This window comes from Musca domestica, unplaced genomic scaffold (assembly GCF_030504385.1).
Source record: "Musca domestica strain aabys unplaced genomic scaffold, Musca_domestica.polishedcontigs.V.1.1 12, whole genome shotgun sequence".
Classification (NCBI taxonomy): domain Eukaryota; kingdom Metazoa; phylum Arthropoda; class Insecta; order Diptera; family Muscidae; genus Musca; species Musca domestica.
In genome coordinates this window covers 10,935,437-11,007,525 of record NW_026712155.1, presented here as the reverse complement: position 1 = coordinate 11,007,525, position 72,089 = coordinate 10,935,437, and the positions used below count along the sequence as shown (strand labels likewise).

General features: G+C 34.5%; 5 protein-coding genes across 6 annotated transcripts; 3 read left to right on the top strand and 2 right to left on the bottom strand.

Moving 5' to 3' along the window:
• Positions 1-42,107: 42,107 nt before the first annotated feature.
• Positions 42,108-45,119, top strand: LOC101891454 (inhibitor of growth protein 1). Of its 2 annotated transcripts, XM_005180716.4 has the most exons (4): positions 42,111-42,737; positions 42,986-43,342; positions 43,412-43,947; positions 44,518-45,119. In XM_005180716.4, exons 1-4 carry the CDS (start codon positions 42,617-42,619, stop codon positions 44,722-44,724), a joined length of 1,221 nt encoding a protein of 406 aa, XP_005180773.1. In that variant the 5' UTR covers positions 42,111-42,616; the 3' UTR covers positions 44,725-45,119. The 2 variants fall into 2 exon arrangements, with proteins under 2 accessions (XP_005180772.1, XP_005180773.1); XM_005180715.4 differs by having other exon boundaries at positions 42,108-42,737; positions 42,986-43,947.
• A 2,624-nt stretch (positions 45,120-47,743) lies between these two features.
• LOC101891748 (ADP-ribosylation factor-like protein 6-interacting protein 1) lies at positions 47,744-50,496 on the top strand. The gene is made up of 3 exons (XM_005180717.4): positions 47,744-47,908; positions 48,040-48,411; positions 49,606-50,496. The coding sequence occupies exons 1-3, from the start codon at positions 47,891-47,893 to the stop codon at positions 49,816-49,818; spliced, it is 603 nt and encodes a 200-aa protein (XP_005180774.1). The 5' UTR covers positions 47,744-47,890; the 3' UTR covers positions 49,819-50,496.
• A 261-nt stretch (positions 50,497-50,757) lies between these two features.
• LOC101891921 (G-patch domain and KOW motifs-containing protein) lies at positions 50,758-52,888 on the bottom strand. The gene is made up of 3 exons (XM_005180718.4): positions 52,693-52,888; positions 51,914-52,632; positions 50,758-51,844 (listed from the first exon to the last, which is right to left on the bottom strand). Exons 1-3 carry the CDS (start codon positions 52,827-52,829, stop codon positions 50,865-50,867), a joined length of 1,836 nt encoding a protein of 611 aa, XP_005180775.1. The 5' UTR covers positions 52,830-52,888; the 3' UTR covers positions 50,758-50,864.
• Positions 52,889-54,506: 1,618 nt separating this feature from the next.
• On the top strand, positions 54,507-56,889 carry LOC101892096 (T-complex protein 1 subunit gamma). Its single transcript, XM_005180719.4, has 4 exons — positions 54,507-54,661; positions 54,724-54,785; positions 54,924-55,423; positions 55,488-56,889. Exons 1-4 carry the CDS (start codon positions 54,628-54,630, stop codon positions 56,524-56,526), a joined length of 1,635 nt encoding a protein of 544 aa, XP_005180776.1. The 5' UTR covers positions 54,507-54,627; the 3' UTR covers positions 56,527-56,889.
• A 1,735-nt stretch (positions 56,890-58,624) lies between these two features.
• Positions 58,625-60,752, bottom strand: LOC105261649 (uncharacterized). Its single transcript, XM_011293054.3, has one exon. The coding sequence runs from the start codon at positions 60,636-60,638 to the stop codon at positions 58,869-58,871; it is 1,770 nt and encodes a 589-aa protein (XP_011291356.1). The 5' UTR covers positions 60,639-60,752; the 3' UTR covers positions 58,625-58,868.
• Between the last annotated feature and the right edge of the window lie 11,337 nt (positions 60,753-72,089).

The following is a 72,089-nucleotide window of genomic DNA, read 5'->3' as shown; positions in this document are numbered from 1 at the left end:
TACTTGAAGTTCGGAATCGATACTGCAGCCTATGACAAAAAAAATACTTATGTAGGTCCACGTCGTCATATAGCAGCCAGCTTTCATTTAATCGATATTTTTAGATTTTTTCGCTTTTACACCAAAAAGTCTCCAAAATATTTCATTTTGACGTTTACCGATGAGGATATTGTTGAAACCATTGCACAATGGACCCATATCTAAATTTTCTGTCCAAAACAATTTCATCGTATCTGTATGCAAACCCAAGAAACCAACAGGGACCTCAATATCATATTTCGGAATCTCAGCTCTGTTCCTTTACCCAATACCAAATGTAGTAACATTTTGTACGCATATCCAAAGCAATCTACATCTCTATATCCTAGACACCCTGATACAAAAATTGTACCATTTAGTACTCTTCGAACATTTATAGTACAAATTTGCAAAATCGCCATCAGATCCCAACACCAGAGACCTCAGTATAAAATTTTGGGATTTCAGCTCTATCCCTTCACCCAATGCACAATTCTTTTCGAACAATTATGGTACACATTTCCACAATCGCCGCCATAACTTAACCACAAACACCAACGGTGGACTTAATATCAAATTTTGGGATTCCAGCTGCATCTGTTCACACAAATCCAAATTGTACCAAATTTAGTACCAAATTTCCTAAATACCCCAATTCTATACTCCAAATATCCAAAGCTACCTCCATACCTCAATCATACAATCCCATAGAAATCTTAATCTTCCATATTTCACCTCTATCGGTTCACCCTAATCCAAATTGTACCAAATTTAGTACCATTTTAGTACATATAAATACAAATTTCCAAAAGTACCTCCATATCCCATTCCTACATACCGACAGTGTTCTAATTTCAGCACTACAGCTCCATTGGTTTCCCCCAATCAAAAGTTCGCCGAATTTAGTACCATTTAGTACACAAACGTACAAAATTCCATATATCCGATTCTCTCAAAATTCAAATTTTAACGAATTTAGTACCATGTAGTACCTGCATACCTCAATAGTAATTATATTTTCAAATTTCATTATTCCAGCTGTATCGGTCCGAAATTGAATACCTTTTCGTGCACGTAAGTACAAATTTCGAAAACTACCACCATTTTCCAATTCTACACTCCAACAGTAATGCTAATTTCAAATTTCAATATCCCAGCCCCATCCTCAAAAAGTTTACATAAAACGAAATGGTACAAAATGTAGTACACTTTGGTACTTTCCGTACACTTATAGTGCGACTTTCCAAAAAAAGAAGCCAAAAATTTCCTTTGGCACATCCATCAGTGACCCTCATGCCAAATTTAACAGTTCTAGTTTCATACCATACCCCAATACTTTTCGCACCGTTCTAATACAAGTTTTCAAAAACCATGTCTCATCCTTAGATCACGAGTGACCCTCACCCAAAATTTTAAGATTCTACCTTCAGCCGTTTCGTCTGGGCGTTGATGAATCTTAAAGTCCTTCATTGGAAATAGAAGGCATCTGAAGGTCTTCTAGAGAAGAAGGAACCCTTTTTCCTGTCTTTTTTAAATCCAGATGACTTGTGAAGATCCTCTATTGAAAAATGCATCTGGAGGATCTCTATTGCAAATATAAATAGGTGTTTTTTCTGGCATTTAATTGTGCCTTGAAAGGTGTCTCTCTTCCCTATCAAAAAGGGTAGCATATTATCACAAAAGCGTATCATATTAAGTATGTTTTTGTACTTTTTGTACCGTTCTAGTACAAATTTTCAAAAACCGAGTCTTATCGGACATCCTTAAACCACGAGTGACCCTCACCCGAAATTTTAAGATTCTACCTTCAGTCGTTTCGTCTGAGCGTTGATGAATCCCAAAGACATCCTTTGAAAATAAAAGGCATCTGAAGGTCTTCCAGAGAAGAAAGAACCCTTTTTCTTAAAATTCAGATGACTTCTGAAGATCCTCTTTTGAAAAATGCATCTGGAGATCCTTCTATTGCTGATATAAGTAGCTGGCATTAAATAGTGCCTTGAAAGGTACCTCTATTCCCTATCACAAAGGGGTAGCATATTATCACAAAAGCGTATCATATTTAGTATCTTTTAGTACTTTTTGTACCGTTCTAGTACAAATTTTCAAAAACCGGGTCTTATCTGACACCCTTAGACCACGAGTGACCCTCACCCAAAATTTTAACATTCTACCTTCAGCCGTTTCGACTGGGCGTTGATGGATCCCAAAGGCCATCCTTTGGAAATAGAAGGCATCTGAAGGTCTTCTAGAGAAGAAAGAAGCCTTTTTCCTTTCTTTTTTTTTAATTTCCGATGACTTCTGAAGATCCTCTATTGAAAATGCATCTGGAGATCATTCTGGCATTAAATAGTGCCTTGAAAACTACCTCTATTCCTTATCACAAAAAGGTTGCCATACTAAATTTTTAGTACTTTTCATACCGCTCTAGTACAAGTTTTGAAAAACCGACCCATATCTGACACCCTAAGACCACGAGTGACCCTCTCCCAAAATTTCAAGATTCTACCTTTAGTCCTTTCGTCTTCACTCTTAATATAGATGAACATTTGATTCCCTTGATCGAATCCCAAAGAACTTATATTGGAGATAGAAGGCATCTGAAGGTCTCCTACTGAAGATAAAACGTTCCTGTCTTCTTTTAAATCCAGATAACTTCTGAGGATCCTCTATTGAAAAATACATCTAAAGATCCTAGTAATGCAGATATAAGTAGCTTTTGTCTCTGGCATTAATTTTCCCATTAAGGGTGTCTCTTCCCCATTTGGAACGCCAAAGCTGACGCATCCCTTTGATGACTTTGTTGCAAAAACGCTGGTGTATTCCACGTAAAAATATCTGCAGCTCATCGCAGCGAAACAAATTCAATAATCTTTAGTCATGCAAATATTAATTGCTCAAACACCGATTTAGCAGACAAAAGAAAAAAAAAGTTCAATAAACTCTCATATCTGAGGTTCAGACGAAATGCAAAGTTAAATCAAGCCAGACCTAAACACGGGCGGGCAGACAGACAGAGAGACAGTCGCAACTAACCACACCTCAACGCACAGTCCAACTCAGCAGTGTATCATCATCGTCATCATCATCGTTGTCACATTTCCAGAAAACACGCAGGAAATTAGTGGCTGGCTCTCATAAGCCACTCACACACACACACACACTTACAACAAAGCCAAGCTGGGCAAAGAAAACAAACTAAACCCCCAAAAACAAAAAAGAAAGAAACAAACAAAAAACATCTAGAAATGCAAAAGCTTTTTAATCGCTCACATGCACATCTAGTCATCCAGACGAATTGACAGCCAGCCAACCAGTTAGTCATTCATCCATCCATCCATCCATCCAACCACTCAACCATTCCAGACATTTTGCCAAATATCAGAACAAAGACAAAAACTCCATCGCCAAACTGGCAATGCGAAATGTTTTGTACCACCTCGTCGCCAACCCACTCTCGCCTGTTCGGAAAAACCCAACTGCCAGCCAGCCAACACTTCAGCTTTGCAGAGTTTTGAGACTCCGCCGTTTGTTGGACAGAAGACAATAACTTTGCAATTTACTTTATTTGAGTCAATATTTCATTTGGCTACAAAAGTCCTCCCCCCTTTACCTTGGTCCACCTATGCATATTTGTCCATTGTTGTCTAGGCAGGCGGTCGGGAGCGCGACTCCTCTATTAGTGGGTTTAATGTGTATCATTTGTTCCTGAAATCTTGTCATTGACAGCCATATAGTGGTCATGTACGATGACGGACGGACAGACAGCCGGGAGCTCTGTGGGATGACTGGATGTATGAATAGATGTTATACATGCTTACTTTTGTTTGAGAAAAAACTAATTTCTAACTCCCACGCACACACAGCCACACACTCGCGAATACCCACACAAACAGCCATAAACACACCCTGGATGGCATGGGTTTTCCACCACATGATCGCGTATGATGATCGCTGTCAACGCACTCTGAAACGGGAGCGGATGGTGATCTGGGGCACTCCCGGTGAAAAGCTAACACAGAGGCATATCTGTCGCTCCAAGTTCTACTCAAGTTCCAAAACTGCTCCATAAAGAAAGTCTTAAATCGCCACTAAAAGATCTTTGGAGAAGAGAAGAGAGGAGGAACGATATTTGAAGGTTCTCCAATTGAAGATGACGATTTTCGGAAGTTCCTCAAAAGCATATAAAGCTCTTTTGGTCTTTCCTCCACCCCCACCTTCTGGTCTTCTATAAGAAGACCTCCTTCTATGAGAAGACCACCACCAGGTCTTCTATGAGAAGACCACCACCAGGTCTTCTATGAGAAGACCACCACCAGGTCTTCTATGAGAAGACCACCACCAGGTCTTCTATGAGAAGACCACCACCAGGTCTTCTATGAGAAGACCTTCGAGCTCTTCTATGAGAAGACCTTCTGGTCTTCTATGAGAAGACCTTCTGGTCTTCTATGAGAAGACCTTCTGGTCTTCTATGAGAAGACCTTCTGGTCTTCTATGAGAAGACCTCCTCCAGGTCTTCTATGAGAATACCTCCTCCAGGTCTTTTATGAGAAGAGCTCATCCTGGTCTTCTATGAGAAGACCTCCTCCAGGTCTTCTATGAGAAGAGCTCCTCCAGGTCTTCTATGACAAGACCTTCCAGCTCTTCTATACGAAGACCTTCCAGCTCTTCTATACGAAGACCTTCCAGCTCTTCTATACGAAGACCTTCCAGCTCTTCTATACGAAGACCTTCCAGCTCTTCCATGAGAAGACCTTCCAGCTCTTCCATGAGAAGACCTTCCAGCTCTTCCATGAGAAGACCTTCCAGCTCTTCCATGAGAAGACCTTCCAGCTCTTCTATGAGAAGACCTTCCAGCTCTTCTATGAGAAGACCTTCCAGCTCTTCTATGAGAAGACCTTCCAGCTCTTCTATGAGAAGACCTTCCAGCTCTTCTATGAGAAGACCTTCCAGCTCTTCTATGAGAAGACCTTCCAGCTCTTCTATGAGAAGACCTTCCAGCTCTTCTATGAGAAGACCTTCCAGCTCTTCTATGAGAAGACCTTCCAGCTCTTCTATGAGAAGACCTTCCAGCTCTTCTATGAGAAGACCTTCCAGCTCTTCTATGAGAAGACCTTCCAGCTCTTCTATGAGAAGACCTTCCAGCTCTTCTATGAGAAGACCTTCCAGCTCTTGTATGAGAAGACCTTCCAGCTCTTCTATGAGAAGACCTTCCAGCTCTTGTATGAGAAGACCTTCCAGCTCTTCTATGAGAAGACCTTCCAGCTCTTCTATGAGAAGACCTTCCAGCTCTTCTATGAGAAGACCTTCCAGCTCTTCTATGAGAAGACCTTCCAGCTCTTCTATGAGAAGACCTTCCAGCTCTTCTATGAGAAGACCTTCTGCTCTTCTATGAGAAGACCTTCTGCTTTTCTATGAGAAGACCTCCACCACCAGGTCTTCTATGAGAAGACCTTCAGCTCTTCTATGAGAAGACCTCCACCACCAGGTCTTCTATGAGAAGACCTTCAGCTCTTCTTTGAGAAGACCTTCAGCTCTTCTTTGAGAAGAGCTTCAGCTCTTCTATGAGAAGACCTCCCGCAGGTCTTCCATGAGAAGACCTCCCGCAGGTCTTCCATGAGAAGACCTCCTGCAGGTCTTCTATGAGAAGACCTCCCGCAGGTCTTCCATAAGAAGACCTCCTGCAGGTCTTCTATGAGAAGGAGGTCTTCTATGAGAAGACCTCCTCTAGGTCTTCTATGAGAAGACCTCCTCCAGGCCTTCTGGTCTTCTATGTGGAGAACTTCTGGTCTTCTATAAGAAGACCTTCTGATATTCTATGAAAAGACCTTCTGGTCTTCTATGTGGAGAACTTCTGGTCTTCTATAAGAAGACCTTCTGATATTCTATGAGAAGACCATTAAGGCATTGGAGGCTTCTATTGTTTTTTCTTTTTTACATTTTTAATTGAATTTTTTTCTATTTTCAATTAATTTAAGCTTATCAAGCTTGCGACCCATCCTCCTTGAATTCTGACCTGACCTCTCCCTTGGGTATTTTATTTGATCCTATCAAACACTTGCGAGTAATAATTTCAACCAATAAATGCATAAAGTTGTCACGAATTGCCATTAAATTGTCAAAGGTGGAGAAGGATAAAAAAAATAATATAATAAGCCCTGATGGGGCTTAGTTACACATGGAATTGGTTTCATTAGAATTCTAACACACGTCGTCGCTGGTAATTCCGATTGGTGTGATGAAATTAAAAATGCGCCATAAATTCAAAGCAAATAGCATTCTGCAACATTTGCCGCCATAGGCTGGTGCTTTGTTTCGCCCCATTTTTAATGACGTGTTATTAAATGGAATTTACATTGTTCAGTACTTCCAGGGGCCGCAGGATGTGGTGGCTGGCTGGTGGGCTGCTTTTTGACTTTGGACTTTTGGAGAGACAATGACAAGATGGCCCTTCTGGATTTCCTTTGGAATCACAACAAAGTAAGGGCGATACGAAAAGTGAAATTATGCACGGCTAGTCCCCCCGGCTGGCTGGATGGCTGACTGGCATGCATGCCCGGCGTCCATATTATCCCATTAAAACATGACAATTCCCATATGACCACCCTGGGGGGTTAACATTTTTACATTCTGTTGTCGTCATTGAGATTTCATTCTGGCTAAGCCAGACATTATTGACACTCTTGGCGGGTTGCAGCGGCAAGAGTGGGGGTCCTCCTTCAAGGGCTTCCTTCTTGGCTCACTCAATCCTTTTTTTTCTCTCTCTCTCTCTCTTTCCAAACTGAACACAAAAACATGCCATCATGCACTCAAATTTCACTCCCCCGTGCGAAAGGGAGACAGCCAAACCAGCAAAAAAAGAACAGAATTTTTGCATACAACCACTGACTGTCGCCGCCGAAGCCACCGCCGCCGCCACAACAAAAAAAATGAAATAAGTGTATTTTTAACTTTGCGGACTATAATTACAAGTGGTGGACGAATTGCAAAAAAATCATAACCAAATGGATGGGCGAAGAAGGAGGTAGAATCCTACAAATATCGTCCACCGTGTCCTCTTTTTTTCCATATCCTCAGTATTTTTGATAGACCCAGGGTTGGGAAATAAGGGTTACTTTCTACGAAACAACAATAACAACAAAAGCAACAACAAAAAATTGCATTTGTTTAACATTTATTTGCATTTGTTCGACGGCAGCAGATGATGATGAGGTAATGTCTTTGTGTTCGGTACATTAATTACAAAAGAACAGCAACCCTTTACTTCCAAACTGCTGCTGGTGCTCTAACTCGACTCTCCTCCTCTCCCCCTCACCTCTGAGTCCTCCTCGCCAAATTCCAAGTTTAAAACGCAAAAAAATCCCTTTCAGACTGGCCTTTAATATTCTCTGCCAAAGCGAGCGTAAATAATCACCACAGCCAACTATCTGGGAAGGGGGTTATAAATTTTGCCAAACGAAAAAGCAGATTTTTGGCAAAAGCGAAACTGATAGAATTGAGTGGATTATTCCAGAATTACACATTTCGTGGCAGCCACAATAAATTTTCAAGAGCTTAACAAATACGAAATGAAGCTAAATTTGACAGCCTGTCTTCAGTAGCCAGGAATGGGAAGGGGACGTACTTTGAAACAAGTAAAATTATGGGCATATCTGTCGTGACATTCGGCTGAAATGTGAAATCGGTTGACGATATATACAAATCTGAACCAATCTCTATATTTAACAGAAGTGTTTTTATGCTGTATCTGATAGCTGGCACCATATATCATTGTGGTGTCCATTTTATGTCTGTAAGAGACTTACACATAATATCGGATAAAACTTATATATGGGACCTATAGCTATATCTGAACCGAGTTTCGCCAAATTCGACATACTTTCTTCTTCCAGGACCTTTATTAACCATATCACCGTGAGGTGTAGGGTAAACTAATTTTTCGTTTATTAGTCAAGAGGTCCTTGAAAAATTACAATTTTCAGGCATAGACATTCATCGTGTATATTTAGATTTATTGGTCAGGAGGTCCTTGAAAGACACTCAAATTTTTAGGACTGGAAAAACGCACTAAATACGCCATAAAATCCTTAAGAAAATATTTTTACAAAATATCTTTTTTTTTCAGAAAGTCCTTGAAAAACCCCAATTTTTGGGCAGGAGATGCCCAGGATGTCCTAGTAGAAATAAGTAAGTATTGTTTAAAAATCCACAATATATGGTAAAGAGGAGTGCTTTTTCAGGAAGTACCTGTAAAAAAACTCTAAAAAATCCGTGGGTTTTGTTTAAAAAATCCTTAAGGAGGTCCATGCAAAAGATCCAAGATTTTTAGCCAGGAGGTCTACGTCCATTAAGTTCCAATAGAGAATATTCCTAAAAAAAATCCGCTACTATTTGTTAGAGAATCATTGAAGAAATTCCCAGGATCATTGGTCAGGAGGTCCTTAAAAAATTCCACATTTTTAATCAGGACTCCATTGGCCAGAATGTTCTTAAAAAATAATCTGCGATTTTTGTCCTTAAAAATTCTTAGATTTTGGATGTGGAGAACACGAATTTTGGACAGGAAGTCCTTTCCTTTTTCGGATTTATATCTAGGGAGTTCATGTGAAAATATTCTCTGGAATTCCTTAAAATAAATATCTTAAAATATCCCCTATCCTAGAAATAAATAACTGAAGTTCATAAAATAATTTTCCAAGAAGATCCAAGAAAGTGCATATTGAATTTTTTTTATTTAAATCTACGATTTTTGGACAGGAGGATAACAATTGTGTATAAAGCTCATATAAAAATATTTTCAAAAATTTCACATAACTTGGTCAGGAGGTCAAAATAAAAATATCTTTAAAAGATCCTAAAAGATTTGTGCCCAGAAATTCCCAATAAAAATATTATTAAAAATCCACCATTATTGGTTACAGAATCCTTGAAGAAAATCCCTGGATTATTGGTCAGGAGGTCCTTAAAAAATTCCACGATTTTTATTTTGAAATTTCCTGTAAAAAGTTCCAGTAAAAAAATCTAGGACTTTGGGTCAGAAGGCCCTTGAAAAATGTTTTTTAAGAAATCTGTGATTATTGGTCCTTGTCCTTGAAAATGACTTTTGGTCAAGAGATCCTTGGAAAACTCCCCCATTTCTTCCCTGAAAGTTCCTGTAAAAATATTTTCAAAAGCCTATATTTTGAATATAAAGGTCCTTAAAAAAATTTAAAAAAAGGAGTATTTTGGGTCTTGAGGAACTTGAAAAAATCGAGGATTTTGGGTCAGGAGGCCCTTTAAAAAATGTCTTTAAAAGATCCTCAATTTTTGTTTTAAAATTCTATGAAAAAACTCCACGATTTTTGCATAGAAAGTTCCCGTAAAAAAATAGGAATTTGGTTCAAGAACCCCTTTGAGAAATGTCTTTAAGATATCCTCAATTTTTGTTCTAAAATTCCTTGAAAAAATTCCACGATTTTTGCATAGAAAGTTCCCGTAAAAAATTAGGAATTTGGTTCAGGAGCGCCTTGGAAAAATGTCTTCAAAAGAGCCACGATTTTTGGTCAGGAAGTCCTAGAAATAATTCCATGATTTCTGTTCAAAATGTTCCTGTAAAATAATTTCAATACCCACAATTCGTGTCCGAAAGATCTTAAAATAAGCCCTCAAAATGTTCTCGATTTTTGGTCAGAAGGTCCCTGACAAAATCAACGATTTCGGCTAAAAGTTCAAAAAATAATGTTTATGGATAATATCGCGATTATTGGTTCGGAGGACATGTCAAGTTTATGTAGAATATTCTCAAAAAACTTTCCCTAGAAATCAGACTTTTTTTCCTAAAAGCCAAAAGAGCAGGAGATCCTTGAAATAGAGTTCTGTAAAGATATACGATATTTGGTCATAAAGAAAAATATATTATTCAGGAGCTCCTCGAATTTTAGTCAGAAGAGCCTTGAAAAACATTGCCTAAAAGTTTTTGGTTTTTGGATAGGAGGTCATTGACAAGGTTCTTAAAAAACCGAAAATATTCAAATTTTCGGTTTTCGAAAATATCCACATTGGATGCTAACGCGATGATTACAACCAATGGTGTGAAGAGTAACTTCGTGTAAAACTCCTGCTCTTAGAGCGCTCCTGCTGCCGATAAGACCATTATGTGGTAATGAGATTTTTTGCTGGGTGGTCGATAATGCTTCATTTTTTTCATTTCTGGATCCAGCTCCTTGACCTGAGTTTGACCTTCAATATTGAAATAAGCTTCATTTTTAACCCCACTCCCGTATTTTTACTCGCCCATTTCTCTCCGTATATCGACATCAATGTTTAACAATGCAAAATAATCGGATTTCTGGTCCTAGTTCCTTGACTTGAGTTTGACCTTCAATACCTCATGTTTACCCCCCACTCCCGTATTCTTTCTCGTCCATTTCTCTCCGTTTATATCGCCATCAATGTCAAGGTTTTGATTTGTTATTATTGCATTTTTTGTAATTTTTCAAGTTCTCCACATTCTTTGGACCTTGTGATGCATTATTAGCTCCCTTGTTTACTTCATTGCGTAGTGAACTTCTTTTCTGTAAATAACCTCTTCTGATGGAGGAGATTTCTGGCCCTCCCTGGTCTCCTATTTACAAAGAAATAAGTCGTCGTGTAAAATTTCTTCTCCAGATTTCAAGTGTTGTTACAATGGATTTTTTTGTGGCTGTGGTTGTTGTTATTGTCATGATGTAAATGATGATCTCTTGAATTATGATAATTGCAATGGGGTAACACGACGATAACAGACAACAACAAAGAAGTGCAACAAGGAATTCTTTCAAGAAGTGACTGTCATGCATCTGCTGCAGGCGAAAAAGTGCGGGAGGAGTTTCGGTTGTTTGTTGGCAGATATAATGATGCTGATTTGCTTCATATATTTCATGTTAATGTCTTGTTAATTTGCCTGACATGGAAATGCAGATAAAGAAAATGACATATATGGAAGACATGTATGCGGAATGGAATCTCGGGAACGAATCAAAATTCTTGTGGAGAGGTTTAAAAATACATAGTAGAACAAGCAGCAAAGTTTGGGCGAGCCGAAATTTAATACTCTCAAAAAAAAAAAAACCGAAATATACCGCTCAAATCAAAACCCTAATGTGTGGGCTATACGAAGACGTGTCCGATTACGTAAATTCTACCATTAAAGTCTTAAAATACGAGTTTTGAAACAATTCTGGTAAATAATGTTGGTAATATCAAAAAAATTCCGAATAAAGGGAGGTACTATTATAAGGGCGCTATACGAAAACATGGACCTGCATACGAAATTTTGTTTAATAGGCTGTAGCACCCATTACGAACTTCAAATACGAAAATTTAAAAAAAAAAATCCATGTCTAAATAAAATTTTGATCATTTGTGGGGGAGGTACGAGAAGGAGTGGACCAACATATCCCATTTTCACACTACCCCTTGGGTTATTAATAATATTGTGATGTGTGTAATTTGAACAGAACTGGATGCTTTTTATGGATTTTATGCTCGTTTTTGTTATTCAAAACTTTGACCCTGTTGTGGGGGTGGTACCAAAAGGAATGGTCCGATCTTTACCATCTTTTTTTAACAGTTCTTGTGTTGGTGGAAATATTGAGATGTACCAAGTCTGAATGGAATCGGATGTTAATTTCACGTTTTATAGGCTTAATGGATCTTCAAAATTTAGACCATTTGTGGATGAGGTACCAGAAGGAGAGTGCCGACATATCCCATCTCTACAGCAAATCTTGAGTTAGTACAAATAATGGGACGTGTGATATATGAAGAGAACCGGATGCTTATTTGAGATTTTATAATTGTGTTGGTTATTCAAAACTTTGACCCTTTGTGTGTGAGTATACCGATATTGCCCATCTTCACACCAGACCTAGGGTTAATACTGATATCACACTTTATAACAGATATAGTTATTCAAAATGTTGACCCTTGGTGGGGGAGTTACTTGATGGAGTGGGCCGATGATTTCCATTTTCGCACCTGATCTAGAATAGATGAAAATATTAGGACATGGAAAGTTGGAAAAAATGGGATTATACTTTCTCTGTCTAAGAAGCAGGATATTTTATTTGAAAATGAAAATTTTGTGGGGGAGGTACCATAAGAAGTGGACCGATGTTGCCCATCTCCGAGCTCGATCTAAGTTTGATAATAATATGACTATATACCAATTTTGTACCAAATCGGATTCTCCCTTCGAGAGTTATCCTGCGCACAAGCCAAATAGACAGACTCCCAATGCCCTGAAACGAAATTGGTCCAAAGAGACGTAGGGTCTAAAAACGTTATTTCGATGAGGCACGTTTTGGCCTTAGTCATATGGCTGAGGGTATGAATATTGAAATAAGTCAATTATTAGGTGACTCAAATAAAATAAGGGAAATCTAAATTTATTTTCGCCAACACCAACTGCCGTTGAACTGGAATTTAAATTATTACCCGGAAAGTAAAGATTTTTTCAAACCTCTATATTTAGGATCTAAAGACCGGTCCTTAAAAAATATTAAGAAATAGAAGATTTTGCAGCTGGAGGACATTGAAAAAATTATCCAGTATTTTTGGTCAAATGATTTCTGTGCAGGAAGTTCCTCTAAAAATATACTCAAAATCATCTATTTTAGGCACAAAGGTCCGTAAAAATTCAAAACATCGAGGATTTTGGATCGGAAGGCCATTTAAAAATCCCAATTTTTTGATCAGGAAATTTCACGATTTTTGTTTAGAAAGTTCATGTAATAATTTCCTGTGAAAAAACCTAGGAATTTGGGTCAGGAGGCCCTTAAATAAATGTAGTCAAAAAAGCGAATAATTTTCGACAGAAAGTCCATGAAAGAAATTCCACGATTTATTGAAATAAGTCATTAAATAGGCGACTCAAAAAAGTAAGGGAAATCTAAATCCACTCTCGCCGAAACCCAAATGCTTATGACGAACTGGAATGCGAATTATTAACTAGGAAAATGTGAAAGTATCGGGCTTTGTTCTATACTCTCCATAGGGTAATTGTTTATTTTTCTCCCCAGTTTCTGGAAATCTCTTCTACTACCTTTTCCAACCATAAAACCCCAATGAGTCACAATAAAGTGTTAAGATATTACTTTTGAACATAAATCACACTAGGCCTGCTAAAAATACAACCACAGAGACCAGATAAAGATCACATTTCAAGTAGTTTTATGGCCATGCAGTCTTTGCATCTTTGACAGTAGCCAGCCCTGAATCTGCGACAACCGCTCTTAAGATTTTTTAACTATCCAAAGATGATGCTCTGCACACACACACACTTGAAGTGCCAACACTTGTGGCAAATGTTTGCTTAAACAGCAGCTAACACCAACTTCCACCATCAATGTCAGCCAATCATCATCATCGAGTAGGATGGAGATTTACATCTTAAAAAATTGCAGCCAATGCAAACATTGGCCAAATTACCACTCAAAATTTTTTGTGGCAACGCCTACAAATTATCTAATTATAGATTTATTTCCATATTTCTTCAATACGCAATGCCATTGAAAGTTTTGGGGCTGAACTTGAAAATCTGTGATGCGATGAATGTTTTCGAGTTTTAAGAAGACCTTCCAAAATGGATTTGTTTTCAGAAAACATTTTGAAATTCTCACATCTTTAGGTGACCTTTTGAAGATCGTCTCCTCTACGTAAAAAACGCTTGGAAATTTTCTAGCCATAGCTGATTTTCGTAGAGGTTCTATGCAGATAAGTCCTTTTTACTGTCCTCTTTGTATAGGATATTTGTTTGAAGTTCTTCGACCTTCAGCAGATCGTCTTTACGTAAATAGCTCTTGAAAATGTTTTAGCCATAGCAAACTTTTCGTAAGGGTTCTATGTAGAGAAGACCTTTTTAGGGTCCCCTTTCAATAAGTCCTTTTGAAGGTCCTCTTTTCATAGAAGGCCACTTGAGGTTCTTTGGTCAGAGGAACCTTTAAAGGTATTTTGTCTTTAGAAGGAGTAGCATCCACAGAAGATACGTGTGAATGGCTTCAATCCATGGAACCCCTTTTGTTAGTCTCATTACTGGCCTTTTAAAGACAGTTCATCCATTGTAACAATTTTTACGATACTATACGCAGGTCTCATCCATAGAAGACTTTTTGAACTCTTTTGCCCTCAGGAGAAATTCTTAAGGTCATATCCCTGGGAGATTGAAGATGTATTTCATCCATAGACCTTTTGAGTCTTTCCTGTCTATAGAATTTAGTCGAAGGCCTATTACAAGTCTCCTATCCTCAGAAGAAATTTTTAGGGTCTTTCATTCAAGGAAGACCCTTGGATCTTCTATCCGTAGAAGATATGTAGAATAACTTCTATCCATGGAGACCAACTCGATGGTCTTATATCCATTGAAGATATTTTAAAGAACATTCATCCTTCGAACTCATTGAGATAGTCTTCCTTTCCTGGAGAACCATTTTATGGTCTTCAAAAAAAAGCGCTTTAAAGAACTTGTATGTCTAGAAAACCCCTTGACCTCTTCTATCTTTAAAAGCTTCTTTCAAGTTTTTTTCTTCTAGAAGACCTGTTGGAAGGAGATTTCCTATCTATAAAAGACTTTGGAAAAAGTATTTCATCCCTAGACTTTGGAGACCCTTCTATCAACAGAAAACTTTCGACGGCACTCTATCCATTAAAGTCCTTTTAAAGGTCTCCTATCCACAAGAAGACCCTCGAAAGGTTTTCCGTTCAGTGGTCCTGTTGAAGACACTCTATCCACGGATGATAATTTAAAAGCCGGTTTTGTAGCCATACCTTTCGACCTTTCAGATGTATTTCGACAATGAAGACAGTTTCAATGTGTTCTCTATCCACAGAAGACCGTCTGTAGGCCTTCTAGCTATCAAAAATCTCCTAAGGGCTTTATAGAGGTTGAAATATTTCTATCCATAACAGGTTTTTTTTTTTAACCATCGAATCGAATCGAATCTGAAGTGGATATTTCACAGCATTCAAGTTCAAAAAAAACCTTTTGCCTAAGCCGGATCCCTTGATGATCCTCTGGGTCTTGCAAGGGGTTTGTGGTTACATTTTCTCCGTGAAAATAATGCTATTGAAATCCTTTCTCTACAAAAATGTTACTAACGACAATTTTTTTTTTCTTTAAAGAATAATTATCGACACCTTCCTCCAGTGTTATTATCGATAACAGTTTTTTTGGGTTAAATATCGGCAAGTTGTTATCGAAGCCGTTGCTGAATGGAAAAGTTGTTATCGATAACTTTTCTCCATAGAAACGTTGTTATCGATAACTTTTCTCCATAGAAAGGTTGTTATCCATAACTTTTCCCCACACAAAAGTTGTCATCGATAACTTTTCTCCATTGAAAGGTCGTAATCGAAAACTTTTCTCCACTGAAAATTTGTTATCGACAACTATTCCCCATAGAAAAGTCGTTATCGATAACTTCTCTCCTTAGAAAAGTTCTTATCGATAACTTTTCTCCTTAGAAAAGTTGTTATCGATAACTTTTCTCCATAGAAAAGTTGTAATCGATAACTTTTCTCCATAGAAAAGTTGTAATCGATAAAATTTCTCCATAGAAAAGTTGTAATCGATAAACTTTCTCCATAGAAAGGTTGTTATTGACAACTTTTCTCCATATAAAAGTCGTTATCGATAACTTTTCTCCATAGAAAAGTTGTTATCTACAACTTTTCGCCATAGCAATAACAACTTTTCTATGGCGAAAAGTTGTCAATAACAACTTTTCGCCATAGACAAGTTGTTATCGACAACTTTTCGCCATAGAAAAGTTGTTATCGACAACTTTTCGCCATAGAAAAGTTGTTATCGACAACTTTTCGCCATAGAAAAGTTGTTATCGACAACTTTTCGCCATAGAAAAGTTGTCATCGACAACTTTTCGCCATAGAAAAGTTGTTATCGACAACTTTTCGCCATAGAAAAGTTGTTATCGAAAACTTTTCGCCATAGAAAAGTTGTTATCGAAAACTTTTCTCCATAGAAAAGCTGTTATCGATAACTTTTCTCCATAGAAATGGTTGTTATCGACAACTTGTCTGCAAGTTATCGACAACTTTGTTATCGACAAAAAAATTTTAACCACCTTGAAACTTCTATTATCGAAACTGTCGTTTTGTTGTATGGAAGGTGTTATCGATGAATTTTCTCAATGCAAAACTTGTCATCGGCAACTTATCTTTAAATATTTTTATATTTGAATCCAAGGTGGCATTGGAAACAAGTGTGCCAATTATCGCCAAATTACAAAACGTCAAAATTTTATATCAATTCAAATAAATCATAACGGTGTCATTCCAACAATCCCTAGTGTGCCATAATGGCTTTAAGGTTGGTAAATTATTGCACAAATAGCTCAAAAGAATGCGGCATTTCAAATAAATGTCTTCCACAAAAAGCAAAACTGAAGAATTAGCATAACAGGAGCGAGTGAATGCACCGACCGACAAACTTCCCAGTAAAAACGGCACTTCAAATGAAGAATACGAATGCTAATATATGAGGCAAAAATATATGCATATGGGTCAGAGGTATCAGCACTTACAGAGTCGCAAATCTTAGATGTTCGTCTTCAAAGGGAAATTGCACTACAAAAGTCAGTTGGAGGTTGGGAATGAGAATGCAAGTGGGAATAATAAGTTATATGCATATGGGTCAGAAGCATTTGTAACTGGATTAGCATTTTTTAGGATTTTTTTTTGCCTTTGCAGGGAAAAAGTGAAAATTTATTTCTCAAATCATCTGACAAAAGTGGGTCTTTGTCTTTTGTCTATTATTTCCACTTTGGTCGCACATAAGTCTGTATGACATGTATTTTGCAAGACATACATATGTAATATTTGTAAGGTTGTATTGAAAACTGTGTGGCCTGTTGCTGACTGCCACCGCCACTACCACCGCCACTACCACCACCACCTTCAGAATTGCCATCGTGCACCGCAGCTATTATTTTGCCGCTCCAATTATAAAAATACCAATGAAATAACAATCACCGTGAGTTTCCATTGCAGAAATTTGTCTAACAATGAGGCAATAAAAAATAATTACAGTTTTCTACCCCAACACAAACTTCCCCTTCCCCCCAAAAAACAGAAACAATTATTTGCCGAGTCAATGTTATTTTTTATAAACACTGGAGGAAGACTATAAAAATCACTGTTAAATGACATTTATCAATAAAATGTTTTAGAAATACCAATAGTTGAATTGTTTTGTTAAAAACAATAACCGATAACATTCCATCCGAAAAAAGCAGATGCCGATACAATTTTTAAATAAAAAAAAACATCGACAAAATCATTTTCTATAAAGGTTTATAGAAATGTTGTCGACAACTTTTCATTATAGAAAAGTTGTTATCGTCAACTTTTCCTTATAAAAAAGTTGTTATCGACAACTTTTCTTTCTAGAAAAGTTATTATCGACAACTTTTCTTTATAGAAAAATCGTTATCGACAACTTTTCGTTATAGAAAAGTTGTTATCGACAACTTTTCGTTATAGAAAAGATGTTATCGACAACTTTTCGTTATAGAAAAGTTGTTATCGACAACTTTTCGTTATAGAAAAGTTGTTATCGACAACTTTTCGTTATAGAAAAGTTGTTATCGACAACTTTTCGTTATAGAAAAGTTGTTATCGACAACTTTTCGTTATAGAAAAGTTGTTATCGACCATTTTTCGTTATAGAAAAGTTGTTATCGACAACTTTTCGTAATAGAAAATTTGTTATCGACAACTTTTCGTTATAGAAATGTTGTTATCGACCATTTTTCGTTATAGAAAAGTTGTTATCGACAACTTTTCGTTATAAAAAAAATTGTTATCGACCATTTTTCGTTATAGAAAAGTTGTTATCGACAACTTTTCGTAATAGAAAATTTGTTATCGACAACTTTTCGTAATAGAAAATTTGTTATCGACAACTTTTCGTAATAGAAAAGTTGTTATCGACAACTTTTCTTTATAAAAAAGTTGTTATCGACAATTTTTCGTAATAGAAAGTTGTTATCGACAACTTTTCGTTATAGAAAAGTTGTTATCGACAACTTTTCGTTACAGAAAATTTGTCATCGACAACTTTTCGTTACAGAAAAGTTGTCATCGACAACTTTTCTTTGTAGAAAAACTTTTACGACAACTTTTCTTTACAGAAAAATCGTTATCGACAATTTTTTTATAGAAAAGTTGTTATCGGCTACTTTTCCTTAAAGAAAAGTTGTTATCGACAACTTTGCGTTATAGAAAATTTGTTATCAAAAAATTTTATACGTAGAAAATGTGTTATCGATAAATTTTCGTATTAGAAAAGTTGTTATCGTCAACTTTGCTTTATAGAAAAGTTGTTATCGACAACTTTTATCTATATAAATGTTGTTATCGACCACTTTTCTTTATAAAAAAGTTGTTATCGACAATTTTTCGTCATAAAAAAGTTGTTATCGACAACTTTTCGTTATAGAAAATTTGTTAACGGCAAATTTTTCGTCATAGAAAAGTTTTTATCGACATTGCTATTTGTTGCTATTGAAAAGTGGTTATCGACAACCTTTTTACTATTTTTTCTATTATTTTAAAATAATTAATAAAATTACCTAACCGCCATGATTACAATTCTTCGTTCGATAACATGTGGGAATATTGACAGCAAGCCGGCAATTTGCCTGTGTTTGCGGAAAGACGCCCAAGTGTTTGTCTTAAAATTATTCTCGAATATTTGTTCTTTTGTTACGTCAAAGTATCCACACGGACGGTGACTGTGTCTCGTCGACTGTTTTGCAATTCAACAACTATTCTTTTATTTACTTTCCTTGTTTTAACAAAGTCGACAGCAAATTTATTAAACGACCCACAGATGTTTTAAGGCTGTCGGTGGAGAAAAAAATTATAACAATATAATGACAACAATGAATCATGGTTATTTTATTATTATAAAATTATGTTAATGGTTTATAGATCAATAAAAATTGCTGGTCTAAGTCTGGCAAATTACTTTTCAAATGTTCATGGATTCCCATTAAATTCTTTAAAAACCCCAAAAATATATTCAAAGTAGAAAATATCTTATTTTCAGGATATTTTCTTGACCTTCCTAAAACCTAGAGTTAAAAAACAATCTAAAATTGCATTTTCAACCTCTTTCTCATCTAAAAGTCTCTTGGAGTTTGTCTGTTTTCAAGTTCAATGTCCCATTGCTGCTGCTGCATTCCCCTTCTTTCCGTTTCATTGCAAATTTCAATGACTTTTAATTATTTCTAAAAATAAGTCATGACATTTGAAGAAAATTTAGATTCCATGGTCGGAACTCATACATACATCTTCCGAGACAGCATTCAGCACCGTTTTCGTTGTTCAATACTTTCCCAAAAATAATTATTTGACTTTCACTCTCTCCGAGCGATGTGATGATACTTAACCCGCTGGCTAAGTGGTGTGTTTGCCAGGGGTATCGTATTAACACGTAAGGGCTTTAATCTTCAAGAGAAGCGATGCTGCTGCATCAGAATTTTGCTGTGAAATTTGGCACCACCAAAGAACTTCAATTTGTCTCGAATTAAAAACCCAAAGCAAGAAAAAACACTTAAATTCGGCTGCTGCGTGTTCAAGTAGACGAATGAATAATTGCAGCGTTGTGTTTTCTTTATTTTTATCTTGGATCCGTTAAATCTTTTATTTTGCCAGTAAATGAGGGGAAATTTGTTTTTGTTTTATCGTTTTCACTGTGGACATAAATTCTGCAAGAACGATAAACAGATATCCATGTTTGGGGTATTAAAAATTAATGCCCACTTTGGACGAAAACATGATTTTGCAAAATATTCCATGTGAAATAATTTGTGGAGAAGAATCAAGGGTTTGGAAGGGAGGAAGGTAATGTGTTCTCATTATTTTGCAATTTTTTTCAGGGCACTTACTCAACTTTATTTGGCAAGGGATTTCATGCACTCAGATAACTTACCTAAAAGAAAAGAGAATTTGTTATTAGATGGGTTGAATTATTTGTTATTTTAAAACAAAGTAGATAAGTTATTATCGATAACTTTTTTTTCCATAGAAACGTTATCGAGATATTTCGCCATAGAAAATTTGTTATCGGCATCTTTTCTCCATAGACATGTTGTTATCGACAACTTTTCGTTATAGAAAAGTTGTTATAGACAACTTTTCAACATGGAAAAGCTGTTATCGACAACTTTTTTTCATAGAAAAGTTGTTATCAACAACTTTTCTCCATGGAAAAGTTGTTATCGACAACTTTTCTCCATGGAAAAGTTGTTATCGACAACTTTTCTCTATAGAATAGATGTTATCGACAACTTTTCTCTATAGAATAGTTGTTATCGACCACTTTTCTCTGTAGAATAGTTGTTATCGACAACTCTTCTCTATAGAATAGTTGTTATCGACAACTTTTCTCTATAGAATAGTTGTTATCGACAACTTTTCTCTATAGAACAGTTGTTACCGAAAACTTTTCTCCATAGAACAGTTGTTATGGACAACTTTTCTCCATAGAAAAGTTGTTATCGACAACTCCTCTCCATAGAAAAGTTGTTATCGACAACTCCTCTCCATAGAAAAGTTTTTCAACAATTTTTCTCCATGGAAAAGTTGTTATCGACAACTTTTCTCTATAGAATAGCTGTTATCGACAACTTTTCTCTATAGAATAGTTGTTATCGAAAACTTTTCTCCATAGAAAAGTTGTTATCGACAAATATTCTCCATAGAAAAGTTGTTATCGACAACTTTTCTCCATAGAAAAGTTGTTATCGACAACTTTTCTCCATAGAAAAGTTGTTATCGACAACTTTTCTCCATAGAAAAGTTGTTATCGACAACTTTTCTCCATAGAAAAGTTGTTATCGACAAATATTCTCCATGAAAAAGTTGTTATCGACAACTTTTCTCCATAGAAAAGTTGTTATCGACAAATATTCTCCATGGAAAAGTTGTTATCGACAACTTTTCGTCATAGAAACGTTGTTATCGATAACTTTTCGCCATAGAAACGTTGTTATCGACAACTTTTCTCCATAGACAAGTTGTTATCGACAACTTCTCTCCATAGAAGTCGTTATTGACAACTTTTCTCCATTGAAATAATGTTATCGACATCTTTTCTCCATAGAAAATTTGTTATCGACATCTTTTCTCCATAGAAAAGTTGTTATCGACAACTTTTCTCCATAGAAAAGTTGTTATCGACAACTTTTCTCCATAGAAAAGTTGTTATCGACAACTTTTCGCCATAGAAACGTTGTTATCGATAACTTTTCGCCATAGAAACGTTGTTATCGACAACTTTTCTCCATAGAAAAGTTGTTATAGACAACTTTTCTCCATAGAAAAGTTGTTATAGACAACTTTTCTCCATAGAAAAGTTGTTATCGACAAATTTTCACCATATAGAAGTTGTTGTCGACAACTTGAAAAGCTGTTATCGACCGCTTTTCTCCATAGACAAGTTGTTATCGATCACCTTTCTCCATAGACAAGTTGTTATCGACAACTTTAATTTTGCATTTTTCTGCTGAAAATCTTTTTATTTCTAAAAATAAATCATTAATTGTGTGCGCAGACATTATCAGAAACTTGCGATCTTTGTTGCCCCGTCAATCATGAGAGTTATTATGATTATTTATTAAACTTTATTTTTTATTTGGTTTGTGTGTACTAGGCACTCAAGCATTTAATTAATTCATATTTTGTGTCATCAGAAGAAGATCCTCCTTTGAAGCTCTTCCCTGGTTCTTTCTGTTATTGCCCATCGTCGTCAAGCCACACAAGGAATCCATATTTCTGCAGAATATTTCTTTGTTTTAAAAGTGTGTTCATTCTTTGTTCTCTGAGTTAATTGAAGTTATTTATGAATGGCTGGAGATGTTTAATCATATTAAATTAAAACAAAAGAAGAAGAAAAAAAAAGAAATTTGGAAAGAATAAAAAACGGCAACTTCTCCACCAGGAAGTATTTGCAAATTCAGTGCATTGAAGACAGTCGCCTGGCGGTGCTGCTGCTACACCCATCCAGTCTGGGTGCCACAAAGAGCCCCTGCGTCTAGTTCAATAACCGCCGACCAAATTATATGTACATATATAATTTAAGTAGCAAACCAATATTCTGAGAAAAGAATCACTTTTTTTTCTTAGGCTATTTTTATGCCAACTAAAGACGAAGAGAAGAAGTAGTAGAAGAAGGCAAGCAAAACTATGTTGTTGTTGTTGTTGTTGCATGGTGCACGAGCCGAGCCATGTGCAATTTCAATTTCAAATATTTCGATTTCATCGTTAACATGCAATCGCCGTTTTTTTGTTTTTCTTAGCTATTCTTCTATCGGCTGATGGTAGAATTTAAATTGAAAGCAAGAAGTTTTCCTAAGTCTTCACAAGACTCGACTTTGGCATGCAAAAATGAAGAGGGAGTGCTGGGTAGATAAGTAACTGAATACCTGTCCGCGTCTGGTGGTTCTCTGAATGGATTTATAATACCACCATAAATGTGTGTGTCTTTATATTAGAGTACAAATTATTTAACAATGTTGAGCAATGTTACGCCTGCGCAACATTGTCATTCACCTATCGATCCGATCCAATCCATTCATTCACATTTGTTTATTCATTCACAAAAGTTGTAAGTCCAAATATTCTGTTCTTTGTTCTCCTGACCACCACACATAAAAGTAGACTTGGACAAAACCTCTGTCGATTTATATTCATATCTTGTCTTTCATTTTTGATGAAAACAAAATCCATTCCTGAAATGTAAACGACATTCAAGGCAAGTGTTAATAAATTTTACCAAGAAAATAATATTTTTCCTTAAACGGCCATTGAGCAGTCGTAAAAAAATCATATTTAGCATTTACATTTTATGGCATAGGTGCAGTAAATAGATCTCATAGATAGGATCAATGGCCTAGAAGGAAAAAAATATCGTCAGGAAAAAAATCTACAAAGAAAAGTTGTCGATAACAACTTTTGCGTTAAGAAAAGTTGTCGATAACAACTTTTCTACAAAAGTTTTGTCAATAACAACCTTAGTATAAAGAAAATTTGTCGATAACAATTTTTCTCCACAGAAAAATTGTCGATAACAACTTTTCTATACAAAAAAGTTGTCGATAACAACTTTTCCATAAAGAAAATTTGTCGATAACAACTTTTCTATAAAGAAAAGTTGCCGATAACAACTTTTCCATGAAGAAAAGTAGTCGATAACAACTTTTCTATGAAGAAAAGTTGTCGATAACTACTTCTCTATGAAGAAAAGTTGCCGATAACAACTTTTCCATGAAGAAAAGTTGTCGATAACAACTTTTCTATGAAGAAAAGTTGTCGATAACAACTTTTCCATAAAGAAAAGTTTTCGATAACAACTTTTCTATGAAGAAAAGATGTCGATAACAACTTTTCTATGAATAAAAGATGTCGATAACAACTTTTCTATGAAGAAAAGTTGTCGGAAACAACTTTTCTATGAAGAAAAGTTGTCGATAACAACTTTCCTATGGAGAATAGATGTAGATAACTACTTTTCTATGGAGAAAAGTTATTGATAAAAACTTTTCTTTGGAGAAAACTTGTCGATAACAACTTTTCTATGGAGAAAACTTGTCGATAACAACTCTTCTATGGAGAAAAGTTGCCGATAACAACTTTTCAATACAGGAAAGTTGTCGATAAGAGTTTTTCTATAACGAATAGTTATCGATAACAACTTTTCTATAACGATAAGTTGTCGATAACAACTTTTCTTTAACGAAAATATGTCGATAACAACTTTTCCATAACGAAAAGTTGTCGATAACAAATTTTAAATACAGAAAAGTTGTCGATAAGAACTTCTCTATAACGAAAAGTTATCGATAACAACTTTTCTTTAACGAAAATATGTCGATAACAATTTTACATACCGAAAAGTGGTCGATAACAACAATATGTCGATAACAACTTTTCCATAACGAAAAGTGGTCGATAACAAATTTTCTATAACGAAAAGTTGTCGATAACAACTTTTCTGTAACGAAAATATATCGATAACAACTTTTCTATAACGAAAAGTTGTCGATAACAACTTTTCTGTAACGAAAGTTGTCAATAACAGCTTCTCTATAACGAAAAGATGTCGATAACAATATTATGTAAAGAAAAGTTGTCAATAACATCTGACCTAGAAAGACAATTTGTCTATAACAACTTTTCTATAAAGAAACCTTATCGATAACAACTTTTTATTAATAAAAATTGTCTATAGAGAAAATATGTCAACAGCATTACTCTCAGCAACAGCATGTCAATGGACAAACGAGACAAAACAAAAACAACACATGTGTTTTTAATGTTTGTATTTAACGCACGTGCAGTGGAAAGGCATGACCAAAAAAAAAATCGGCTGATTTTTACTGCAGTGAAATTCTAAAAGTTTTGCATTGCCCTGAGTAGTGAGTGAGTGAGTGATTCATGTTGAAAATTGTGGAGGCCAAAGAGATACATAGATAATAACCCACCAGAAAGACACACAGCAAGTCACAAATCGTCTCAGCCCAACTGCGACAAACCAAAAAAAGGTTTCCTTCCTTTGCAAATTCAATGCAAAGAAAAAATTCAATTCAATACGTTTTGGCCTAAAGGAAATGCATTATGACAACATACAGAGGGACAGACAGTCAGTCAAACATACATAATTTGCTATGTTTTTATGGATTTTGTGTGCGGATAGTGGGCCGCCGACAGCGATTGTCTCTTATAAGGCTTTCTTCTTCCATCAGCGTTTTTCTTCTTTTCTTCGGTGCCCAATGTCAAAAACAATTTGAAATCAAATGTGAGATGAATGATGTTTTTTGCAAATCCTACTCAATTTACTCCTTAAACAAGGCAACCACGTAAAAATGTTTAAAAGTTTATGGCAAATTTTCAGGAACCAAAAAAAACGGGTGGGTAAATAGAGCAGCAACTGGGATGTGGAATATATGAGTGAGTGTGGTGTTCAGTTAAAATTATAATCCAATCAACTGCAACATGACAAATGACAGAATTTAATTAAGCATAAAGAAAATTTTTTGTAGAACTTATAGAAAAAAATGTGATATCGAACAGTGAAGCGAGAGGGAAGTTTTTGATAAAAAAAAACGTTTATATTAGAAGAACGTCACGATAACAAAGATTCTGTTAAGAAAAGTTTACAATGGCACAATTTCTACGGGAGAAAATTATTGATAAAAACACTTCAATACAAAAAAGCTACCGATAACAACTTTTTTTATGGTTGATAACTAGTTTACTACAGGAAAAGTTGGCCGATATCTATACATAAAATACATACAATTTGTCGATAAGAGCTTTTCTATAACGAAAAGTTGTCGATAACAACTTTTCTATAACGAAAAGTTGTCGATAACAACTTTTCTATAACGAAAAGTTGTCGATAACAACTTTTCTATAACGAAAAGTTGTCGATAACAACTTTTCTATAACGAGAAGTTGTAGATAAAAACTTTTCTATAACGAAAAGTTGTCGATAACAACTTTTCTATAACGAAAAGTTGTCGATAACAACTTTTCTATAACGAAAAGTTGTCGATAATAACTTTTCTATAACGAAAAGTTGTCGATAATAACTTTTCTATAACGAAAAGTTGTCGATAACAACTTTTCTATAACGAAAAGTTGTCGATAACAACTTTTCTATAACGAAAAGTTGTCGATAACAACTTTTCTATAACGAAAAGTTGTCGATAACAACTTTTCTATAACGAAAAGTTGTCGATAACAACTTTTCTATAACGAAAAGTTGTCGATAACAACTTTTCTATAACGAAAAGTTGTCGATAACAACTTTTCTATAACGAAAAGTTGTCGATAACAACTTTTCTATGACGAAAAGTTGTCGATAACAACTTTTCTATAACGAAAAGCTACAGAGAAAACCAGCCGATAAGCACTATTCTTTAACGAAATGCGGCCATTTGTTCAATGTCACATTCAAACCACAGTTCTAAAGCCAGTGATCACGACAGGCTTCTCCAAAAGGCGAAAATGAGTAAGGCAAAAAAGTAATAAATCCCGAAAATATCTACATATAAACACAACAACAACAAAAATGAACATGAAAACTGAAACGTTGTCATGTCATATAAGTACATGTAGGCATATATTCCTCCTTGTATTTTTATAAGGTTTTTTTTGTACTCAACATGACGATTGTCATCTGTCATCCTCTGCGCAAAAACTCCAAAAATAAACAAAGTTTACCGGAATTATTCGTTGACTTAATAAATTCAACAACAAAAGGGTGTGTTCGCATGCAGCCTTTAGAAGACTTTCTTCTTTGTTAAGGCGAAACCAGGAAAAAAAGCGTGAAGAAAAGCCCATCAAAACATGAACACGAAAATTATTAATGATCTTCATGTTTTGAAAGCTTCGCGCAAAAAATGACGTTGGCGATGCGTAGGAGTTGTTCTCCCTGCCAAGCTTAAAAAAACATTGATCCCAACTCACATTTCCAAAATGTGTCATGACTCCACGTACATTGAGAATACTTCAGTTGCAGATTATAAATGCAATTTGTTACGTTGTTGCTCGATTATTTGCGTGTCTATCCGGGAGTTGTTATCTTAAACGATACCCACATTTAACTGTGACAATATTTAATTAGAAGGGAACAATTAGATAGGAAAGTTAATACTTATGACTAACCATAGAGAAAAGTTGTCGATAACAACTTTTCTATGGAGAAGAGTTGTCGATAACAACTTTTCTATGGAGAAACGTCGTCGATAACAACTTTTCTATGGAGAAACGTTGTCGATAACCACTTTTCTATGGAGAAACGTTGTCGATAACCACTTTTCTATGGAGAAACGTTGTCGATAACCACTTTTCTATGGAGAAACGTTGTCGATAACCACTTTTCTATGGAGAAACGCTGTCGATAACAACTTTTCTATGGAGAAAAGTTGTCGATAACAAATTTTCTATGGAGAAAAGTTGTCGATAACAACTTTTTCTATGGAGAAAAGTTGTCGATAACAACTTTTCTGTGGAGAAAAGTTGTCGATAACAACTTTTCTGTGGAGAAAAGTTGTCGATAACAACTTTTCTGTGGAGAAAAGTTGTCGATAACAACTTTTCTATGGAGAAAAGTTGTCGATAACAACTTTTCTGTGGAGAAAAGTTGTCGATAACAACTTTTCTATGGAGAAAAGTTGTCGATAACAACTTTTCTATGGAGAAAAGTTGTCGATAACAACTTTTCTATGGAGAAAAGTTGTCGATAACAACTTTTCTATGGAGAAAAGTTGTCGATAACAACTTTTCTATGGAGAAAAGTTGTCGATAACAACTTTTCTATGGAGAAAAGTTGTCGATAACAACTTTTCTATGGAGAAAAGTTGTCGATAACAACTTTTCTATGGAGAAAAGTTGTCGATAACAACTTGTCTATGGAGAAAATTGTTCTGTAGAGCAAAGATATCAATAACGTCTTTTCTACAGGGAAAACTTATCGATAACAAGTTGTCTATGGAGAAATTCTGTCGATAACAACTTTTGTGTGAAGAACAGTTGTCGATAAGGACTTTGCTATTGAGAAATGTTCCCATAACAGTTGTCTATAACAGCTGTTCTATGGGGATTAGTTTTCGGTAACGAAAGAACGTCACAGCCCCGCTTGGAACAATAAAACTGACAAGCCCTTATCAATGCCCATAAATTATCGCCAAATATGGATCATAGCCTCCAAAAAGGTAATTGGCGTGTCATGTCTGCGTAACGAATAAATTTCAAACTTAAAATAATGACTATTTTTGGCTGTCATTAAAAACAATTTTCATTGAAAATAGTTCACAAACCAAAATCTGTATAATTTTGGTTATATTTCCGATAACATTTCATTAACCAATTACCAGCACCAAGACAAGACCCACCCTCCTTCTTTCCGCTTTAAAAACCATAACCCAGCAATAAATGTTTTCTTAAAGTATAGTAGGTGTGTTCGTTGTATGGCTTTTGTTATTTGAAAAGTAAACAAAATTATTTTTTCGAGTATCGAAGAAAACAAAAATAGAAAAAAAACTTCAACTACTCCAAAGTAGTTGTCAAACAATCAGCAGCATGTCAAACCAAGTCTTTATGTCACCTTTAAACACTTTATGGTCTTTCGATTGGTCCGCCGCCGGTTGCTCTTCGCACAGATGTCTCTCTGTCGGGCAAAACCTTTGTCTTGTCTTCAAGTCTTTGGCAAGGCTGGCTAATCATGACCATATTTGTCGTACTGATGACGATGACGACGTCGACAATAATCGTCATAGACGAAATTGTAATGCTCACACACACAAGAGCACCAACACACACTCAATAAAAGCGTCTGCGATAACTACGGCGGCGGCAATTGTCATTATTTCAAAATACATATTGAAAGTGAATTTGAATTTGAAGTTTATTTTTTTTTCAACAGCTAAAAAAGATTGCCATAAATGGTCGATTGAAGTCTTTCAACCGAAAATTGAATAATAATAATAAAAAAGAATAGCAAAATAAGAAAGAAAAACCAAAATGAACAGACACAACTTAATAGAGTGCGAAATTATCGTTCAAAGTATTTCATGTGTTAACATGAACTGTTTCGCCAGTTAACTGCATGACTAAGAGGATTTTCAATCCCAAAATAAAAAACTATCAAAAATGTCCATGGAAAAATGTTTCTTTATAACAAGCTGTTACTATCGACAACTTTTCTCCGTAAAAATGTTGTTATCGATCACTTTTCTGCATAGAAATGTCGTTATCGACAGCTTTTATCCACAGAAAATTTGTTATCGACAACTTTTCTCCGCAGAAACTTTGTTATCGACAACTTTTTCCCACAGAAAAGTTATTATCAGTAACTACTGTCCATAGAAAAGTTGTTATCGACACCTTTTTTCCATAGACAAGTTGTTATCGACAACTTTTCTCCGCAGAAATGTTGTTATCAATCACTTTTCTGCATAGAAATGTCGTTATCGACAGCTTTTATTCACAGAAAATTTGGTTATCGACAACTTTTCTCCGCAGAAAATTTGTTATCGACAACTTTTTCCCACAGAAAAGTTGTTATCGACAACTATTTCCCACAGAAAAGTTGTTATCGACAACTTTTTCCCAAAGAAAAGTTGTTTTCAGTAACTATTCTCTATAGAAAAGTTGTTATCGACAACATTTCTCCACAGAAAAGTTGTTATCGACAACTTTTCTCCACAGGAAAGTTGTTATCGACAACTTTTCTCCACAGGAAAGTTGTTATCGACAACTTTTCTCCATAGAAAAGTTGTTATCGACAACTTTTCTCCATAGAAAAGTTGTTATCGACAACAAAAGTTGTTATCGACAACTTTTCTCCATAGAAAAGTTGTTATCGACAACTTTTAACAATAGAAAAGTTGTTATCGACAAGTTTTCATAATAGAAAAGTTGTTATCGACAAGTTTTCATAATAGAAAAGTTGTTATCGACAACTTTTCACAATAGAAAAGTTGTTATCGACAACTTTTCACAATAGAAAAGTTGTTATCGACAACTTTTCAGAATAGAAAAGTTGTTATCGACCACTTTTCACAATAGAAAAGTTGTTATCGACCACTTTTCTCCACAGAAGAGTTTTTATCGATAACTCTTCTATGACGAAAAGTAGTTATCGACAATTTTTTCCGCAGGAAAAGTGTTATCGACAACTTTTCTCCATAGAAAAGTTGTTATCGACAACTTTTCTCGATAAAAAAAATTGTTATCAATAAATTTTCTGCATAGAAAAGTTGTTATCGAAATGTCTTTAAGTTCCCTTCCCAAAGCATGCATTTGCTAAAGTAAAAACGATTTTCCTACTTTTTTTATGATTCATTTAAAATATCCTGTCATTAAATTGTTTCATTTAAATGGCCTAAAATTGAGGTTTACATTTCCTCATACAACAATTCAAATGAATGAGCGTGTGTTTTGGGTGCAAGAGGTGTTCCATAATTTCCATGCCCTATTAGGTGTTTGAAAATGAATACATACACTGGTGGCCAAAACTAAAGCAACTTAAATCGCAAAGACAATAAATGTCCTGTAACTTTTACAAAAATAAACAAATCATAATTATTTTTCCAGTTTTAAATGAGGGGTTTAATTCACTTTCAAGAAACTAAAAAGAAAAATACAAAAATAAGTTTGAACGAAAAATAATATGTGGAAAACTAAAATGACCCAATTTTTGCTTGGTCAAAACTAAAGCAACTTTTGATTTTTTATTTTAAAATAATTAAATTTTGGCTAGTAGTCGATAGCATAACCATTATTTTTGATAGCAGCTGCACACCTACGAGGCATTGAATCTATAACACGCACAATTTGATCCTTGGGTGTGCTTTCCCAGGCACCCCGAATTCTTTAGAAAATGTTGTGCTTATTTATTTCCGAATCTCTCTTGATCTTCCTATCTACGATACTCCAAAGGTTTTCTAAGGAGTTTAGGTCAGGTGATTGTGCCGGCCATAACAAAACATGAATTTTTGACTCCCGCAACCAATATTTGACAAGTTTTGATACAAGTTTGGGATCATTGTCATGCTGAAACACACAAATCAGCCCAATATTTTACTCAGCGTAAGGGAACAACGTGATGTCCAACACATCTTTGTAAACAAACGGATCCACAACTTCCTTTATTTTATGGATAGACCCAAGTCCATAGAAAGAAAAATAGCGCCACGCCATTTTTGACCCTCCCCCATGCTTCACTGTACCTTTGCAACACTGCGGCTTGAGTCCTTCATTTTTTGGTCTTCTCACCGTAAAATTTTTCACGTCTGAGCCTTTAATATTAAACGTAGACTCATCCCAGAAATAATGTTTTTTCCATTGAGCTTGATTCCACTTAATATTATCGTTTCCGAAAGCCTTTTTGATTTTTTCAGATATAAATGTTTTTTTGATGTCTTACGGGCATGCAGACCAGCTGCCAATACTCGTCTACGCACTGATCTCGAGCTTATATCCAATGATTGCTTTCTCACCAATCCAGTTGAACTCTTAAATAGTTATTTTTTATTTCTCTCACAATTTGTGGATCAGTACGGGCTGAAGTTTTTCACGGCCTTCATCCGTTATAGACTGTTACTACTGATCCAGTATCAAAAAACTGACTTTGTATACAGAAATAATTATGAAATCACATAAATATTTATGAAATATTTCTCGGAAATCATTTTCTGTGATATGTTGTTTTGATAATCACTGATAATTTGCTGTTTTGTTCAGGTACAGTATTTGCTTCTAGCCATTTTTAATTTTTTTTGGCAGTACTTAAAAAACGAAAAGAAAAACACATACTGTTGTAAAAAACTTCTCAAAAAGGATTTATGACAAGCGAAATTGTCGAAGGAAGCAAAAAGCGATAAATATCACAGTAAAAACCACTGAAATTGCAGCGGTTATATGAATGTACAACAGAGTTGCTTTTGTTTTGTCCAAGCCAAAATCGGGTTAATTGACTTTACCAAACATAATTTTTTATATAAAAATGAATTTTGGTTTTATGTTTTAGGTTTTTAAAAAGTGAATAAAGTACCTAATTTAAAACAAGAAAAACTTTCTCATTTTCTTAATTTTTGAAAAAGTTACAGGGCATTCATTCTCCTTGTAATTTCAGTTGCTTTAGTTTTGGCCACCAGTGTATATATAGAGAAAAAGGACATTAAACTTTGTTCGTTCGTTTGTTTGTTTCCTTTTTTGCGATTGGCGGCATGTATTCGCTGTTGTCGTCGTCGTAGTCCTCTTCCTGCTGCATTTAATTGGGCGGACAACAGCAGTAGCAGCTGTTTGGTCACGCGATATTTTAATTTTTGTTACATTTTCTAACTAAGAAACAGCAACAACAACTAGAAATTGATGTGGTGTTTATCTTTAAAGTTGTTGTTGTTATAATTGTTATTTTAGTCGTAGAACGTCATAATGTCCACAATCCAAATTGAGAACAATGAACTTTTTTTTTCTTGTAACAAAAACTAACTGAAATGTTCGCGATAAAAAATTGTCGACGTGTGTGTGTAATTACTATCGCCGTTGGATAGTCTATAAACTATGGATTGCAAATATTTACAGCAAATATTTGTTATATGTTAAATACAACAATCACGAACTCAGTTTTTAAGTCGAGGATAGAAAGGAATCGATTATGAAATATTGTAGACACAATTCGACAGGGAGCGTAGAGAATATAAAATATTTTAATTTTTTTGAAATTCAAAAAAGATTCCAATTCGATAACTGACATTTTTATTACTTCCAGAAAGGCAGAAAGATATTTTTCACCTTTTTTTAAAGAAATCGAAAACCCCCATTTGTTATTTCCTTCCTACAGCCAATTGCCTTCAAGATTTGTTGCAACAGCAAAAGAATCATAAATATCTAATGAGGACGACCTTCAATGGGCCGCACACTGCATTGCCTTGTAGAAATACAGTTAATGATGACGAGTTGAATTGCTAGTTTATTCTTTGCCTACATTGCAATGAAAAGTAAAAAAACAAAACAGCACTATTTTACCACTAACAATTATGGACAGACACACTCGTACCTCCAATAATGTCAATGATATTGATTGATTGACCTCACACAGGTCGCAAAAAGTAAGAAAGAAAACCACATTTTGTCGAGGTTACTATAGAGAAAATCCGATAACAACTTATTTGAAAAGAAAAGTTATTCGATAATTACCTTTTCGAAAAGAAAAATTGCCTCATAAAAACTTTTCGCTATAGAAAAGTTGTCGATAGCAAATTTTCGCTATAGAAAAGTTGTCGATAACAACTTTTCGCTATAGAAGAGTTGTCGATAAAAACTTTTCGCTATAGAAAAGTTGTCGATAACAACTTTTCGCTATTGAAAAGTTGTCGATAGCAACTTTTCGCTATAGAAAAATCGTCGATAACAACTTTTCGTTATAAAAAAATTGTCGATATCAACTATTCTGTATAGAAAAGTTGTCGATAACAACTATTCTGTATAGAAAAGTTGTCGATAACAACTATTCTGTATAGAAAAGTTGTCGATAACAACTATTCTGTACAGAAGAGTTGTCGATAACAACTATTCTGTATAGAAAAGTTGTCGATAACAACTATTCTGTTTGGAAAGTTGTCGATAACAACTATTCTGTATAGAAAAGTTGTCGATAACAACTATTCTGTACAGAAAATTTGTCGATAACAACTATTCTGTGCAGAAAATTTGTCGATAACAAATGTTCTGTACAGAAAAGTGGTCGATAACAACTTTCCAGTAGAGAAAAGTTGTCGATAACAACTTTTCGCTATAGAAAAGTCGTCGATAACAACTTTTCGCTATTTTGTATAAAAGTTTGTCGATAACAACTTTTCGTTATAAAAAAGTTGTCGATAACATCTATTTTGTATAGAAAAGTTGTCGATAACAATTATTTTGTATAGAAAAGTTGTCGATAACAATTATTCTGTATAGAAATGTTGTCGATAACAACTATTCTGTATAGAAAAGTTGTCGATAACAACTATTCTGTATAGAAAAGTTGTCGATAACAAATATTCTGTATAGAAAAGTTGTCGATAACAATTATTCTGTATAGAAAAGTTGTCGATAACAACTATTCTGTATAGAAAAGTTGTCGATAACAACTATTCTGTATAGAAAAGTTGTCGATACCAACTATTCTGTATAGAAAAGTTGTCGATAACAACTTTTCGCTATAGAAAAGTTGTCGATAACAACTATTCTGTATAGAAAAGTTGTCGATAACAACTATTCTGTATAGAAAAGTTGTCGATAACAACTATTCTGTATAGAAAAGTTGTCGATAACAATTATTCTGTATAGAAAAGTTGTCGATAACAACTATTCTGTATAGAAAAGTTGTCGATAACAACTATTCTGTATAGGAAAGTTGTCGATAACAACTTTTCGCTATAGAAAACAGTTGTCGATAAGAACTTTTCGTTATAGAAAAGTTGTCGATAACAACTTTTCGTCATAGAAAAGTTGTCGATAACAACTTTTCGTCATAGAAAAGTTGTCGATAACAACTTTTCGTCATAGAACAGTTGTCGATAACAACTTTTCGTCATAGAAAAGTTGTCGATAACAACTTTTCGTCATAGAAAAGTTGTCGATAACAACTTTTCGTCATAGAAAAGTTGTCGATAACAACTTTTCGTCATAGAAAAGTTCTCGATAACAACTTTTCGTCATAGAAAAGTTGTCGATAACAACTTTTCGTCATAGAAAAGTTGTCGATAACAACTTTTCGTCATAGAAAAGTTGTCGATAACAACTTTTCGTCATAGAAAAATTGTCGATAACAAATTTTCCGCATGGAAAAGTTGTCGATAACAAATTTTTCGCATAGAAAAGTTGTCGATAACAAATTTTCCGCATAGAAAAGTTGTCGATAACAAATTTTTCGAATAGAAAAGTTGTCGATGAAATTGTATATAAAAAAATTTCTGTTTTAGTTGTCGATAAGAACTCAACTGAAAATATCTGAAAATTCCCTAATCCAACAAAAAAGCAAGTCCGTCCCTCACACTATCCTCATTACACTTGTGTTGTGGGGCTGGATTGTATGTTTCTGCCAATTTATGACGTCGGCGTCGATGCGGTGATGGCTGTGGAAAGGAGTTGCACTGCTGCTCACTGGAATACTAAAAATTATGGTGGCGTCTATAAGACGTTGAATTTGTGCCCCAACACAACAAAACCCGGCAACACCATAATCAGAACCATGGTAGGTAGTTGGCTTGCAGACAACAACATAAACACCTCATTTTTTTAGAGTTTCTTGGCAAAAAAACAACAAAACTATTGTTTGTTCGAATCCCCGAAGGAGTCGTCGCCTGTGTGCCAAGAAGAAGAAGAAAAAGGCAAAGCGCACACAATGCAATAACTTTTACGAGTTCATGGCTATCAGTAGAGCGTACGGCGGGCATATTTTCGAATTGAAATTGTAAAAATATTGAAGAAAAATGAAAAACAAATTGGATATTTGTTTTCAACACAACAAATCTTTTGTTACTTCTGGGCAGCAGGAGGTTTCGTTGGAGTATTTTTTTGTTAATGGAATGTTCCAAGTTAATTGTTCAAGTGTGAAAAATCGAAAGGAAATCCACTTTGCAGTCTCATGGCATAAAGAAGAAGTAGACGTTGCCAGCCGGTCGTTCGATCGGTTGGTGGGTCAATGACAAATTTGCTTGGCAAACACAAAAATTAATTCTTCCGAATCATTGTTGGAAGAAGTTTTCATGCATGTGGCGATTTTGCTGTCGCTTTGTCATCGCTCTGTTCTAAATGTTGTTCACAAGTCATCTGTTTGGCAAACTGCTGTTGTCGTTGTCGTTGGCTGACTGGCAGGCAAGTTTGTTGCCTTTCCATGAGTCACAAAGAAAACTCAAAACTTTAAGGAGACAAAGACTCAACTACTGTCAACGAAAAGGGGACACAATGCTCGTGTGGACGGACAACACACACAAAAAGGCAATGAACATAAAACAATTTAAGAGTTATTGTTTTTTGAAGCAGCTCCATTATTGCTACAGAATGGGGAAGAGGTTACAGTCCTTGGCCGATTAAAACTCAGATCATTTCAGATCGTAGGTTATGACCCAGGCGTAAGCAAAAGTAGTTACCTTCAAAAAAATGTTCATTAGTCATAATTTGCTCTCTTTGAGATAAAATTGAGATCTAGAGAACATTTACTCTCTTCTCTCTCTTTTAAAAAATTCTTGGCGATTATAAGTCTCCATAGAAAATTCAGTATCGCAAATTCTTACAATGCAAGGATTCAATTGCAAGACAAGGATTCAATTTTTAAAATGCAGTTTTCCTGCAAACCCCTTTCCATGGCAACAAGCCAGCAAACAAATGAAATTCCTTTCGCCTAGAACAGGTGTTGGTTAGACAAGTTTAAAATATTGTTGTATTTACTTTATCGATACATACATACAACATACGACAGCTGTCAATAATCAAACGGCCATTATATTTACCTAAAGTCCTTTCTATACACGGAGGAAAACATCCCTCATACCCCTGCGGATGATATGCAGGCAAAGGCTTTGAATTATTCAAAATACTCAACTGTGTGGCATCAAACATGTCTCGTGCAATGCATTTGCCCACATGCAGGCAGGCGGACGGACGTCGTGTAGGAGTCAGAAAAACAGAATACGGCAAAGGACATTGATTCGGCCATCCGCTTGTGTATTTGAGCACAAAGACCCCACCCCCTAATATCGATATGACCCAAAAAGTGCCGCCTAAGTGCCTTAGGTAGTAATAAAGTAAAAGTAGGGAGGTTTTAAATGAGGGGGTTATATAGCAGTTTAATTGTTTAGATAAATTGGTTACTCTGACCCAAACGACAGCAGGAAGACTGAAATGCTGTCAACTATTTGGCATAAAGCCAAGTTTTGAAAAAAAGAAAAAATTGTATGGATGTTTTTACTTTTTTTAGAAAAGAAGGCTTGATGGCAGGACTCTTGACAAATCGATGTGAAAGAAGGAAATGCCACCACCATGAAGAAGGTAGCCTAGATTGTCATCGTAATTTAGATATAAAAATTGTTGTTATGGACAAAATTGCATCTACTTGATAACCTTTTACATTTAAAAACATAAAAGTTATCGAAAAGTTCAAATCAACTACTTATTGTTAGAGATACATTGTTATCGGAGGGTGTTCGTTAAGTAAACGTAATGGTATTAACAACTGTTCTTCATAGAAAAGTTGTTATCGATAACTGTTCTTCATACATCACTTACTATCGATAACTGTGCGTTATAGAACAGAATCGACAACTTTTCGTTGTAGAACAGTTATTATCGACAAATTTTCGTTGTAGAAAAGTTATTATCGGTAACTTTTCGCTATAAATAATTTGTTATCGATAACTGTTCTTCATAGAAAAGTTGTTATCGACGACTTTTCGTTACAGAAAAGTTGTTATCGACAACTTTTCTCTATAGAAAATTTGTTATCGACAACTTTTCTCTATAGAAAATCTGTTATCGACAACTTTTATCCATAGAAAATTTGTTATCGACAACTTTTATCCATAGAAAATTTGTTATCGACAACTTTTCGTTACAGAAAAGTTGTTATCGACAACTTTTCTCCATAGAAAATTTGTAATCGACAAATTTTCGTTATAAAAAAGTTCTTATCGACAACTTTTCGTTATAGAAAAGTTCTTATCGATAAATTTCCGTTATAGAAAAGTTCTTATCGATAACTTTCCGTTATAGAAAAGTTCTTATCGATAACTTTCCGTTATAGAAAAGTTCTTATCGATAACTTTCCGTCATAGAAAATTTGTTAACGACAACTTTTCGTTATAGAAAAGTTGTTATCGACAACTTTTCGTTACAGAAAACAACTTTTCGTTATAGAAAAGTTGTGATCGACAACTTTCCGTTATAGAAAAGTTGTGATCGACAACTTTTCGTTATAGAAAAGTTGTTATCGACAACTTTTCGTTATAGAAAAGTTGTTATCGACAACTTTTCGTTATAGAAAAGTTGTTATCGACAACTTTTCGTTATAGAAAAGTTGTTATCGACAACTTTTTTCCAAAGAAAAGTTGTTATCGACAACCTTTAGTTATAGAAATGTAGTTATCGAAAACTTTTCCTTACAAAAAGATTGTTATCAACAAAAAAACATGATTTACAAAATTTCGATCATTATTGGCATAATAATTCGAAATAATAGATTATCATCGAAAATATTGCTACAATTCACATAAATGTTGAAGAAAAGTAACCTCATGGTACTAGTGGTTTTCAACGCTCATATAAAAAAGTAGCCAACACCAATAACCATTTTTCAATAATAATAAAAAAAATTAGCATATTTTTGTTACAACAACACATTTGCGGTGACAATACCCCATCCAACCATCCACTCATTCATTCTTTCATTCATCAAAATTAAGTTGACGAATTACCCCCTCCTCTTTTTAGCGAACAAACATTACCCATAACCGCTATTAGTGTCTGCGATCAGTTCAAAGACATCTGGCTGGAAAAAGAGCCAAATTCTTTAAGCAGAAAACAAATTGTTTTGATTTTTGAGTAATTTTGCTTTTTTTTGGTGATCTTTGTTAGATGATCAGCATGTTGGGTGATTCATAAAGAAAATTTCAAATGTAACGACAGTTTCAGTTAGAGGATGAAACGAGTGACATTATTTTATTGACGAAATTATTTATTTAAAGTCAAATATGTGATATTTGATCTGTTCCAGAATTGCAAAAATGTTTAGTACTTCTACTACGATAACTGAATTTCCCTCTATAATATCGAAAGACCAAACTGGAAAACTAGTAAATTCTTGCAGGTTCTGAAAAAGATCAATAGTTTTCATTTTCTTTAGCAAACAATAAAGCCCGATGGGAAAGAATATTCCCACAAACATTGGACTTTTCCAATTAGAAACTTTTTTATTTTACAAAGAAACAGAATTATGTAAAGTCAGTCGTCTTAGATCATCTTTAGTAATTCTCCAGTTCATTTCCTACCTTTTTTTAAGATTTTAAAATATTTTTTTTAATTTAATTTAAAATTTGCCTCCCTTTAATAAAAAAAATCTCATCGTCTAAAGAACCCTTAATACATGCATTTCACATTTGCCGGCCGGCAGCACATAAACAACACCACACATTCACACATCATGTTTTTGACAATTAAACATGTGTTTCACTCTCTCTGGAATCTAATCAGATTCTTTGCATTTACTTGCTACATTTGCGAAATTAAATGACAACTACAACAATTACATGACGTTGCTATTAAATTCCTATGATTCACTCGGCAGACACCACACCCACGACAAGCAATGCTCCTCTTCTAACAATTTTGCAGCAATTCGCAATTCGGCAATAACATAAAAGGGAGAAGTCAAAGAAACGACCAACACCTTCGAAGAAGAATCGATATTGCCCCGGTTTGTCGACGACAACAAAATGGATGTCGTCGACATGAACAGAAAAAAAGAAACATGTTCTACATAAACCAATAACAACAACATAAACGAAAAAGGGCAAGGAAGTGCAAACAAAAACCACGACATAAGGAAGAGTATTATCAACATATACCGTTACTAGGTGAGAGGAGGGAACACACTTGAGTTTTTGTTTGCAAAAACCAACAAACATGAACAAGAAAATGTTGGACAAAGCGCAACGAATCACTCGCACGCACATGCCAATCATTTTAAGTTTTCCTAATTGGTTGGCAATTATTAACAAATGAACGAAAAAAATAAAATTTCAGTTAGAAAAATTCAAACAAAAAAGCTTATGTTCAAAGTTGTGTGAAGAAAGATTTAAACAATAAACCCACACAAGCACACCACACCGCCAAGAAATAGCAGCATAAAAAGCTCTTACATATTTTGTTTGTTGATTTGTTTGCCTGCTCTTTCGCAGAAGAGCAACAAAAGCAATACGAAAAAAGGTATCTGGAAGGATCCATTCCAAGCTAAAACAAAAAGCATGATCGTTGACAAAGGAGAAACAAAAGAAAAAATGCAAGAACACAAGAACAAGTAACCAAGATCCATCATCAATTAAAAATGGAGGTTATTATTCCCTCCAACACACACGCATACACAAAGAAGTCGTGGAAACAAAAAGGAAGGCTTTAAGGAGCCGCAACTTACTTGGATGAGGGTTTTTTATCATCATTAATTCCTTCGAAGCTCATCATTTTGATTTGTTGGTTTTTTTGTTAATAACTTCTCTGTAGAAATTTATAAACTGTATTAATTGGATACCGGCGTTTTGGGTATTTTATTAGCTTTGCTTTAAGTTTGGTTTTCTTCTTGTGTTTTTCTTTGTCAAATGCAATACAACTTCCTTTTCGTTGTATTATTTGTTAATATTTCTTTTGAGATTTGTGTGATACACTTTTCTAATTTAATGTACCGGCTTTTTTATACTTTGCGGGGAAATAACTCAACGGGTGTTGCACCAATAAAACGATTAAAAACGAAACACGGGCTTGAGAACGGAAACGAACACAACTTGTCACGACAAAAGTTTGCGAAATAATAATTTGAATTCCGTACGAGGGCTACGTAAGTCGACTTTTGGCCAATTGTTTTATTGTGTTGCTGGAATATCGAGTAATCGGTTGCCGTGGTGACAATGGTGTTATGCCATGTTCTCATGAACATGTGAACAATGTGGATTTTTCTCACATTGAAAAAATTATAAATTGTTATTATTTGATATATTTCAATTATTATTTAAAAAGAAATAATTCTCACAACACACTCTGTTCCAGAACTGTAACAATTTCTACTACGATAAACAATTTCCCATCATCGTATTGGAAAAAATTGCTAAAAATGTAACTTTAAATTGTATTATAACTTTTCGTACTCAGTAAGAGAACAAATTATTAAGAAATCTTAAAGAGAGTTGTGGAAGGTAAAACACAAAAAAAAACGGCCAAATGTTATTACTGGAGGTATATATTTATTTACTATCTACTATCCAGTATTCAAAAATATTATCACGCATTAATATATAAGAAATATCTTATTTTTATGGTCGACATTCATATAATATGTACGACTACTGTCACTTATAAAGTCAATTCAAAATATTTTTTCTCACAAATTCAGAATTATGCCTTTCAAACTCCAGTATTCAAAAATATTATCACGCATTAATATATAAGGAATATCTTATTTTTATGGTCGACATTCATATAATATGTACGACTACTGTCACTTATAAAGTCAATTCAAAATATTTTTTTCTCACAAATTCAGAATTATGCCTTTCAAACTCAATCTTATAAAAATTACGTTTACACATAATAAATCGAATGGGACCGGAATTGCGGGATAACAATAAGGTGCGGGTACATAAGCAGCTTGATATCATGGCTTGGCATATAAATGTCAAATTATAAGGAACAAATTACGGCAGGATTCGAGAGCAGCTATGACATCCCTTTATGATATGTTACCAAATATGCCATGCGAAGACTTCAAGCTGCTTATGTACCAACACCTTTAGTCTCAGTAAAGTTATAAGCCTATTTAAACCGAATCTTCGCAAAACAGACAATTTAGTTGGCTTGTTTTAATAAAACTCTTTTTTAGATTTTCCTTTTTATTACTAAATTAGTGCAAGAGAGAAAATACGAAATCAAGCGAAAATGTCAAAACTACTTATTAGTCCTTCAAAATCAACATATCATACAATCAGAAGGTAGCAATCATGCTATTTTTTTACTGAAATAAATATATGTTCTGTTCCAGAAACTGCAAGAATCTACCATGTTTTCTATTCCAAAAGGAAAATTTGAGTTATCGTAGTAACAGTTCTAGAACAAAAAAATAGCTAATAAAAAGAACGATATATCCATGGCATAATTAGAGAAGCTACTTCACAAATACATTTTTTTTTTTGGTGTCGGATAAAACTGTATTGTTTTTTTCTTGGAATAACGCCAACATTTCTTTCATGTTTTGTAATTTTTCCCCAATATAAGAATTTTGTAAGAAAAAATATAAAATAAACAAAACCAATTGTTGCACATTCATTAAAAATTAAATTAAATTGTTTTAAGATTTCACCAAAAAATTGGATCTAACAGTACGATTAGCTATTGATGACAATTCTGGCATGTAACAGAATTATTTGTTGATAAAATTGACAGAAACATATGAAAAGTAAGTGCCGTCTAACAACACCTTAATTCCCACACAACTGCACCACGGAGTTTTGTTTTCCATTAACACACTGCCTTTTGATGTTAAATACGAAAATAGCAATTATAAATACTGCAATCTATTCTATTTAATTCCTATTTACACAATTTGTATCAAAAATATATGTAGATAATGTTTATTTCTTATTTCCAAAAATTTCTGTTTACAAGCGATTATTTGCTGTCTAATATATCGCACCATGTGAACCCTGTGTTTGACAATATCTACTTCTAATTGCCATCGAAAAGACGCTACGTGCCAAAAGCTTTGACAATTTGTACGACGCCGATTTCCTAATACATATTCGGCTTTACGCCGTGCGTTTAATAAAGTAAATATTTATAATTCCTACAAATGGCCAACAACGTCTCGTTGCGAAAAGAATAAAAAATATTAATAAAAATCCATCTTCTTGGCTGTCAGTTTTATGGGAGAGCACTCGTCGATGGAAATATAATCAAATAACGTTGAAGTAATTCGAGTGTTTTGCCTACCTTTCGGAACAAATCAAGCCAAACTTTCCCAAAAAGCAAAAAAAAAACGAGAAGTCGTCTGTCTCTTCCTGTGTGTTGTGTGTATAGAGATTTTGATTTTACAACACTACGCTCTAGCATCGTAGTAAACGTATATTAGGAGCAACACACCGTAGCAGAGCAAAGCTGGTTGGATGTACAAAAAGACGCGCAATTATTATTACAACTATTGTTTTTATTTGGTAAAGTCAAGCGTAGCGTAGAGAGTAGGAGGTCTACGAAAAGACAGCCAGAAATAGACAGAAAAGCATCAATACTGGCTCAATTGTGGGAGAAAATGGATGAGGCCCTGTACTCGGCCACCTATGTGGATAACTATATTGATTCGGTGGAAAATCTACCCGATGACGTTCAGAGGCACTTATCGCGTATACGTGATATAGATGTACAGTATCGAAGTAAGTATTTTGATGGTGGCCACAGCTAGCTAGTTAGCTAAACAGCTAGTGTGGTGTATTGCTTTGCTGCTTGCATTGGTGGCTTGGCTATGCCCCTTGTGCCAAACAAAACTTTCGCGAATTGTGTTTTTGTGGCAGGCAGGCAGGGAGGCAACTAGCCAGTGAGGCAGGCAGGCAAGCGGTGTATGTTTTGAGGTTAATTGCCTTTCGACTTAGTTTTTGTTTTGTTTGTTGTCTTTTTTGTATAGACCTCCTGCGAGATGTTGATCATTACTATGACTTGTGGAGATCCCTGCAGAATTGTGGTGAATCGAATATACCCCGACGGGCACGTTCTGTTACCCGTATGCAACAGAGTTTGATACAGGCCCAGGAATTGGGCGATGAGAAAATGCAAATTGTTACCCAGCTACAGGAATTGATAGATCATAAGACACGACAACTGGACACGGACCAGAAGAATCTCGATATCAAAGAGGAAAAGGAAGATGTTATGCACATGCAAATGGATGAATGTGGTGCACCGACACCGCAGAAGCAAACACGTACTCAAAGTCCGGCAAGAGTGGGGGATTTGTCGACATTGTCCGGAGCCATTGCCAATGGTAGGTTACAATTTTGGAATGGGGGCGAAAGGAAACAAATTCTTAATGCTTTTTATTTTGTTGTTCTAGGTTATGGTGCCTCTGGCTCAAATTCTGCTGGTGGCGGAAACTCCACACCAAACTCGGAACGTTCTGTGGGTGGCAGTAATATGACCACAAGTGGCAACAATGCCAATGGAAACAGCGGCCTTCTTAATTCATCCAGCCTGGAAAATCAACGAAGCAATAGCAAACGTTCTCGGCGCCGAAATGACACCGTGGGCAACATGGAATTGGGTGGTAATGAATCCAACTCGGCCAATGAAGGTGGCAGCAATGGCAATGATCGCAGTAACAATCAGAAATCTTCAAGTGTGGCGGCGTCCCAGAAGAAAAGTGGTGTACAAAACATGGCCGGATCAGCGGTGGCAACATCAGCTGTTACTGGATCCGGTTCAGGATCGGGTAATGGCAGTGGTTCGGGTACAAATCATTCGGGCAAAAAGAAGAAACGCAAGGCCCGCGGTGCTGGCGCTCAGTCATCGGCCCAAGCCAATGCGCGAGAGGAAACACCACCACCAGATCCCATTGATCCTGATGAGCCGACATACTGTGTATGCAATCAGGTAAGAGGGGAAAACAGAAGATATTGTGCACTTTGGGGGAGAACTTTCCAATTTCGAAAAAAGATCACACGGAAGTTGGATAGGGTAAGCATCGGAGAAGGAGAAAAATGAGACACATTTTGACAAATCAAGCCCGCGAAGAAACTTTTAGAAGCTTTCCTTTGTTACTGCCGGAAGGAAAGGATAGCAGCATGGGAAAGAAAGGAGTTGAATGTGGAATACGTGTTTCGACCATCCTTCCCAAAAACTTATTTTTTTGGGAACTTATTTTTGAGTTACCGAAAATAATCGGTAATTAGCAAAAATTTCGTTAAATTAGCGACCATTTATAATTTTTGCATTTTTGGATATTTGTCGGTAACTCAAAAAATGAGTTAGGAAACCCCAATACTGGAAGGGATGAAATTAATGTCCGCATAATCAGCTTTAGTTTCTACCAAGACTCCTGATATTCATATTTTTTGATGATGCCATCCTACTCCGAAGCCTAGGTTACTTGTTGACATATTTAGCTTCTGATCTACTTATTCCCGTTTGAATAATTAATGTTTCCTTCAATGTTTTTTTTAGATATCCTTCGGCGAAATGATTCTCTGCGATAATGATTTATGTCCCATTGAATGGTTTCATTTTTCATGTGTCTCGCTGGTATTAAAACCCAAAGGCAAATGGTATTGTCCGAATTGTCGTGGCGATCGGCCCAATCTTATGAAACCCAAAGCTCAATTCCTTAAGGAACTGGAACGTTACAACAAAGAAAAAGAGGAGAAAACGTAAGCCTCCAATGACGGCTACCACCACCATCCCCCCACAATTTTATGTTCAAATCGAAGCACCGAACGACATCAATCCCCCGACGATATATATGTATACATTAATATTGAAATTATTTGATTTCACATTTAAGAATAAGAAAACTTTAGTATGTAAACAAAAAAACCAAGAGGGAAAGGTTGCGATTTTCTTTTTTTATAAATACCGGTTAATAATGAGCGATATATATTATTATTAATTATATATATAATGGACTGTTTTTCTTTTTGTAAAAAGGCTAGAAGGATAATGTTATGTTTTCTATAAAAAAAAAACACACACACACACTCAAACTTAATGCTAATATATTTATGTCGTTAAAAACGTTTTATCTTCTTCTACGACTGTAGTGTACAAAAGCTCGTTTTTTTAGTTTTCAGCTTTAAATAATAATTCTTTAACATAAAGGAAAAGCAATAGGCAAATTCATAGAAAAAGCTAAAATGTAAAGAAAAAACATAGATTATATTATATGCTCTTTAAGACGAACATGAGCCTGGTAGCAAAACAAAAACCTAGCTCCTTTATCCCTTAGTAATGAAGAAGTCAATTCTTCATTTGCCTTTTGAATAATACCAATGTTCTTTTGTTTTAAAGAGCATTTAGCAATAGATATTTGTTTTCCACAACTTCATTGTTTAACTAAATGTTACAATAGACAAATACACTAAAAGAAAACTACAAAATACATTATTATTTATTGCTGAAATTTTCTCCTCCTGTTCGCTTTGCCAAAAAAAAGAACTTCCTTACCAAACCTGTTTGAATTGAAATTTCATTTTTGTTGCATCGATTTGTTCTAAACAAAGTAAAGCCAGACAAAAAAATTACAAAATAAGTTTCCGTTTTCGAAAAAAATAGATGTCTGAATTATTAAAATATTTAAATTTCCTGTATTTCTTTCGTTTTTTTTTACATAAAGAGAAAACCACGACTAGATGTACCGGAAAAAGGAAACATTTTACAACTGTACATTTTTCTTGTATTTTATTATATTTTTTTTTTAACAAAACAAACGAAACAACATTTGAATTAATAATATTGTAGTATTTAAAAATAAAATATATCTTGTAAAGAAAAAAAATGTGTGGTATTTTTTTAAGCGAGGTGTAGGAGGGGTGTGATCAACCAGGGGCTGAATTATTTCCAATATCGAAAAAATTTGATCGAAATGAAACCCTTTTCCAAAAAATGTCTTATTTGAATTAGGTCTGTCGAGCATATCTTTTCTGAGAGAGCATGGTAGTTTTATTCTCTCTTGTAAAAAGATGTCAAAAGAAAACAGAGTCAGCTGATTTGTCAAAAGAAAACAATTTGTGAGCCGTAAACATAAAATATTACAGGATCATGGTAGAAGAATTAAAGTAGACGCATCGACACAGCTGCTGGGAAAATGAACTGTCAAGCCAATTTTGGAATTGAAATTTTTAAATGAAAAATAATTCAAATTTGTAAAAATTGTTGAAAACACATTTTATAATAACCTCCGACTGCTGTCCCATCAAAAAGCATATAAAAATCTACTTATAATTCAATAAACATTTTTGACATACCAATGTTCCCAAGCGTTGTTGCATCTACCTGTATTCTTCTACCATGTACAAGATCTGAAATAAAGATATTTTATAATTGCTTACCCAAATATAAATAACCGGCAGAGAGTTTTAAGGGATTGCTAGACGGAATTTTTATACCCTCCACCGTGCATAGTGTGGAAGGTATATTAAGTTCGTTATTCCGTTTGTAACTCATCGAAATAATAATTTTAGACCCAGCAAAGTATATATATTCTTGATCAGCGTAAAATTCTAATTCATATAACGGTACCTTCCGATATTCGGTATTTTGATGATTTTAGCCTCATTTTTAAACGTAATTGTCTGAAAATCCACACAAGGAGTTCTTTGTGAGCATTTTACCCGCTGAAAGAGAATTGTCCATATAGGTCCACAACATTGTATATCCCCCATATAACAGCACCTTCCGATATTCGGTATTTTGAAGATTTTAGCCACGTTTTTCAACGGAATTGTCTGAAATTGTGCACAAGGAGTTCTTTGTGAGCAATTTATCCCCTGAAAGAATGTTACGCTACACAACTTGACTTTACAACTCTTACTTTATACCCTTATTAATTTAATGATAAAAAGTTGAATTTATTTTTACCGAACATGTTTTACCGAACATGTTATAATAATAAGTTTCTTCTAAAAATTAATAATTTAGGTGTAGTGTAAAATATGTTCAACATATTTCCCTAGCAACAATTCCATTTAAACATTCATAGCCACCCTAATACAATTTAAAAAGCAACCCTTAAAGCAAAGCTTTCGAAATACAACACTTCCACGATGAAGCTTAAATATTTTAATGGTAAGACTTAAATGAAAACGTAGATTGCATCTCAATATATATGGCTTCTCCACTGAAAGACGTAAAACAAGTTTATTAAAGAAAATCCGTAATTATAGGGAGGGGAAAAAATGTGAAAGTTTCCTTGATCGACTTGTCTTCTACGGTTTTCTTCCTTATAACAAGTGTCTGACTTCAGAGTTGAAGACATAAATATATGGCTATGTTTTCTACCTATTCTACCTTAATTATTACTAATTTAGTCTAGAGGAGTTTATTCGCAGCAAGTCAAATGTTTTTAGCAATTTTCTTCTTCATCATTGCCTTTTTTGTTATTTTTCATTGCATTTTTTAATAAAAATAAACACACCTTCAAGTAGAGATTTTCTGCAAGTAAACCTGCCTAATTTGAATAAATCGTTATAGCTAATTAAATTATTATTATTCATAGCTGATTAAACAGCAAAAATACGTTTATATTTGACAATATATAAATTTACATACCATCTATATAAATTATATTAAATATCTTTGTATATATGTCAAAACAACCGCCCTTTTATCCTTTTGCCACACGCCATACATTAAGCTGCACTAAAGCTTCATTTAGAATTTTGCTGGATGAGCGCGAGAGAGAAGAGAGAGGGCGCATTTGCAAAAAAAATTATTGTGCATCATTATTTTTTTGTGGCTTGCATTGATTTGCTTGGCAATTTAGTCGAGGCATTAAATAAATAAAAAAGACAAATTGTAAAAGAAAAAATAAACTACAACAAAAATGTCTCAGGTTGATCAAGTAAGTAGCCAATTATTTCTTAAATTTAAGTAATTATTTCGTTTGTATGAAACGGATACAAACTAACCCCACATTTATCGGAAAATTTCAATTCTTGTTGTTGTTTTTTTTTCGTTCTTTTTATCCTGCAGAAACGAGCATTCAATAAGTTGAAACATGACCTGGAGCCCTGGCGTAACGTCATCGTACATATCGATTCGTTGTTAGTGTGGGAGAAAAATTTCTATCCAGCCATCATTTTTGCTGGGATAAGCATTTTCTTTTTGGCTTTGTGGGCCATGGATTTGTCAATAATCACTTTGCTGGCATTGACCCTTCTTATGGGGGTCCTCTTCGATTTCTTGTATCCCACCATATCAAAATTGCTGTTTAATGCCGATCAATGGAGCGGCAAACAGGAGGCACAATTTGAAAATGTTGTCACCCAATTGTGTGATATAAAATTTCTATTGTTGGGATGGTATGAATATCTGTTTGCCAACAAGGAAAAAAAGTCGACAGTGGTAAGTAGGAAGTTTAACAAAGAAATTTAAATTAGATATTTTTCAATTGATGTAGAAATGGAATTTTGTGTAAATTATGAGGAATTTCCCAAGGAAGTAGAGGATTAAAAAGGGTGTATTTATATGGGTGATAAATTTATCATAACAAGCCCTTCTCATGGGCATTTCCGTCCTAAAACTGCTTAGTACCATTCATTGAAATTTGATTCATTGTTGTTAGCTGTTGAAAAAAGAACTCAGCATGCGGCTAAACTATCATATTTTATTGTGTGGTTAGCATTATCGATGACTAATACAAAGCTAATGCCATTGGACTTAATGTCTCGGCATATTTATACCCTTACCATAAGATGGGAGACATATTACTTCTGTCATCCACTTTGAATAGTTGCACAGCCATTGAAACCGCGTCAATTGGTCCATGTATAGACATAGACCCATTTGGCTTATCATTTGGTTTTTGCTATTTGGAAGTTTTAAATAAATTATCCGGGATGATAATTGTTAATTTGGCAGGCTATACAGGGTGAGATGAAAAAACTGCAACAAACTTCAGACTGCTGTCACTTCTAAGCCACTCGTCCGACAGCTGTTAAAATTATTCCAGTGACAGCCTTGGGCATGCAAACATTTTGGCCTCAGACCTTTGACATTCCAACAGGACTAAACACCATCGCACTAAGCACGCCCCACCCACGAATGCTTAAAAAATGAGGTTCCTCGCTTTATTTCCAGCGAAAAATGGCCACCAAAATCTGCGGATACCAATCCGTTGCTCTATTATGTCTGGAGTATTCGGGAAAGCAAGGTTGGCACTAAGAAATACCAACGTGTCGATCACCTCAAGCAAGCGGTTCGCCGGGAATGGGCCACCGCAGAGCAATATTCGGGCAGCGTATGACGGTTTCATTGGCCATTTGAAGGCCATTATTCGAGCCAAAGGTTACCAATTCGAACAAACCTAATCTTATTCTAAGATGTGATGCTATTTCCCACCTCTTTCGCTTTCATTCAATAAAATTTGAAAAAAAAAATGTAAAAATTATGCCATTTGACTTTGTTGCAGTTTTTTTTTTTATCTCAACCTGTATAAACTAAAGAACACTCGCCGACTAAAAATCATATTAAGAATTGTTACAGATTTCTATTCTCCTTATTTACGCCTTCTTTTCTAACTTCTTTGTTTTTTTTCAGTTTGTCATCATAATGACGGTTGTCTTGCTGGGTCTGGCCTGGATTGGTGCCATCTTCAATAATCTGCTGCTAATGTATTTTGTCAGTTTGGGTGTGGCCATGTATCCCGGTATCCAGGACAAGGGTGTCTTAAATAAATTCAAAGAGAGATTCGGTTGTCTTGTAAGTTCCAATATGGAAAAGATACGAGAGGTAACCAAGAAGCAAGACTAAAGCAATTCCATTACAAACAAACGTTTAAAAACAAAGAACAACAACAACAGCAAAGTATTTGAAAATATAACAACAACAACCATATATATGTAATTTATTCTTTGATATTTCTTTAGGATAATTAGAAATTATTCCTTTTTGAAAGCATTTTCATGACAAAACAACAAAACACATTAAAACAAGTAAAAAAACTGATGGATATGCAATACAAAAGTATTAATATCTTGTGAGAACAGAAAAAACAAATGGTCGACCAAAGCATTAAATAAGTATTTCAAAAGCAAAACCAAATATGCTATACTATAAATTAAAAACAAAATATTATTAAAACTTATTCTCATCATTGTCATAGAGTAAACAAAACAAACAACTAAAGCACAACAACAATAACGGATTGCATTTCTAAGTCACCACCTACCTCTCTTCTTGGCTTCTCATTCAACATTATTATTAGTAATACCTATATTTGCTTTCTTTCAAACGGAAATTTTGAAATCTAATAATTTCTAGCCTGTAGTGTTTTAAAACACATTTTAGTATTTAAGTTTTAATTTGTTTTATTAAAAAAAACCACATCACTCAATTTTATTAATTTATTTAAAAACAAAAAAAACACGAATCTCAGAATTTATTCATTGAAGAATATAATATTGGAAATAAAGAAAATAAAAAAATATATATATTAGTATTTCAAGGGTAGGGAAATTGCTAAGCGGAATATCCCAGGTCTGTTCACAATTTTGCTCAAAAATTCCAATAAATTTTGTTTAAAATTTATGGGCAGGTCAACAAAAATTTTCTTCCCATCTTCAAAATAGTTTTCCTACCAAAAACCCATAAACATAAAACGTGAGTTATTTACCACATTATTTTGCTCCAAAACAAACTTAGTTCTAAGCATGTCTATACATTCTTAACAATATCAAATATTTAAAACAATTTAATAAAACCACACTTTATTAAATAAATTAAAATGGCATCTTTTTTATTCATAATAACTAGCATTTATTTTCAATTTTACTTTACACAATTTAATCTACTTAATGCTATCTTCTACCTCTCGAACGCGAACGTTCACGTTGTTTCTTGCTTTTCTTATTTTTACTTTTATGTTTTCTCCTATATTTCTCATCCTCGGAATCACTTGAGTCCGATGTTGAAGAGTCGTCCGAATCACTGCTGTCATGATACTTGGATTTACTTTTCTTTGACTTTTTCGATTTCTTCTCTGATTTTTTCTTCTTTTTGTGGGATTTTTTATTTTTCGAATGGTCTTCAGTATCACTGGACTCAGTCTCTTCGGATGATTTTTCGTTCTTTCTACGACTTCTTTCCTCATACTCTTTTTGTTTTTCTCTTGTTTCATTTTTGTGCTCTCTGTCCGTGCGACCATATCTATCATCATAACGATCAGTAGTTTTGTAAGATTCATCTCTTCTATGGTCACGTTCATTCTCCCTATAGTTACTTATTTTAACCTCATCTCTGTAGTTGTCATTTCTACTGCTTCTTTCTTTTTTGTTTCCGTAATTATCTCTTCTATTGTATTTGTGCTCATTGTCATCTCTTCTACTAGCGCTTTCTTCATATCTCCTGTAGTTTTTATTGTCTTCTCTTTCCCGATACCGTTCTTTTTCATCGTACCTATAATTGTTTCTGGAAGATTTATTGTCCCTTCTATCATTATTTTTGCGGTCATAATTTTTTTCCGAAGGCTCTTCTTTAATGACCATAGGACTTCTTCGATTCTTTCTGCCATCATAATCGCTTTCCTCAAATTTTTCCTCTTTTGTGCCTTTCGAATTAATTCGATATTTTCTATCCTCGTAATCTCTTTCGACGCGTTCTTCCTTAATATTCTTGGAATTTTTTAGATTATCTTCATCTGAGGAAATCTCCTGGACATCTTTATTGCTTTTTATTCCTTTGGAAATGAACTTAATATCCTTTTCCTTTTTCTCTTCCTTTAAAATAATTTGGCCATGTTCATTTTCCTTCCTTTTATATTCCTCATATTTAGTGGAATCTATAATATACAAAATAATTGTTAAAATCAATTCCGACATACTGACAAAAGTGTTTTTCTCCTACTTACTTATACATTTTCCATATTGTGCATATTCCTTGCGTGACACTGGCTGGCATAGAAACTCATTGAATGCCTCTTTGGCCCCACCAATGGCCATTTTAACAATTACCCTGCCGGCATGATCATCAAATCCCTCAATTTGACCATAGAGATCTTTGTGTTTACCACCCAATATCCTTACATAGGCATTTCTTTTTATTTCCAACACCTCATTCGATTCGGGTGCAACCAAAAGCGGTTTGGCCTTTAAAGCTTTGTCAGCACCTAGACCCATGCCCTTGGGTCTGACCATTGGCATATCATCCACAGGGGGACCACCTTTTGTGGGTTTTGGTGGTTCCACCCAGCCCATACCACGTAATAGGGCTTTTCCAAAATCTTGTATTGGAATATTATCATAATCATCCAGCGATGATTCTTTGGCCCCCTCTAATGGCAAATCGTTTGGATGTACAACGGGTAAAGTAAGATTTGTCTCAGAATTCAATGAACCATTGGCATTGATTTCGGCCAAAAGTTCTTTGGCCGCCCTCTTCTCTAAATCCTCAGGCTCCTTGCCATTTTCCTGTGTAGTCTCTTCTTTATTTTCACTTTGTGCAACTTCTTCTGAGGGTTCATCTTCTCCCAGTAACACAGCCCTTCGTTTCATTAAACTAGCCAATGCAGAGGATGTTTTCTGGGTTCCCTTCATGGGAATGATGAGTGGTGCCTCTTCCTTTTTCTCCCTAAAAGTAAATGCATTATACTGTTAGCGGTCATTGGGAATTAACAATGTCACTACTTACTCTACAAGCTTGATTTCCTGGCCCTCCAAACATTTTATCAGTTCCACTTCCGGCTTTGGAGCGGGTTTATTAGCATTTAAATTGACTTTTTTATTTATTTTACTAAATCCAAATGATATTTTCTTAGCCGGTTCCATTGTATTTCTTTAAAATTAAAAATTGTTTTATTTATTTACAATGCCAAAACGTTTAAAGACCAGACAACGATGTGGAACGTTTTTTTTTTTGGCGGCGGCAAGATGATGTCCCAATTGTCGGTGGGACAACTAAAGGGATCTATAAGATCAAAAATTTCAGTGAAAAGGGTTTTAAAAAATCCACCGCTTCGGGCATTGGGCTGATTTTTAGCAATTAAATTGATTTTTTATATTTTACTAATTCGAAATCGGGGCCGTTGCCATTGCATTTCTTAAAAAATACAAATTATTTTATTCTATTTCTGTACAATGCCAATACGTTTAAAGACCAGGCCACGATGCGGAACGTTTTTTTGGCGGCGGCACAGATTGTGTGCCAATTGTCAAGGGCTCTAGAAGATCGAAAAAAATAGTTTTAAAAACACTACCATTGGATCGGATTTTTAGCATTTAAATTAATGTTTTGTATTTTACTGAATGAATAAAATAATCTTGGCCGTTTTCATTGTATTTCTTAAAAAGTAGTAATTTTAATATTTTATTTATTTACAATGCCAAGACGTTTCAAAGACAAGAAAACAACGCGAAACGTTTTTTGGGCGAATTTATTTACGAAGGAAATAGTTGCAAATTCTCTTTGCGTGCAAAAATATATTACAGACAATTGCTCTGTTCCAGAACCTGCAAGATTCTACTAGTTTTTTAATTCTTTTTGATATCATACAGGGAAAATTTGTTATCACAGCTAACACTTCTACATTCTTGAAGTTCTGTAAAAGGGTAAATATATATATTTTTGTACTTACTCATCTAGAAGAAAAAGTAAATAGCCATATAACACTGATGTATAAAAATAGTACATATTACTCACTAATATGACAAAAATTAAATATACAATACTGAAAGTTAGTTTGGGTTTCTACAACGCCACTAATATTTTTTTCCAGAACCTGTAATTAAGTATTATATTGTACAAGTTGAACAATTTTTTACTTGAAACCCGTTCCCGTACACGAAGTTCTAGCAAAACATAGAGGCAAAATAAACAGATCAATTGCAAATATGGCATTCTTTGGTACCACTTTTAGCTAGTCTGATTTATCAGAGAAAAAATAAGAAGCATAATAGCCAGCTTTTGATTGGGTAACTGATTACATTGAAAATTATGGAAGGATTGTCATCTAATTTTGCCATGACTACTATTCATGGTAGTAGAATACAGGTAGTTGCATCAACACAGCTTCTGAACTGTCAAACCAATTTGAATAAAGAATTATTGAAATTTATAAAATTTGTTGAAAAATGCATACCATAACAACCTCCGGTTGGCATCTCATAAGAAAACATATAAAAATCTACTTATTTTAATAAAAATGTTTTAAAATTCTTGATATATCAATGTTCCCAAACGTTGATGCATCTATCTGTATTCTTCTGTCATCCTACTATTCTTCCATTTCCGTACTTTGTATGCAGCAGTTCTCTAAGAACGAATTTAACATCTCTCTTTCTCTAGTTTGACCATTAAAAACGTATTGGAACATAACAAACATTAAATTGAGGTGGTCTCCACTTCTTATTAAATTCTTTCGCTGACGCTTTTCCATTGTGTTCTACGCTTGAATATTCTGGAAATGTCAGAAAAATTACTGTTCAGTGTACCATGAACGATGTAAACATAACCTTAAACACTCACGTCATTTTCATGATTTTTGCAAAAGAGGGGCGCCGCAGATCTCACACAAAGCACGAGTTTTCGATTGTTTTACGGATTCTTTCAAATAATTTTCAATAAAAAATGTTCGGTGGATCACAGCCCATATTGGTTTTAAGTAGGTTTTAAATAAATTTTCTCTGTAGCCCAATGGAATGTAATGATTTTTTCATGTTTTAGGCCAAAATACCAAAAGAGAGTCTGGCCGAAAAGTGCAGCTGGAAAACATAAATGCCGGAAAGGTAAGTAATGCGTGAGTGAGTGTGTGTGTGGGTTTGCCTCAAGTGACTCATGTGAGACAATTTGAATGATGACTGCTGACCATCTGGTCTTTGATTTTATTAATTTGATTAATTTAATTGTAATTTCTAAATTTCCAGGCCATTGCTGATGTTATCCGCACTTGCTTGGGCCCACAGGCCATGTTGAAAATGTTGATGAATCCCATGGGCGGTATTGTCATGACCAACGATGGTAATGCCATTTTGCGTGAGATCACTGTACAACATCCCGCTGCCAAGAGCATGATTGAAATTGCTCGCACCCAAGACGAGGAAGTGGGTGATGGCACGACATCGGTCATTGTTTTGGCTGGTGAAATGTTGGCTGCTGCCGAACCTTTCTTGCAACAACAAATCCATCCCACAGTCATTATTCGTGCCTATCGCGAAGCCCTCGAAGATATTATTAAACATTTGCAAACAGATTTGAGCACTGTTTTGGATGTTAATAATAAGGAAAAAATGGCTGAGGTGGTCAAGTCGTGTGTGGGCACAAAATTTATTGGCAAGTGGTCCGAATTGGCTGTTAATATTGCCCTGGATGCTGTAAAGACTGTGACATTAAATGAAAATGGACGCTTGGAGGTTGATATTAAGCGGTTAGTCTGATATATAAAGAAAATAGGTTATGAATACTTATTGTTTTTTTTTTCCTATTTTTAGTTATGCTAAGGTTGAAAAGGTACCTGGCGGTTCCATTGATGAGTCATGTGTCTTGAAGGGTGTCATGATCAACAAGGATGTCACCCACCCCAAAATGCGTCGCTACATTGAAAATCCTCGCATTGTGTTGTTGGACTGCTCCTTGGAATACAAAAAGGGTGAAAGTCAAACAAATGTTGAAATTGTGGGCGAAACAGATTTTACCCGCATGTTGCAGATTGAGGAAGAGTTTGTCCAACGCATTTGTGCCGATATTATTGCCCTTAAACCTGATGTTGTGTTCACAGAAAAGGGTGTTTCCGATTTGGCTCAGCACTACTTGTTGAAGGCTGGCATTACTGCCGTTCGTCGCTTGCGTAAGACCGACAATTTGCGTATTGCCCGGGCCTGTGGTGCCACAATTGTTAATCGTACCGAGGAATTGACAGAGAAGGATGTCGGTACCGGAGCTGGTCTCTTCGAAATTAAGAAAATCGGCGATGAATACTTCACCTTCATTACAGAATGCAAAGATCCCAAGGCATGTACCATTCTCTTGAGAGGTGCCTCCAAGGATATTCTCAATGAAACTGAACGTAATTTGCAAGATGCCTTGAATGTGGCACGTAATCTGGTATTGGAACCACGTTTGGTGCCTGGTGGTGGTGCCATTGAAATGGCTTTGTCTCAGCTGTTGACACGCAAACAATTGAAGGGTCCATACACAGCTGTTGCAGAGGCCTTGGAAATTATTCCACGCACCTTGGCTCAAAATTGTGGTGCCAACACAATTCGCACCCTGACCGCTTTGAGAGCAAAACACGCCTCCCACTCTGGTGATGGTGTATGTGCCTGGGGTATTGATGGTGAATCTGGTGAAATTGTCGATATGAATGTTAAGGGTATTTGGGAGCCATTGGCCGTTAAAATGCAAACATACAAAACCGCCGTCGAGACTGCCATTCTCCTGTTGAGAATTGATGATATTGTATCCGGCTCGAAGAAGAAGGGTGGCAATGAACCCACTGCCCCCGCAGCTGCTGCTGCTGGCGTTGAATAAACATCTCCATAAAAGAAAATATCTTTTAATTTTAACGTTTAAAAAAAAATATCATATATAAATTTCTTTTTGCTATAACTATACATTAATCATACACCTAATTCATGTTTTACCCCCTGAAGAAAAACAACTACTGAAAGAAAAGAACAAAATCACCTGCATTTATTTGAAAAATACCTATAAATGAAAAAAAAAACTTCTTTCGAGTAACCAACCTCTATTCACAAATCAATTAAGTTAAGGCTTTAAAATTTCAAAGTTTACGTTAAATGTTTTGTTGCTTCATCTATCGGGTCTACACAGCAGACCCACCAATCCTCCCTCATTAACATTTATAATAAAACAAAAGAAAACAAACAATAAGCTTGGATTTTTTTTTATCCAGTTTTAGGGGAGGACCTCGAAATGGGAATATGTGATTTATAAGAGATTTTCAGGGGTATTCGACGAACCTTAAATGAGCAATTTTTGGTGATTTTTACAAGAACAACATGGGGGGAATTATTTTGTACGTTACATAAATTCTGGGAGGACCTCAAACAAAAACGAACTCGTATTTATTTTTAATAGATATTTTAAAGTGCCCTAGAAGAAACGTAGATTTTCAGCAGACTTTGGAATAAATTTGGATTTTTTAAAGTAACCCATTGAAAAAAGAATTGTGGAACTTTAGAAATATTTAAAAGAATTTAAAATATTTTATTGGGGTCCCAATAGAATAAATTTGACTTTTTTAAACAATTTTTAAGGGGTTTCTGAAAGGAAAATTAATGTCATTTCCTCGAAGATTTCTGTGAGAACCCCAACAGAGAAATAAATATGGATTTTTAGAAGGACCTTAAGAGAAGAATAATTGCGGATTCTTTGAATTTATAAGAGGTCCTCGATAAAAGAAGAAGCAGGATTTTTCAAGATTTTTAGGTTTTTGGAAAGGCTCCAGGAGAAGAGTAATTGTGTATCCCAAGGCAAAAACTAGCGCTTATTTTTCTGAGATTTTGAGAGAAGATAGAAGAGAAAATTTGGTTCCTTTAAATTTTTCTAACAGAAAAATAAATGTGGATTATTTGAAGTTTTTTCGAAGGCTCCTAGAGAAGAATGAACCTGGATTTGTAACAGCTTCGATGTCATGGAATGAGACGTATTTCCAAAGATTTTAATTTGATTGATCTTCGATCTTTTGGAGATAAAAACAAGTAATAAATCTGTAAATTCGGCTGGGCCGAACTTTGAATACCCTCCAACACTTGCAACGTATTTGACAATTTTCAAAAAATAAAATCCGTTAAAAATTCTGCCAAAATCTTAAAAATACCAAATGTAGCCGTCATATTAGGGTCTAAACGACGACGTAGACCTGCATAGGCAGTTTTTTTTTTCATAAGACATTACAATATTCAAATGCGAAACTTGAAAAAAATCGGTGAATAATGTAGCTAAAATCATCAGGTACTAATATATGGGGGCTATACCAAAGGCTGCAGTATCCATTACGAACTTTAAATACCAAATTTGAAACAATTTCGGTGAATAATTTCGCTAAAATTATCCAAATACTAAATATAGGGAGGTTATGTTATATGGGGGCTATAAGAAGATGTGGACCTACACAGACAATTTTCTGTCATAGGCTGCAGTATTTATTACGAACTTCAAATGCCGAATTTGTAAAAATTCCAGTGAATAATGTCGCTAAAATCATCCAAATACTAAATATAGGGAGGTATCGTTATATGGGGGCTATACGAAGATGTGGACCTGCACAGACAATTTTCTGTCTTAGGCTGTAGTATCCATTTCGAACTTCAAATACCAAATTTGAAACAATTCCGGTAAATAATGTCGCTAAAATAATCAAAATACCGAATATCGGGTGGTACCGTTATATGGGGGCTATATGAAGACGTGGAGCTGCACAGTCAATTTTCTGTCTTAGTCTACAGCATTCATTACTAACTTCAAATACCAAATTTCAAACAATTCCGGTGAATAATGTCGCTAAAACAATCAAAATACCGAATATCGGGTGGTATCGATATATAGGGGCCATACCAAAACGTGGACCTACATGGCCCATTTTCAATACCAAAATTCCTGCAGACATAATATACATTTAAGTAAAATTTTATCAACTGACTTCATTTCGTTCGGAAGCTAGAGTGATTTCCACAGACGGACATAGAATTTTATGCTGATCAAGAATATATATACTTTGTGGGGTCTAAAATGTATATTTCGAGAATGACAAATTTAATATACCCTCCATACTTTGGTGGAGGGTATAACAAACAACTTTTAAATAAATATATAAGTACACATTTTATTGTTTATTCTTTTTATTTCAGTTATTTTTGCTTGGCAATGAAACTTAAAACCTCTTCCTTGCTTACATCCAAACTTATACTATAACGACAGGTGTTCTCATCTCTATGCGAAACGGAAACATAATAATGTATTGGATATTCCGACCATGAATATTCGATTGGTATGGAATTTAGATTGGCATCTATTTTTATTAAACGAATATCCATTTCTTTAATATCTTGACCAACTATTTCTTCAAGATATTCCAAAACCTTTGAAGATCGTTCACAATCACTGCGGTATATTGTAAGGAAAATATCCTTTTTTGAGGTGGTGATTAAATGGCGAATATTGTGGGCGGTACACATTTTTATCATTTGCCTCGCCCCAGTCTCTGGAGCTTCGGAATAGAACAAAGTGGAGAGGTAGATTTTTTGTGTATAATAAAATAATGCTGATGGCAACTTCAGAACATTCGCATCGAATTTATATTTCCATTTTTGTCTGTCAATGGCTATGAAGAACTCCCGATGGCCGTTGTTGTGGATTTCCAGATCTTTACAGTACCACTGGGGTAGTATTTGATTAATTTGACAGAGATCACCAATATAAAAATCCAGAGAATAAAAGGCCTTCGAGGCCGCCATTTGATGTATAGTTTGTAGGTAGGACAGATAATATTCAATTCCCTTGTTTTTGAAATCCATTAGAAATATTAGAGCACACATAGGCGTAGTTGGTAAATTATGAAATATTTTCATGGTTTTGGGATATTTTGCAAACAAATAGTCCTCCAATGATTCCAAATCCATTTTCTGATTATCAGGCAATTTGAAATGATGGAATTTTCTGGCTGCCACTTCTTGTTGCCTTAAACGTTGACCCTGGGGCGTTAAATTGTCCCGTACAAATGCCATCAAAGACCTTGGGGTAGTATAACCTTTGGAGTGTATAAAACACTGTTTATCTTCATGAGGTATAAAATATTCCACTGGATATGAGAATTTTCGGAGTTCCATGGGTACATAATTTTCGGCGGCATTTATGAAGATAAGATCAACATTGTATTGTTGTATTTCTTGGGCCATCTTTTCATAATTTAATCCTTTAAGCATCGAACATATTTCATAGTCATCCCAAGCAACCACAAGTAAGATGTCTCGGGGAGATTTAGTTATCATTTCCTCATAATTCTCATGGACACATATTTTTACCAATTTACCATCGTCTTTCCTGGGCTGTTGTGAGGGATAGAGACTACCATTTAATAGATTTTCGCAAAGCTCCAAAAGATTCTCCTCTGTGGTATTCATGACATCTTGATGTTGGTATAAATGTTTCTTTGGATTCAGGGCAAATATGTGGGGTGTTTCTTTTTCCGGTTTCTCGGAGGCACAAAAGAAATTCAAGGGATTGTGATTGGGAAATATGATATCAATATCATAGATATCGGCCACAATGAATTCAATTTGATCCTTATACTGTAGACCGGCCTTGTGCAGCATATCCAACCACTTGCTGTGATGGGAACATTTTTCACGGAAATGATTGAAAACGATGATAACAGGGAGTTTGATCTCAGAAAATGTGTTGCGATCCAAAATTTTAATTGAGTTGCCATAATGACTTTCAATATAGTTTTCGAAATTAACCGGCTTTTCTTCCGTCGGTGGTTGGCGCCGATGCGGTGGCGGCAAACGTCTAATGTGACAGGTATAGAAATAATCTTCAATATCGCTATCCTCGTCGGAATTGTTTTCAATTGTGACCTCTTGAAAGAGATCCAGGTCATCTAGATCGGAGCTATTCATCTTTTTTTGGAATTATGTTCTACCTCAATTGTTGCTGTTTTATTAAAAACGAATTGCTGTTGAATGACAACTACCGACTGGGGAGTATCAAGAATAATTACCAACTTATATTTTAGTTGAAAATAATCGCGATTTCATTTGTATTGTGAAATATTCGAAAGCGAAGAGAGGAAAGCTTTTTAGTTAACTTAAAATAGAGCTTTTAATTGAATGCCTTTTTGGATAGCCAAATTTGCAAGACCCTTTAATAAAAGTTTTTTAAAGAGGCGAACTAAGAACAAAGAGAGTGAATTTTGAATGAAAGAGGGAAGATGGATTATTTCAGCATTGCCATGGATGGGCAAGAAATACTTACACCCTAGCGTTGATGTCTCATATTCTCTGTCATAAGTAAAACATCAACAAACAGACATACGAATCGTTTTTATACCCTCCATCATAGTATGGAGGGTATATTAAGTTTGTCATTCCGTTTGTAACACCATGATGCTATTTTTGATATTTTTCCTCCTTCAAAAAGTGATCGCAAATAATAGCTAAAAACACCGAAATGTCAATATTTAAGGAGTTATGGCCATTTTAAAGTATGCTATTTTTCCTCCTTCAAAAAGTGATCACAAATAATAGCTAAAAACCCCGAAATGTCAATATTTAAGGAGTTATGGCCATTTTAAAGTATGCTATTTTTCATCCCTCGAAAAGTGATCACAAATAATAGCTAAAAACCCCGAAATGTCAATATTTAAGGAGTTATGGCCATTTTAAAGTATGCTATTTTTCCTCCTTCAAAAAGTGATCACAAATAATAGCTAAAAACCCCGAAATGTCAATATTTAAGGAGTTATGGCCATTTTAAATTATGCTATTTTTCATCCCTCGAAAAGTGATCACAAATAATAGCTAAAAACCCCGAAATGTCAATATTTAAGGAGTTATGGCCATTTTAAAGTATGCTATTTTTCCTCCTTCAAAAAGTGATCACAAATAATAGCTAAAAACCCCGAAATGTCAATAATTAAGGTGTTATGGCCATTTTAAAGTATGCTATTTTTCATCCCTCGAAAAGTGATCACAAATAATAGCTAAAAACCCCGAAATGTCAATATTTAAGGAGTTATGGTCATTTTAAAGTATGCTATTTTTCATCCCTCGAAAAGTGATCACAAATAATAGCTAAAAACCCCGAAATGTCAATATTTAAGGAGTTATGGCCATTTTAAAGTATGCTATTTTTCCTCCTTCAAAAAGTGATCACAAATAATAGCTAAAAACCCCGAAATGTCAATAATTAAGGTGTTATGGCCATTTTAAAGTATGCTATTTTTCATCCCTCGAAAAGTGATCACAAATAATAGCTAAAAACCCCGAAATGTCAATATTTAAGGAGTTATGGTCATTTTAAAGTATGCTATTTTTCATCCCTCGAAAAGTGATCACAAATAATAGCTAAAAACCCCGAAATGTCAATATTTAAGGAGTTATGGCCATTTTAAAGTGTGCTATTTTTCATCCCTCGAAAAGTGATCACAAATAATAGCTAAAAACCCCGAAATGTCAATATTTAAGGAGTTATGGCCATTTTAAAGTATGCTATTTTTCTTCCTTCAAAAAGTGATCACAAATAATAGCTAAAAACCCCCGAAATGTCAATATTTAAGGAGTTATGGCCATTTTAAAGTATGCTATTTTTCCTCCTTCAAAAAGTGATCACAAATAATAGCTAAAAACCCCGAAATGTCAATATTTAAGGAGTTATGGCCATTTTAATGTATGCTATTTTTCCTCCTTCAAAAAGTGATCACAAATAATAGCTAAAAACCCCGAAATGTCAATATTTAAGGAGTTATGGCCATTTTAAAGTATGCTATTTTTCCTTCTTCGAAAAGTGATCACAAATAATAGCTAAAAACCCCGAAATGTCAATATTTAAGGAGTTATGGCCATTTTAAAGTATGCTATTTTTCCTCCCTCAAAAAGTGATCACAAATAATAGCTAAAAACCCCGAAATGTCAATATTTAAGGAGTTATGGCCATTTTAAAGTATGCTACTTTACCTCCCTCAATAAGTGAACACAAATAATAGCTAAAAACCCCGAAATGTCAATATTTAAGGAGTTATGGCCATTTTAAAGTATGCTATTTTTCCTCCCTCAAAAAGTGATCACAAATAATAGCTAAAAACCCCGAAATGTCAATATTTAAGGAGTTATGACTATTTTAAAGTATGCTATTTTTCCTCCCTAAAAAAGTGATCACAAATAATAGCTAAAAACCCCGAAATGTCAATATTTAAGGAGTTATGGCCATTTTAAAGTATGCTATTTTTCCTCCCTCAAAAAGTGATCACAAATAATAGCTAAAAACCCCGAAATGTCAATATTTAAGGAGTTATGGCCATTTTAAAGTATGCTATTTTTCCTAAAAACCCCGAAATGTCAATATTTAAGGAGTTATGGCCATTTTAAAGTATGCTATTTTTCCTAAAAACCCCGAAATGTCAATATTTAAGGAGTTATGGCCATTTTAAAGTATGCTATTTTTCCTCCTTCAAAAAGTGATCACAAATAATAGCTAAAAACCCCGAAATGTCAATATTTAAGGAGTTATGGCCATTTTAAAGTATGCTATTTTTCCTCCTTCAAAAAGTGATCACAAATAACAGCTAAAAACCCCGAAATGTCAATATTTAAGGAGTTATGGCCATTTTAAAGTATGCTATTTTTCCTCCTTCAAAAAGTGATCACAAATAATAGCTAAAAACCCCGAAATATCAATATTTAAGGAGTTATGGCCATTTTAAAGTGTGCTATTTTTCCTCCTTCAAAAAGTGATCACAAATAATAGCTAAAAACCCCGAAATGTCAATATTTAAGGAGTTATGGCCATTTTAAAGTGTGCTATTTTTCCTCCTTCAAAAAGTGATCACAAATAATAGCTAAAAACCCCGAAATATCAATATTTAAGGAGTTTTGGCCATTTTAAAGTATGCTATTTTTCCTCCCTCAAAAAGTGATCACAAATAATAGCTAAAAACCCCGAAATGTCAATATTTAAGGAGTTATGGCCATTTTAAAGTATGCTATTTTTCCTCCCTCAAAAAGTGATCACAAATAATAGCTAAAAACCCCGAAATGTCAATATTTAAGGAGTTATGGCCATTTTAAAGTATGCTATTTTTCCTCCCTCAAAAAGTGATCAGAAATAATAGCTAAAAACCCCGAAATGTCAATATTTAAGGAGTTATGACCATTTTAAAGTATGCTATTTTTCCTCCCTCAAATAGTGATCACAAATAATAGCTAAAAACCCCGAAATGTCAATATTTAAGGAGTTATGGCCATTTTAAAGTATGCTATTTTTCCTCCCTCAAAAAGTGATCACAAATAATAGCTAAAAACCCCGAAATGTCAATATTTAAGGAGTTATGGCCATTTTAAAGTATGCTATTTTTCCTCCCTCAAAAAGTGATCACAAATAATAGCTAAAAACCCCGAAATGTCAATATTTAAGGAGTTATGGCCATTTTAAAGTATGCTATTTTTCCTCCCTCAAAAAGTGATCACAAATAATAGCTAAAAACCCCGAAATGTCAATATTTAAGGAGTTATGGCCATTTTAAAGTATGCTATTTTTCCTCCTTCAAAAAGTGATCACAAATAATAGCTAAAAACCCCGAAATGTCAATATTTGAGGAGTTATGGCCATTTTAAAGTATGCTATTTTTCCTCCTTCAAAAAGTGATCACAAATAATAGCTAAAAACCCCGAAATGTCAATATTTAAGGAGTTATGGCCATTTTAAAGTATGCTATTTTTCCTCGCTCAAAAAGTGATCACAAATAATAGCTAAAAACCCCGAAATGTCAATATTTAAGGAGTTATGGCCATTTTAAAGTATGCTATTTTTCCTCCTTCAAAAAGTGATCACAAATAATAGCTAAAAAACCCGAAATGTCAATATTTAAGGAGTTATGGCCATTTTAACGTATGCTATTTTTCCTCCCTCAAAAAGTGATCACAAATAATAGCTAAAAACACCGAAATGTCAATATTTGAGAAGTTATGGCCATTTTAAAGTATGCTATTTTTCCTCCCTCAAAAAGTGATCACAAATAATAGCTAAAAATCCCGAAATGTCAATATTTAAGGAGTTATGGCCATTTTAAAGTATGCTATTTTTCCTCCTTCAAAAAGTGATCACAAATAATAGCTAAAAACCCCGAAATGTCAATATTTAAGGAGTTATGGCCATTTTAAAGTATGCTATTCTTCCTCCTTCAAAAAGTGATCACAAATAATAGCTAAAAACCCCGAAATGTCAATATTTAAGGAGTTATGGCCATTTTAAAGTATGCTATTTTTCCTCCCTCAAAAAGTGATCACAAATAATAGCTAAAAACCCCGAAATGTCAATATTTGAGGAGTTATGGCCATTTTAAAGTATGCTATTTTTCCTCCCTCAAAAAGTGGTCACAAATAATAGCTAAAAACCCCGAAATGTCAATATTTAAGGAGTTATGGCCATTTTAAAGTATGCTATTCTTCCTCCTTCAAAAAGTGATCACAAATAATAGCTAAAAACCCCGAAATGTCAATATTTGAGTTATGGCCATTTTAAAGTATGCTATTTTTCCTCCCTCAAAAAGCGATCACAAATAATAGCTAAAAACCCCGAAATGTCAATATTTAGGGAGTTATGGCCATTTTAAAGTATGCTATTTTTCCTCCTTCAAAAAGTGATCACAAATAATAGCTAAAAACCCCGAAATGTCAATATTTAAAGAGTTATGGCCATTTTAAAGTATGCTATTCTTCCTCCTTCAAAAAGTGATCACAAATAATAGCTAAAAACCCCGAAATGTCAATATTTGAGGAGTTATGGCCATTTAAAAGTATGCTATTTTTCCTCCTTCAAAAAGTGATCACAAATAATAGCTAAAAACCCCGAAATGTCAATATTTAAAGAGTTATGGCCATTTTAAAGTATGCTATTCTTCCTCCTTCAAAAAGTGATCACAAATAATAGCTAAAAACCCCGAAATGTCAATATTTAAGGAGTTATGGCCATTTTAAAGTATGCTATTTTTCCTCCCTCAAAAAGTGATCACAAATAATAGCTAAAAACCCCGAAATGTCAATATTTGAGGAGTTATGGCCATTTTAAAGTATGCTATTTTTCCTCCCTCAAAAAGTGGTCACAAATAATAGCTAAAAACCCCGAAATGTCAATATTTAAGGAGTTATGGCCATTTTAAAGTATGCTATTCTTCCTCCTTCAAAAAGTGATCACAAATAATAGCTAAAAACCCCGAAATGTCAATATTTGAGTTATGGCCATTTTAAAGTATGCTATTTTTCCTCCCTCAAAAAGCGATCACAAATAATAGCTAAAAACCCCGAAATGTCAATATTTAGGGAGTTATGGCCATTTTAAAGTATGCTATTTTTCCTCCTTCAAAAAGTGATCACAAATAATAGCTGAAAACCCCGAAATGTCAATATTTAAGGAGTTATGGCCATTTTAAAGTATGCTATTTTTCCTCCCTCAAAAAGTGATCACAAATAATAGCTAAAAACCCCGAAATGTCAATATTTAAGGAGTTATGGCCATTTTAAAGTATGCTATTCTTCCTCCTTCAAAAAGTGATCACAAATAATAGCTAAAAACCCCGAAATGTCAATATTTAAGGAGTTATGGCCATTTTAAAGTATGCTATTTTTCCTCCCTCAAAAAGTGATCACAAATAATAGCTAAAAACCCCGAAATGTCAATATTTAAGGAGTTATGGCCATTTTAAAGTATGCTATTTTTCCTCCCTCAAAAAGCGATCACAAATAATAGCTAAAAACCCCGAAATGTCAATATTTAGGGAGTTATGGCCATTTTAAAGTATGCTATTTTTCCTCCTTCAAAAAGTGATCACAAATAATAGCTAAAAACCCCGAAATGTCAATATTTAAAGAGTTATGGCCATTTTAAAGTATGCTATTCTTCCTCCTTCAAAAAGTGATCACAAATAATAGCTAAAAACCCCGAAATGTCAATATTTGAGGAGTTATGGCCATTTAAAAGTATGCTATTTTTCCTCCTTCAAAAAGTGATCACAAATAATAGCCAAAAACCCCGAAATGTCAATATTTAAGGAGTTATGGTCATTTTAAAGTATGCTATTTTTCCTCCTTCAAAAAGTGATCACAAATAATAGCTAAAAACCCCGAAATGTCAATATTTAAGGAGTTATGGCCATTTTAATGTATGCTATTTTTCCTCCCTCAAAAAGTGATCACAAATAATAGCTAAAAACCCCGAAATGTCAATATTTAAGGAGTTATGGCCATTTTAAAGTATGCTATTTTTCCTCATTCAAAAAGTGATCACAAATAATAGCTAAAAACCCCGAAATGTCAATATTTAAGGAGTTATGGCCATTTTAAAGTATGCTATTTTTCCTCCTTCAAAAAGTGATCACAAATAATAGCTAAAAACCCCGAAATGTCAATATTTAAGGAGTTATGGCCATTTTAAAGTATGCTATTTTTCCTCCTTCAAAAAGTGATCACAAATAATAGCTAAAAACCCCGAAATGTCAATATTTAAGGAGTTATGGCCATTTTAAAGGATGCTATTTTTCCTCCTTCAAAAAGTGATCACAAATAATAGCTAAAAACCCCGAAATGTCAATATTTAAGGAGTTATGGCCATTTTAATGTATGCTATTTTTCCTCCCTCAAAAAGTGATCACAAATAATAGCTAAAAACCCCGAAATGTCAATATTTAAGGAGTTATGGCCATTTTAATGTATGCTATTTTTCCTCCTTCAAAAAGTGATCACAAATAATAGCTAAAAACCCCGAAATGTCAATATTTAAGGAGTTATGGCCATTTTAAAGTATGCTATTTTTCCTCCCTCAAAAAGTGATCACAAATAATAGCTAAAAACCCCGAAATGTCAATATTTAAGGAGTTATGGCCATTTTAAAGTATGCTATTTTTCCTCCTTCAAAAAGTGATCACAAATAATAGCTAAAAACCCCGAAATGTCAATATTTAGAAGTTATGGCCATTTTAAAGTATGCTATTTTTCCTCCCTCAAAAAGTGATCACCAATAATAGCAAAAAACCCCGAAATGTTGATATTTAAGGAGTTATGGCCATTTTAAAGTATGCTATTTTTCCTCCCTCAAAAAGTGATCACAAATAATAGCTAAAAACCCCGAAATGTCAATATTTAAGGAGTTATGGCCATTTTAAAGTATGCTATTTTTCCTCCTTCAAAAAGTGATCACAAATAATAGCTAAAAACCCCGAAATGTCAATATTTAAGGAGTTATGGCCATTTTAAAGTATGCTATTTTTCCTCCCTCAAAAAGTGATCACCAATAATAGCAAAAAACCCCGAAATGTTGATATTTAAGGAGTTATGGCCATTTTAAAGTATGCTATTTTTCCTCCCTCAAAAAGTGATCACAAATAATAGCTAAAAACCCCGAAATGTCAATATTTAGAAGTTATGGCCACTTTAAAGTAAAAATTTAAAATTCTTATCCGCGTATTTTAGATATGAAAAGAATTTTTCTTTTGACAAATGACAAGGTCAACTTCGTTTGAAAACGGTTGCCATATTCGATGTAATAAATCAGACTACCTCTATTGTTTTGCCATGATAAGGATTATAAGTATACCCCATTTTGTCATAAGTCAAGTTTTAACAGCCGTTTATATTTATTTATTTTTAACTCTCCCCGTTTCTTGAAGAACTTGTTGGATCATATAATAGATTGGCCCTGTTGTTATAAATCGCTTTTGCTTTTAATTCTATCTACAATCTAGTAAACAAAATAATTAATTTGTTTTTTCTAAATTCCCAACTCTGCCTATTGCATGACAGTGGCTCTCATTTCTCAAATGAGTAACAGAATGAGAGTCATGTTTTTGTTTGTGATTCTCTTTTCTTTATTCAAACAAGCAATTTCACAATTTATCTTTATTTCTTCAAGCTCTTTTTCAACAAAAGCTTTTCTAAAGAAAAACAAAACATTTTGTTAATACTCTTTTGTAATTTGAAAATATATTGTATTATAAATTCCCTTATGGGAAGCAAAACAATACCAGTGCTCTCTGAATGCCGACGGCGGCGGGTAAAGCAACAACAACCATAACAACAATGGAAGGTGATTTGGTTAACGAAGAACTGGAGTTATTCCGAGAAATTTGTTTGGATGAAAACGACAACAATGGTGAAGACGAGTTTGTGGGCCTTTTCGGCAAAGCCCCACCAATACCACCCAGACAGCCGGTGAATTTCTATGACAAACATTTGGATTTCCAGCAATATATCGAGGAGAAATGTGAAAATAAAATTAAAATTTTGGATCGCCAAACATTTCATCAAATCGATAGACCAATTTTTATTGCCTTTAATCATTTTCGTGAAAAGTGTTATTACCACACCAAATGGCTGGATCGTATCTATGAGTTGGCCTTGAAATATGGAAATGAAATTGAGTTCATAGCTGCCGATCTGTCAGATATTGATGTTATATATCCCCATCACAATCCCATTGGGTTCTTTTGCTATTTGGTAAGGCCGGAAGATGAGAGTATTAGTACGTATGTTATCGATAGGAAGAAGCAGATTTTTCAACACTTCGATGCCTATCAGACAGTGGAAAACCTATCGGAATTGTGTGACAAGTTATTGAGTGGAGAGTTGTACATTTCCCAACCAATTCCCGAGGAGGTGGATAGCACAAATTTGGTTAAAACATGTGTGCATTTGAACTACAATGAATTGGTGGCGGAGTCTGGCAAAGATGTTCTGCTTATTGTTAGCTTAGGAGATTATCAGCCTCATCAGGAATATGAACCAGATTATGAGTTTTTGGCAAGGGAATTTCAACAGCTTGACATTGTCTGGCTGGATGGTGATAAAAATTATGTGCCCTTTAAATATAATATTGGTGGATATCCTACAATAATATTTATACCCCATACAAATAAAGAGGAATTCGTTGAATTTCGCGATGGGCCCCGTGATACTGAGAATTTACGAAAATTCATCTCGGAAAATATTGGACCGCAAGGATCACAACGAAGGCAAGAATATATCGAGAAAAGGAAATATAAACCCTTTAAATTACCGGAAGATAGGGTAATCTCCTATGAGCACTTGGAGGAGTATGTCAATGAGAATTGTGGCAAATCATTTCAGCTATTAAAACGTGAAAACTCCTTTCCACCTGCCCGACGATGTGTTATCATTTATTTTATGAATTTCCAAAGAAATGGTGTGGCATACTACCTGGAGTCGCTGCAAAAATTATATCAAGTGGCCGAATCAAGATATGGTTGTGGTTTTGATTATTACATTGCAGATCTACAAGATATCGATGTAATGTATCCCAAGTGGTATAAAAAATATCTACATTTGGACATAGATTTGAACACATCGCAACCCCAAGTATTTGCCATCGATCGAGGAAATCGTTCATACAAAGTTGAAGAATTCCCAACAGCATCAGCGTTATTTTATTATTCCTACAATTTAACCTATAATCGTATTTTCCACTCACAACAAAGAAGAACCTGCAACGCCAGCAATGGCCTTATATCCTGTGTGGCAGATAATTTAAAAATGTTTATACAAAAATCAAAAAGGGATATGTTTTTTACGGTATATTGGGGCACTTACCGTGAGTCGCATAAAATTTTGAAGGCCCTTGAAGAACTTGCTGAAGAGTTGAAACAGCAGCATGACCTTAGTATTGTTAAAATTGATGCTAAATTAAATACAATACCTTTGGAATATGTGTATCACAAATATCCGGTGCACTTTTTTATACCTCGTCAAAATAAGCAGAAAGAAACGTTGCGTTTTATTAGTACCACACAAAGTAAAGAGGAGTTGATGGAATTTTTAAAGGATAATATTAAATGGAATTAAGTAAAATATGAACTTATTTCTATTGTTTCCTTTTTAATACTTTAGGGCCTTTTTAATAAATATAAAACTATTTTTCTACAACTATTAATTATTTTATAATAATTTTTGGATATTAAAACATTTGAAACAAATAAAAAAATATATAAAATCTATTTAAATTTGGTTTTTTGTACTCAAAGTTTTGACACATTTTTGTTCCGTATGACGACGCCTAAGACTATTAGAATTTTAGAATATTAAATGAATCTAATATTAAGTATCCTTAAATAGAAAATAAGCAATTAAATACTTTGCATGGAGCCCTCTTTAAAATGTCTAAAAAAATACAAGCAATTCTGTGTCCTTCCAAAAATTTAAAAAAAAGTAAATTTTTTATTTTCTTGGTGGATTGTTTTGAGACTATTGAAAGCCCCATAGTCTCAAAAAAATCCTCTTATTATTCTCCCGCTAGATCTCCATAAATATCAACACCAGGTTTATTGTTAACTTCTTCTACAGAAATATAACTCAAAAATTTCAAACTTTCGAAATTACAAAAAAAAAAAAAAAAAAAATAAATAAATAAAAAAAATAAAAATAAAAAAAGATAAAAATAAAAAAGTAAATAAATAAAATATAATTTCGGAAGGAAAATGAAAAATTAAAAAAAAAAACAGTCGGAAAAAATAGCTTAAATGAAAACCTTTATATGGGGGCTATTCGAAGACGTGGTGCTGGATAAGTAATTTTTTTTGTCATAGCCTGTAGTAGCCATTACGAACTCTAAATACGAAATTTGAAACTATTCCGATGAATAATATCATCAAAATGTCGAATAAAAGAAAAAAAAACAGTCGGAAAAAATAGCTTAAATGAAAACCTTTATATGGGGGCTATTCGAAGACGTGGTGCTGGATAAGTAATTTTTTTTGTCATAGCCTGTAGTAGCCATTACGAACTCTAAATACGAAATTTGAAACTATTCCGATGAATAATATCATCAAAATGTCGAATAAAAGAAGGTACCGTTGTATGGGGGCTATACTAAGATATGGAACTGCATAGACAATTTTCCGTCATAGGTTGTAGTTGTAGACATTTGACGCAATTCCGGTGAATAATGATAAAATCCTGAAATTGTCGAATATCTCAGGGTAGCCTTATATGGGTGCTATACTAAAACGTAGACCTATATACAGACAATTCTCTTCCAGGGGGTAAAGTACTCAGAGGGATTTCCCTGTTTGGATTTTCAGACTATTCCATTGAAAATGAGGCTAAATCATCCAAATGCCGAATATCGGAGGGCACCATTGTATGTGGACCATACGATATTTCGGACCTATACAGACAATTTTCTTTCAAGGAGTAAAGTACTCACAGAGAACTTCTTGTGTAGAATTTCAGACAATGCCATTGAAAAATGTGGCTAAATCATCAAAATACCGAATATCGGGGGTACCGTTATATGGAGGCTATACGATATCGTGGACCGATACAGAAAATCTTCAAACTTGGTTTCCAAAA

Excerpts from the sequence above, each read along its gene's own strand:
- LOC101891454 (XM_005180715.4), top strand. The coding sequence starts at position 42,617 with ATGGATGAGGCCCTGTACTCGGCCACCTATGTGGATAACTATATTGAT. Across the intron at positions 42,738-42,985 it reads TATAGATGTACAGTATCGAA|ACCTCCTGCGAGATGTTGAT; the intron begins GTAAGTATTTTG and ends TTTTTTGTATAG. Across the intron at positions 43,948-44,517 it reads CATACTGTGTATGCAATCAG|ATATCCTTCGGCGAAATGAT; the intron begins GTAAGAGGGGAA and ends TGTTTTTTTTAG.
- LOC105261649 (XM_011293054.3), bottom strand. The coding sequence starts at position 60,638 with ATGAATAGCTCCGATCTAGATGACCTGGATCTCTTTCAAGAGGTCACA.
- LOC101891748 (XM_005180717.4), top strand. Across the intron at positions 48,412-49,605 it reads AGGAAAAAAAGTCGACAGTG|TTTGTCATCATAATGACGGT; the intron begins GTAAGTAGGAAG and ends GTTTTTTTTCAG.
- LOC101891921 (XM_005180718.4), bottom strand. The coding sequence starts at position 52,829 with ATGGAACCGGCTAAGAAAATATCATTTGGATTTAGTAAAATAAATAAA. Across the intron at positions 52,633-52,692 it reads CAGGAAATCAAGCTTGTAGA|GGAGAAAAAGGAAGAGGCAC; the intron begins GTAAGTAGTGAC and ends ATTTACTTTTAG. Across the intron at positions 51,845-51,913 it reads ACAATATGGAAAATGTATAA|ATTCCACTAAATATGAGGAA; the intron begins GTAAGTAGGAGA and ends TGTATATTATAG.
- LOC101892096 (XM_005180719.4), top strand. The coding sequence starts at position 54,628 with ATGTTCGGTGGATCACAGCCCATATTGGTTTTAA. Across the intron at positions 54,662-54,723 it reads ACAGCCCATATTGGTTTTAA|GCCAAAATACCAAAAGAGAG; the intron begins GTAGGTTTTAAA and ends TTCATGTTTTAG. Across the intron at positions 55,424-55,487 it reads TTGGAGGTTGATATTAAGCG|TTATGCTAAGGTTGAAAAGG; the intron begins GTTAGTCTGATA and ends TCCTATTTTTAG.